The 72089-nt window shown below is 37.4% G+C and overlaps 1 pseudogene; it reads left to right on the forward strand.

The window, feature by feature from the left end:
• The first annotated feature begins 7763 nt into the window (after window positions 1-7763).
• On the forward strand, window positions 7764-42851 carry LOC113615463 (V-type proton ATPase subunit B, brain isoform pseudogene; annotated as a pseudogene).
• The last annotated feature ends 29238 nt before the right edge of the window (window positions 42852-72089 follow it).

Raw genomic sequence — 72089 nt, forward strand, 5'->3', positions numbered from 1 at the left:
GTTGACATATACTACAACTTCTCCCTATTACTGTTCATTCACCCTCCCTCCTCTCATCACAGCTCTTCTTCCCCTGGTGAATTCCTACTTAACCTTCAAGAGTAAGCTCCATCATATTTCTAACATAGCACTTAAACTACTCTACTGCAATTTCTGGGTGTCTTTCCTCTCAATTTTATTTTATTTTTTTAAAACATCTTTATTGGAGTATAATTGCTTTACATTGTTGTGTTAGTTTCTGCTGTATAACAAAGTGAATCAGCTATATGTACACATATATCCCCATATCCCCTCCCTCTTGCGCCTCCCTCCCACCCTCCCTATCCCATCCCTCTAGGTCATCACAAAGCACCCAGCTGACCTCCCTGTGCTATGTGGTTGCTTCCCACTAGCTATCTATTTTACATTTGGTCATGTATATATGTCCATGCCACTCTCTCGCTTTGTCCCAGCTTACCCTTCCCCCTTCCCATGTCCTCAAGTCCATTCTCTACGTCTGTGTCTTTATTCCTGTCCTGCCCCTAGGTTCATCAGAACCTTTTTTTTTTTAAGATTCCATATATATGTGTTAGCATATGGTATTTGTTTTTCTCTTTCTGACTTACTTCACTCTGTATGACAGACTCTAGGTCCATCCACCTCCCTACAAATAACTCAATTTCATTCCTTTTTATGGCTGAGTAATATTCCATTTTATATATATATATATATATATATATATATATATATATATATATGTGCCACATCTTCTTTATCCATTCATCTGTCGATGGACACTTAGGTTGCTTCCATGTCCTGGCTATTTTAAATAGTGCTGCAACAAACATTGGGGTACATGACTCTTTTTGAGTTATGGTTTTCTCAGGGTCTATGCCCAGTAGTGGGATTGCTGGGTCATATGGTAGTTCTATTTTTAGTTTTTTAAGGAACCTCCATATGGTTCTCCTTAGTGGCTGTAACAATTTACATTCCCACCAACAGTGTAAGAGGGTTCCCTTTTCTCCACACCCTCTCCAGCATTTATTGTTTGTAGATTTTTTTTTTTCAGTACACGGGCCTCTCACTGTTGTGGCCTCTCCCTTTGCGGAGCACACTCTGCAGATGTGCAGGCTCAGCGGCCATGGCTCATGGGCCCAGCTGCTCCACGGCATGTGGGGTCCTCCCGGACCGGGGAAAAAACCCGTGTCCCCTGCATCGGCAGGCGGGCTCCCAACCACTGCACCACCAGTGAAGCCCTGTTTGTAGATTTTTTGATGATGGTCATTCTGACCGGTGTGAGGTGAAACCTCATTGTGCTTTTGATTTGCACTTCTCTAATGATAAGTGATGTTGAGCATCCTTTCATGTGTTTGTTGGCAATCTGTATATCTTCTTTGGAGAAATGTCTATTTAGGTCTTCTGCCCACTTTTGAATTGGGTTTTTTGTTTTTTGATATTTAGCTGCATGAGCTACTTGTATATTTTGGAGATTAATCCTTTGTCAGTTGCTTCACTTGCAAATATTTTCTCCCATTCTGGGGGTTGTCTTTTCGTCTTGTTTATGGTTTCCTTTGCTGTGCAAAAGCTTTTAAGTTTCATTAGGTCCCATTTGTTTATTTTTGTTTTTATTTCCATTTCTCTAGGAGGTGGGTCAAAAAGGATCTTGCTGTGTTCCTTTTGTCATAGAGTGTTCTGCCTATGAATGTAGGGTGTATGTTTCCTTTTTGAAAGCACCACAAGAACAAAAATTTAGTTTTATTTATCTCCAGCACCTAGCACAATGCCTGTCATATAGAAGACGTTCTGCAAGGGTTTGTTGAATGAATCAGTAATTCAATAGTGCAAAATATTGGAAAAATATTGAAAAAGATAAAAAGTGATTTTAAAAATCCATTGGATTTAGCATTTAGGAGTTGTTGGTTATAATCTTTGAGAATATTCCAAGACTGAGATGAGAATACAAACCAGATTGCAAAATTACATCCAAGGAGTAGGAAGTAAATGTAATACGGCAATGAAGAAACATATATAAGTCATCTGACAATTTTAATGTTATTTGTAAACTCTTAGTTGGAGGAATTCTGGAGGCACGTAATCAAAATTTTGGCTAAAAGCTAATTACCTTTTACCTGTCTTCCTAATCCTTATTATAATTATGTACCTCATTTCTTTTACAAGTCTTTACAATTGTTAATTGCCACATCACATTGACATTATGCCTATTTTAAAGTTTTTCTCCACCAAGTTGATTCAAACAAATTACTTCAACCTATTTTACTGGTAGATCTCAATGTGGAGCATAACTGCTCTGGACTTGGTGTGCCTGTGTATATATGTATCTGTCAGGTTCTTTGAATGTCTACCTAATGACAAGGGATCATTTTTATTACTAAATATATTAGCACCACACAGTTTGAGTCAGTTATTTTGACATTGTTAATAAGAGTTAGGCACTAACGAATTATAATTGAACATATCAAATTAAATGGTATGATCATTATTTTTAAGTTCTTAAAACATTTTAATGGCATTGCTGAAATTGTCAGGATATATATACCATCACCACCACCCACACCCCTCCAGGCAGATCTCTGTCACACACACACGTACATGCACAGATGTTCCAAATATTTCATTCAAATAATGAATGAACAAAAGCCAAATTTAAAATATGTTTAAAGATAAACAATTTAAGAAAATTGGCCAAATTAAGAACACATGCCTGATACACGCTTTTTAATTTTTCAGTCATGTTTTGTTTAAAAGAACTACATTTTACATTGATACAAATAGAATAAAGCTTATTTAAGATCATTTTATATTTTTAAAAAATTCAATTATGGGCTTCCCGGTGGCACAATGGTTGAGAGTCCGCCTGCCAATTCAGGGGACACGGGTTCGTGCCCTGGTCCGGGAAGATCCCACATGCCGCGGAGTGGCTGGGCCCGTGAGCCATGGCCGCTGAGCCTGCGCATCCGGAGCCTGTGCTCCGCAACGGGAGAGGCCAAAACAGTGAGAGGCCCGCCTACCGCAAAAAAAAAAAAAAATTCAATTAACTCTGACCCCCTATGTCCATCACTCATCAAAATGAGAATCAGTACCTCAGTATATTTAAACAGGATGCAAATCTTTTTTTGGTATTGCTGTTTTATTGAGATATAATTGCTCTACAAAAATTGCACACATTTAATGTTTATATCTGGATGAGTTTGACCGTATGCATACACCAGTGATATCATCATCACAACCAAGGCACTAAACATATCCATCAACTCCAAAAATTTTCTTGTGTTCTTTTGTGGTATCTTTACTTTCTTCCTTGCTTGCTTCCCCCCCACCCCACCTTTTTTTTCTTTGTTTAATAAGAACACAACACGAGATCTATCCTCTTAAAATATTTTAACTCTTTCTTAAAAACATCTTGTAACTTCTCACTCTGTGTATCCATTCTTTTCTTGAGTTCTTGGATCATCTTTACAATCATTACTCTGAACTCTTTCTTGTGTACATTGCCTATCTCCATGTCACTTAGTTGTTCTTCTGGGGTTTTATCTTGTTCCTTCATCTGGAACATATTCCTTTGCTGTCTCATTTTTTATAAATTCTATTTGTGTTTTTATGTATGTAGTAAGTTAGTTACATTTCTCGATCTTGGAGAATTGACCCTCTGTAGGGGATGTCCTATGTGTCCAAGCAGTACACTCTCCTCTTGTCACCCAAGGGTCAGGGACCAGCTGGTCCCAGGATAAGTTCTGACCCATGTTTGCAGACTCAGTTCCACAGGCTCTGATATGACAGTTTTCTTGCTTCTGGTGTCTGCCCCCTGGTGGGTGGATCTGGGTCTTGACCCTCTGGTGGGCAGGGCTGTGTCAAGGGAAGTGTCTAGAGGTAGTTGTGGGGTGAGGAAGTCTTTGGGCTGCCTCTCTGCTGACAAGCGGGTCTTTGTTCCCACCCTGTTGGTTGTTTGGCCTGAGGTGTCCCAGCTGGAGCCTACAAGCTGTTAGGTGGGGCCAGGTCTTGGTGCTAATGACTCGAGCAAGGGTCTTGCTGTCAACCCCCAGCAAGAGTTCATATAGATGAACAGTCCTCGATATGTCCACCACTTCTTATGACCCCAGAGAGAGCCACCGCTGCCCCTAACCTCCCCAGGAGACCCTCCAAGACCAGCAGGTAGGTCAGGCCAAGGCTCCTATGAAGTCAGTGCTTTTGCCTGGGTCTCAGTGTGTGATAGACCTTGTGTGCACCCTCTAAGAGCGGAGTCTTTGTTTCCCCCAGTCCTGTGGAGCTCCTGCAATGAAGCCCCACTAACCTTCAAAGCTAAATGCTCTGGGGGCTGTTCCTCCTGATGCTGGACCCCTAAGCTGGGGAGCCTGATGTGGTGCTCAGAGCTCTCACTCCTGTGGAAGAACTTCTGCAATATCATTATTCTCCAGTTTGTGAGTTGCCCACCCAGGTTGTATGGGATTTGATTATATCCCAAGTGTACCCTTCCTACTATCTTGTTGTGGTCTTCTTTATGTCTTTGGATGTATTAACAGAATATCTTTTTTGGTAGGTTCCAATCTTTTTAATCGATGATTGTTCAGCAGTTAGTTGTGATTTTGGTGTGTTTGTGAGAGGAGGTGAGCTCAAGGTCCTTCTTCTCCACCACCTTGTCTCCAATCCCCTATCCTCTTAACATATTTTAAAGTGCACAATTCCGTATTATAAACTATATGTACTATGTTGTACAACAGACTCTAGAACTTACTCATCATGCACAACTGAAACTTCATACCCATTGAGAAATAATTCCCTATTTCCACCCCCAGCCCCTGAAAACCACTATTCTATTCTCTGCTTCTATGCGTTTGACTATTTTTACTTGGAACAGTTAATGTATCTCTCAACCAATATTCACATTTCTCACATACTTACTGGTTTCTGAGGAAAAAGAATCTAAACTATATTTTAAGTGTATTTTTATATAACGGCTTTATTTTCCATTTATGATAGAAAAAAATTACGTACCTCCCAGGATTGCTATGAGAATTAAGTAAGATAAAATACTTAAAATTCCTCGTAAAGTAACTGGTTCAGAAATGTGCTCCCGCAAAGTCAGTTCATTTCTTCTCCCTAGCCACTATGATGTTAAGCTCAATGGTCAATTCTCATTCTTCATCTTACTTTACCTAACAGCAGCAATTAACACAGTTGATAAATCTCTCTTCCTTGAATTTTCACTTAGCTTCCAGGATATCCCTCTCTCCTGTTTTTATTTTTTTCTTCTGCTTCACTGCCCACTTCTGAATTACTTTTGCTAATCTCTTCTCTTGTCCCCACCTACTTAATGTTGGAGTGTCCGAGGACTTAGTCCTTCATCTTCTTTATCTGTACCTCCTCCCTTGGTGATCTCATCCAGTCTCATGTCTTTAAATACCATCCAACTGGGAAAATTCATACCTCCAGACTTAGAGGTATAACTGCCTACTCAACATTTCTACTTGGATATCTAATACTCCTTTCAAAATCAGCAAGTACAAAACTGAACTCCCCAACTCCCATCACTCCCACCCCAAAATGTTCTTTCTACACAGTCTTTCCCATCTCAGTTGATGACAACTCCATCCTTTCATTTGCTTATGCCAAAAAACTTAAAGTCATCCTTCAGTCCTCTTTTTCTTGCACACTCTCCTCCTTGTCTATCAGGAAATTCTGCTGGTTCTACCTTTAAAAAGATAAGCAGAAATCAACCATCTTTTATCCTCACCCCCACTGTTATCATTCTGGTCTAAATTACTCTGGTCATCTCTTACCTAGATTACTGAACAGCTTTGTGACCTTTCTCCCTGCTTCTACCTTTGTCCCCTATAGTCTGTTTTTCAATACTGTAGAAAACAGAGCGATCCTTGTAAAACAACCTAGATCATGTCACTCCTCAAAATCCTGTAACTATTCCTCATTTCACTCAATATAAAAGTTAAAGTCCTTACAATGACCTATAAGGACTTTTGTGATCTGGTCTCCTTCTTTCTTTGGCCTTATCTTCTACCCTACTCCCTTACTCTGCTTCAGCCACACTGATTTTCCTGTGATCCTCAGACATGTAGGCACATTCCATCCTGCTTTAGAACCTTTGTACTTGCTGTTCCTGCTTCTTGGAATGCTCTTCTCCCCAAATAAACCTGTGTCTAACGCCCTCACCTCCTTCAGTCTTTCTTCAAATATTATCTTCTCAATAAGGCCTGCCCTTTACTAACCTATTATATCACTGCAACCTGCCCTACTATCCTGCCCCCCCCCAAATTGCTAATCCCCCTTACCCTGCTCTACTTTTTCTTTATTCCTTAGCACTTATCACCTTTAAACATTCTAGATAATTTACTAATGATGCTTATTTTTGTTGTCTGTCTTCCTTTCCTACATTTTAAGATGCTTGAGAACATGGATCTTTGTTTTATTTACTGGTCTATCTCAAATGCCTGGCACAGTACTTGGTACATGGTACGAACCCAATAAATGTTGTTGAATAAATGAATGAACTGTTACTGTTTTATATATAATTCCTTTTGTGACTCAGTCCTAAATTAAACAAGAAATACACTCTTGAAAAAGTCTTTTTTTCTAGGAAGAAATCCGTGAGAGTTTATAAGACATATTTTTCAAACATATTTTAACTTGCTTAAATGAATTACATTATATTACATATTAGAAGCAATGTCCCATTGAGTAGATTACTACCTATTTGAAGCTGGTAGCTGCACTTTATTATAGAAGCCTAGAGTATCAGAGTTATAAAAGATTATAGTAATCATCTAATCAATCCCTTCATGTCATCCATGACAGTACCCAATGTATTGGAACAATACAAACCAGGTTTAGTTTACTTAGGATCTGATATTCACTGTTAAACTGGGTAATCCTTTATCAATTCTACAGGAGATAATGAAGTAATCTCTAAAGACACTACATGAACTAACCTCACCATTAGTCACTCTAATTGAGGATGGTGAGAAGTCACATTTTTCCTTTCCACAAACCCATAGACATTTCTATGTGGGTGTGTGCTATGCCAGTTCAATCTAGGCACCAGAGAACCACACTCAGGTTATCTGGCAAAGTGTCAGGCTTTATAAAAACACAAGAAGTTTATGTATGAGTCATTTATTTCTTTAAAATAGAGGAGGAAGATCTGGAGTCATGGGAAAGATGGAAACAGGCAGATTTTGCTGGCAGACAGTCTATTCTCACCTTCTCATGTTTCTTCTTGTATTTGCTGTCGAGTGGCATAGTCAGGCTGTTAACCTGCATTCATCACTGTAGGAGTTGGTCAAGGGAACACCCAGCTGCAGTTACAGAACTAGTAGATTAGGCCACTTCAAACTCTTTTCATAGCAATCATAGAACTGAAGTAGCCAGAGTGAATAGAGGCATGAGCAATGGGCAAAATGTGGATAGTTTTAAAAGCAGTGTTGAGACAGCCATTCTGGGTGAGACCTTTTTTTCACTTCTAAGTACCACATCTTCATTAGCCAATGGTTGGGAAATCCTGACCACCTTCTGCATGCTAATTCAATGTGTTCAAACCTGTACATTTTAGCATGTTTGCTCAAGTGGAAAAATAGTACAATAGAAATCTCTTGAGGGCCTTAAAGGGAAAACTTATGGTTTAGTAACAATGAAAGATTGGATTCTTTCAGGGGAAACAATTTGTTTTTATTTCTCTAATTTGTGAGCTTTTTCTATTTTTATTATCTCTATCAAGATGTCCAAATTTCAGAGGCCGGTGGGGAAATTATTGGTACATGGGGACCAAATGTGACCAGCTCTGGAATACTCTGGACCTGATTTTAGTAGCAGCATTGCCTGGAATAGGACTGGCTATACTAGTTGGTGTAACAATCCAGACTATCCACTACTGTAAAAAGAAGTCAAGGAATACAAATGATCACCGGTAAGAAATTTCTAAATACATCTGAGAATGATGGGAAATCGCTTGTGAGATCACTAAATGATTCAAGAAATAATGGATATCATTTATCATGCATACAGCTGATATATTCTCTTCCATATTCATCAACATTTAATTAAATTAGAACAAAAGTCAGGATAACTAAATAAATTTTGTTCAGGATTTGGATACAACAAAAACTGTAAAGCCCCTTCCTCAGATAAAAACCAAGTGAGCCAAGTGTAATTCACTAAAGAATTGTCCTACTTCATTGCCTTCCTTCCACCAACGTGCTATTTGTATGCACCACACATACTGTCCTAAGAGTTGAGGCGGGGGAAGGGGGACAGCTGTACCAGTATCTCCTATTTACCCCAACCCCCAGCATCCAATAGGCTTGACTGTATTCTGACTCTGTCTTGGGCAAATCTCGTCACTTCACTGGGCTTCAATTTTCTCAGCTGTAGAGATTGCTATAATCTGACCTACACATCTTACAGAGATGGTGAGATTGATACTGAAAACAACAATCATTTACAGACAGCTTATTATATGTATCAGGCTGAATTATAAATGTTTCATACCTATCGGCCCATGTAATCCTCACAAGAACCCTATAAAGTACAGATGAGATTACTAAGGCACAGAGAGATCAAATAACTTGGCTGAGGTTACAGGGCTAAGTCTATACCCAGGCAATCTGGCTCCCAGGGTTAAACTCTTAATCCCCATGCTACACTAATGGACTCTAATGAGATAAAACAGTGCTCTGAAAGCTGTAAAGCCCTGTTGCATTCCTTTTGTTTTTTTGCTTAAAAGCAAATAGTATCCTTTATATTTTGCACTGCCTCTAAATGATAGAAATATGAAAGGTAAATACCAGTAGGGTAAAATCTCACCAATTTTATATCAGTTAATTCAAATTAGCATCTACTTTAAAGTATCATTCTCCAGTGACAAGATAATGTTACCCTCTATGCAGTATGAAGATAGTTTGAAATATTACTTTAAAATTGGAAGTGGCTTGTACTGTCAGCCTCACACTTCTAAGAATAGAATTAGGTTGGAAACCTCCTGAGATTTTAAAGAATCATTTTAATTAGAAATCATACCCATAAACAAGTCACCTTTTAAGTATTCTCCATAGTTTTCCTACTCCAAAGCTTTCTAGAACACTGGATTTGTATTCCAATCCTCTCTCTTCTACTAATTGTCTATGACTTTGAGAGGATCACTTAGCCCCTGTTTCCTCCTTTATAAATGAAGAGTTGGGTATACATATCCTTTTTCTCTATAGTTGTGAGAATCAAATGAAATAATTAATGGAAAACTGCATTGAGAAGCAAAAGCAAAACAAAAAGCTTGATTATAGATTAGAATAGTAATAGTGTTTATAAGCATTTAGACTTATTTATAGGTTTTTTGGGTAAAGAATTAATCTGCCTTATTTTTCTTCAGTTAAAATATAATTTAGTTTGAGCTCCTTTTTTTCCCTTCTGCCATTCCCTCAATTGTGAATTGACAGAGTGTTTCTATATATACTCTGGAAGATTCCTTAGTGTAGTGGAAAATGTATGGACATAGAGCAAGACAGACTGGGATTCAAATCCCTGTCCTATAAATCACTGACTGTGTGGCCTTGGGGAATTTCCTTAAAATTTCTCAGCCTCAGGTTTCTCATCTGTAAAATGGAGTTAATAATACTTATCTTGCAAGCCTTACTCAAGTAAGATAATGTAATTTTTGTGAAATAAACTGATGTGTGAAATTTACTTTCAATTGCATTAAAAATATAATGGATTAATGGGTGGATAGAAGGATGGATAGATGGATAGATATATGCAAAAGCAAGTATAGTAAAGTGTTAATGATTAAATCGAGGTGGTAGATACATGGGCATTCACTATAAAATTCAATTTTGGTGTGTGTTTGAAAATTTTCCTAATAAAATGTTGGGAAAAATCAGATAATGTAAAGTAAAATACTTTGAGCATGGAAAATACTCAACAAATGGTAGCCAATATTATTGCATTCTCTCGGGTACATATAATAATGGAGTCTTAAGATGGGAACATTCATTCTGTGTTGTCAAAAATGAGTTTATTTTAAAAAGTGATTTATAACCAATTAAGCTACTTCTCTATCCTAACTATATATATATATATATTTTTTTTAATTTACTGTGCCAGAGAACAGAGGAGTTTATCAGGACTCCAACCTCGGCATAATTCTGCACATGCTTTTGATACTGCTATGAGACCTTCTCAACCTGATCAAGGCCAGGTAAACACTGAAATTCATTTGTAAGGTAAACTAAGCTTACAGAAGACACCAAAGAGAGAAATGCCTTAGAGAAACAAAAAGAACTTTGGGAGATTAAAGAAGTAGTCAGAGACAACAAAATGAAGTGTGATCAGAAGATCAAATTGTACAAATATGGGATTGTTGATGACAAGTTATTTATCAGTAGAGTACAGGCCAGGCCTGGGGCAAATTACACTGGGAGTGCTCTCTCCTTCTTTTCTCCAGCATTTCTTTCCAGGTAAAATCAAGTTAAAACATATATCAAAGGCAGCCTTGGGGAAAGTTAAAACACATATCAAAGGGGAAAAGGAAGCCACTAAAAGAGGACTAGAAAGATATGCGTAACAGGACACGGATTAGAGCTATGTGGCTTTTTTTTTTTTTTGAATTAGCTGAAAATCTCTTCTTATCTAACAATATGTTCTCAGTAGCACAGATCCTCTGAAACAGAAGACTTGTGTGGATCTCTTCAATTCAGTGTACCTTAGGAATAGCTCTGAAGTAAGAGGTCTGGATGTCATACCCAACCACAAGTATCAGAAGCAGCAGCAATGCTTTTATTGTTTTAAATCAAACAAATCGCTAGTAAGACACTGCAGCATCGTCTTTTTGTTATGGTATTTTAGTCCTAGAATATGCCCAATTATGATCTCTATATTTTAAGGAAGACCTACTTTGAGACTAAAGAACACAAGCCTCAGTATAATTCTACATATATTCCTGATATGGTACCTTCTCAATAGTATCAAAGCCAGTTAAAATTAAAACTCATGAAAAGGTTAAGATAAAAAGTTGATAAACGGTGGATGAGTGAATGATAGTGGTCATATATTTTCTATTAGAAGTCAGAACAGTTAAATATTGGAACTTAGAGAATGAGGATAGGATTTATGTGTTTCTGAATATATCTGTGTCTATCTGTCTATCTAAAACATTTTTCAAAAATGAAGTTTAAGGTACTCTGGATGAATATACTATGGTGAATAATGTTGATGTTATGAAAGGCTAACTCTAGGGCTGTCAGATTGTTTTAGTTGTCAGTTGTTCTCCTGAAGTGACCAATTATTTTGTAGATGAATCCTATGAGTTAGAAAAGCAAGCAGGGAGATGGTGTTTTTCCTCTTCTAAGTATTCACTTATTCTTAGCCTCTGTAGTTACTTTGGCTACCCACCTATTTTTCAAATCTCCTTCTCTCCTTTCATCATCCCTTTTTTACTTAATGCTATACAAGCTCTAATAGCGGATAAAATTCAGGAGGAGGACCAATATAATGCACATCGTTTAGGCTATATTCAATAAATGTTACTCTCCCTTTTCCTGGTCTCAGACTTCCTATGGCTAAATGTCTGCTCCGTTCCTGTTACATCTATCTGAATACTTCCACTGTAGACACTTTCTCTTCATTGCTGTGAACATTTCCTAAATTTCCCTTTACTGAGGACGGCACAAGTGAACCACCATGCCTGGTCTCAATCTACCATATTCTTCTCTTCTTGAGGGTTTCCCAGAGTCTAGGGCATTAGGAAGTAGAAGTGGACTGCAGGTTAACAATTTAATAGAGGACTAGGAAACTTTTCAACTGAGTTAAACTTTTTAGAAGGGTGTCCAGATGCACTGTGCTCTGAGTGTACATTTAAAATATTGACTTTGGCGTGTGATGACTTTTCAGAAGCTAAGGCCCAGATCAGGTTTCCACAGACGTGAATAATGCTTTTTCATGCAAATTCATCACTATTTTCTTTATTCAGCTAACTCACACGCAGAGAACCAGGAATTAATAAGCAGAGCCTGAGTTCATTCTTGAATTGTCAACGTTAATCTTTTCTAATTGACTTAACAATTAGATTTGAGTGGGTGGAGGTAAGACTACGTATTTGCTACCTCTTCTTCACCTCCACCCACTTTTACTTTTAGCACAGAATAGCTTGTGGCTTTCAAAGCTGTTACAATCCTAGCATGAGCATATAATTAGAAGTCCCAATATATTCTGTGAATCTCTGGCAGGAAGGTGTGCTGCATAGTTTAGTCCTGTGAGAATTCACCATTGCTATTGTTGTTTATTTTTAGTTATTGTTCTGATCATAAATATGTTTTTTTAAGTTTATCTGCCTTTAAGTTTATCATGCCAGGTAATGATTCAGCCACATTCAGCCACAGGATATAACATGCTTTAGCTACTTTCACCTGGTGAAAATATATGACAGCTATGTCCAGAGGGGGAAAAAAAGACACCCGTACATTTGATAGAGACCCAGGTAACTGGCATAGTCTGAAGAGCAAAGAAATAAATACTGGTATGACTTAAAGAGCATATAATAAACCATATAGTGGAGGCAACAAATATTGAGATGTGCTCACTGAAAAGGAAGAATACTTTGACTAAAAATAAGATCTTCTAAATTTGGCATTATAATCACAAACTTACCAAATTGCTGGATTTACTGTGTTTTCAAATAGAATGAATTGAAAGCAGGAGGAGATAATGTGCTAAGCTTTAAATGATCAATTTACCAAATCCAGGAGATTATTCTTCCTAGATAATAAATGAAAATAATATCCAATAATTAAAGTATTCTTTACTGATACCTGAGAATATTATATTATTTAAGTAATTTCTCACTAGAAGTTGTTAATATCATCTTCAAACAGTTAAACGTTATCAAGCACTCCACTACAGATGGCACTGTGCAAATTGTGATAATCTCCAGACCGTTGCTACATTTTCAGTCTGCATTATCTTTGGATATGTACATTATTCTACCTTATCAGTAAACAATTAGTCACAGTTTTATGAATATTTGCATAGTTAAAACCTTATGTTGTGTCACTTATCCAATTCATTAAATTAATTTGTCCATGACAACCAATTATGTAAAGTGAACTGGAAATCAGCAAGGTAGAAATAATATCTTTTACTGAGATTAGTTTTTTCCAACAGTCCAATATTCTGCTTAGGAAAATAATATTAATTGGTTAGAAACACTAAAGGAATCTTAGTAATTGGAGGGGAATATTATTTTGCAGCTTTTTTAACCTTTATTTTATTTTTTTTACTTTTTATACAATTTTTAAAGGTTACTTTCCATTTACAGTTGTTGCAAAATATTGGCTATATTCCTTGTGTTGTACAATATATCCTTGAGCCTATCTGAAACCCAATAGTTTGTACCTCCCACTCCCCTGCCCCTATAGTGCCCTTCCCTCTCCCTCTCCCCCGACTGGTAATCACTAGTTGTATTCTCTATATCTGTGAGTCTGCTTCTTTTATGTTATATTCACTAGTTTGTTGTACTTTTTAGATTCCACATATAAGTGATATCATACAGTATTTATCTTTCCCTGACTTATTTCACTAAGCATAATAACCTCCAAGTGCATCCATGCTGCTGCAAATGGCAAAACTTCATTCTTTTTTATGTCTGAGTAGTATTCCATTGTATATCTATACCACATCTTCTTCATCCATTCATCTGTTGATGGACACTTCGGTTGTTTCCTTGTTTTGGTTATTGTAAATAATGTTGCTATGAACATTGAGGTGTATGCACCTTTTTGAATCAGTGTTTCGAAGAAAAATATGTTCTGACTAAACTCCTAAGCTTCCTTAATCTTTGTTCCTATTTTTGTCATTTTATTTAAGATTATCATGCACCCAAATTTTCTGGAATTTTTAAGATATGTTTTCAAAAACAATAAAATATCCACGCCACAGGGGAAAGTCACTGGATGAAATTCTCCATATTTACCAACAGATGGCAGTGATCAACCATTAAGTGCATCTTCCTAGGCCATTCTGGTTTGCTGAGGAAGAGCCTCCTCTGTAAAAATTCAAAAGCAGAAAACCTGTAGTTAAGCACTCAGGGCCAAATCATTGAGAGGACTTACCATCAGTATCAAATTATGGCGATTCTGATAAAATCTTAACTGATTTGTGTCACACTAACAGCATTGTAAAGCAAGCATCAATCAAGTGGAAAATAGGAAAATAGAAAACTGTAATGGTGAAGGATCACAACTATCCTTTTTCTAAAGTATACATATATGATGGAAATACGTATGCCAAAATATTAACAATACTTTTCTTTAGGTGGGAAACTATAGGTTAATTTTCCTTAATATATAAAAATTCTTCATAATCGTGAAGTAAAAGATCAACAATTCAATAAAAGAATGGACAAATTAGATGAACTGACAGTTCATTGAAAAAGAAATTCGAATAGCTCTTAAACATATAAAAATATGTTAACCTTCCTTCATTATTATGAAACGTGACTGTAATTATACTGAAATACCATTTTTTGCCTATCATTTTAGTAAAGATCCAAAAGTTTGTTAATATGTTCTATTAGAAAGGCTCTGAGGAAAATGGCTGGTGGAAAGGCAGTTTGGCAATTACAAATGCATATATCATTTGACCTAGCAATATCACTTGGGGGAGTGAATATCCTGCAGATATATTCCCATAAGTACAGACTGATATGTTTATAATATTTTTATTGCTGCATGGATTACAATAGGAAAGGATTGGAAACCACACAAATGCCTATCAAGAGAGGCTAGTTAAATAATCTATAGTACATCCATACAATGGAACGCTATGGGACTTTACAAAAGACGAAGTGGATTATCTCTGTACTGATATGAAAAGATCTCCAAGACAGGTATAGTGAAAAACAAAAAATGGTGCAAAAAAGTGTGTATGGTGTGCTTCGTTCTGTATAAGAAAGAGGAGGAAGTAAGAATATATATTCATGTTGCTTATATTTATATTAAAAAACTTTGGATTAATACACAAGCAACTATAAAAATGATTACTGCTTAGGGGGTTGCGTGTGGAGACTGAATGGTTGGAGGTCAGGGGTGAGAAAAAGAAATTCATTGTTTAAATTATTACTCATTCAAAAATTTTCAGAGTATTTTGCTTTTAATAATGGAAAAAATAAAACTTTAGTTAGTTAATTAGTTACAGCTGTTAGTAATATCGTGCCATTATTATTTTCCTGATTTTGATAATGTACTATAGCTATATAAGATGTAAACTTTAGAGGAAGCAGAGTCAAGGTAATATAGGAACACACTGTGCAATTTTTGCAACTTGTCTGTAAGTCTAAAGTCATTTCAAAATAAAACGTTTTTAAAAATAAACATTGGTTGAAAACCTCTTTGGTCCAAAGTCCTGCTGGAATGTGTAGGAAGACAGATGAACATCATTATGCCTGGTGTCCAGGGATATGATAAAGATCCATGAAACAATGGACAAGTCTAGGTCAGGTTCCTTTGCTATACCCTCTTTTTATTTTTTTAATAAATTTATTTATTTTATTTATTTATTTTTTGCTGTGTTGGGTCTTCGTTGCTGCATGCGGGCTTTCTCTAGTTGCGGTGAACGGGGGCTACTCTTCGTTGTGGTGTGCAGGCTTCTCATGGCAGTGGCTTCTCTTGTTGAGGAGCACGGGATCTAGGCGCACGGGCTTCAGTAGTTGTGGCACCTGGGCTCAGTAGTTGTGGCTTGCGGGCTATAGAGCGCAGGCTCAGTAGTTGTGGCACACAGGCTTAGTTGCTCTGCAGCATGGGGTATCTTCCCAGTCCAGGGTTCGAACCCACGTCCCCTGCATTGGCGGGCAGATTCTTAACCACTGCACCACCAGGGAAATCATGCTATACCCTCTTGCAGGAAGATGTTTCTTCCTTAGTAACATATCTTATTTTGCAACTATATTCTGGTTTGGGTGATTTTTTTTTAATATCTTCTTCCCCACTAGGAGCAGGAAAATGTATGTACATATTGTACATGATAGGTGTCTTAAAGCATGTGTAGGGAATGTAAGTGGAAGAAAGATTATTTTTCTTTTGCCTAGTTCCGAAATTCAGAACCAAAACCAATGGTGGAGATTATGGTAGGCAAACTTCAATTCGATGTAATATATCTATTTTCTAACAGTTGGAGCAATCAAATAATTAAACAGATTGGTCCCGTGAGGGGAGCACTCCTCAAAACTGAAAATATTCCAAAAAAGGGTACGATGAGACAGGAGTGACATCTTCAGGTGGAAGAATAGACTAGATAACAGATAAGATTCTATGATAGTCACTGCTAAGGTTCTGTATCCTTTCTGGCATATCACCCTTTAAATTTGCTTCAGCTTCCTTCATATTTGAAGAATCAAAGGAGCTTTTGTTTATTGCTATCCTTCAACTCTGTGTTTTCAGTATGTTAAATGCCAAGGTTATTGTTTGAAGCTCATTTTCTAATAAGTAATATTTAGCTCATTGAAGCTTATCTGCTGAGTTCTACCCACTCACTCAGTCTTGCGAGATCTCCACGCAGATTTTCCTTGTCAGCTTGGCAGTTCATTTTCAGGAAGGTCAGCATCAGATGTTAGTATGGAAGAAATTTTAGAGACCATCTATTCAATGACAGACACTTTAACGGCCTTTGGTGTGGAAACTTGTAAAAGTTTTTTGAAAGTTTAAATAAGTTATAACCATTTCAACCCCCTTACTCAAAATGCTCAAAAAACCCTAGTTGATTTTGTCAGTCATAATTTTCCTTTATAGAAATCATGATTGCTTTTACATAATAAGTTATGTTTTCTTAAGCATCTGATGATATTGCTGTTAATCTTCCACCTCACCCACAATGTAAGAATAAGAATTATTGGTCTATAGTTCTCAGGATTCTTATGGATTGGAGTCAGCATAGTGGCCATTTATAACAAAATGTAACACTTCGTGGTCATATATTCCACAATTTCAATTTTGACTTTCTTCAAACTGTTCAAGAGATGCTCTCCAGCCCTTATGATTCTCCTACACCTAGTATTTTGACTAAGACTTGACAAGTGATTCTGAATAAATCTTTCTGCAATGAAAAAACTGTTCTATAAATCTGTGCTGTCCAATGTGTCAGCCACTAGCCACATATGGCTATAGTGGACTTGAAATTCGGCTAGTATGACTAAGGAGTGGGTTTATTTTATTTTAATTAATTTAAATTTAAATAACCAAATCTGACTAGTGGCTACCATATTGGATAGAACAGGTATGACCACCCTACACATTTAAAGTAACTTTTCTCTGACACCTTTGATTCTTTTTAATCTACATTTTTTTAATGTATTTATTTGGCTGCATTGGGTCTTAAGTTGCGGTGAGTGGACTCTTTGTTGCAGCATGCCAGCTTCTCTCTAGTTGTGGCATGTGGACTCCAGAGCACACGGGCTCAGTAGTTGCAGCACATAGGCGTAGTTGCCCTGTGGCATGTGGGATCTTAGTTCCCCGACCAGGGATCAAACTCCCATCCCCTGCATTGGAAGGCAGATTCTTAACGACTGGACCAGCAGGGAAGTTCCCTTTGATTTACTAAACACTTTCAGGAAAGCTTTATTCTTAATTTCCCTCAGTAAAAACCAATGAAAATAATTCATGTAGTGTCTTCACTAATCTTATTGTTAATTCTAAAACTAGCTTTTTTGTCTGTTCTCTCATTTCCCTCTTTGGGTTATGGTGTAAAAATATCTGAGCTTGGAATCATATGATCAGAGCCTGAGAAATAGTTCTGTGATCTTTTTACATATAGAATTTATACAGTCTGAATCTGTTGAATCGTGGTAATCAAGCAGTTCAAATGATTTTTTTTCCCCAATCAACCGTCCGTTCAGTATCATTAAGACTTTACTGTGATTGAGGTACTCTGGGATATAAGTAAGGTAATGGAGTAGAGAAGAACTAACATTTATTGAACACGTCCCATACACAAGGCATTTTTAAATCACAGAATGTCTGTAACATAGGATATCTATTTTAATCTTCATGACTGCCCCTGCATAGTCTTATTAATCCTATTTTTAATAACGAGGAAATCAACAATAAAATAGGTTAAGTGACTGTACATTTTTTCTGGGTTTTTTGGTACATTTAAAATGCATACCTCTCAAAATAAAACAAAGCTTCATTTTTTAAAAGTTCTAGACCTTTTAAATTTCTGGAAATTTCTAACCCTTACTCTATAATTGTAAAGAGAAAACAGACTACCACAGAATTCTAGTAGTTTCTAATTTGTTCATTTAAAAAATACTATGACTCTGCGAATGGTCTCTGGTATGTTTTAAGCATATTCTACCATTTAATATCTCTTTGGAAATAATTTTTTACCTTTCTTGAATGTAAAAAATGTAGTATGTAAAAAGATATTTGGGGCAGAGTTTCAAGATGGCGGAGGAGTAAGACATGGAGATCACCTTCCTCCCCACAAATACATCAAAAATACATCCACATGTGGAACAACTCCTACAGAACACCTACTGAACGCTGGCAGAAGACCTCAGACTTCCAAAAGGCAAGAAATTCCCCACGTACCTGTGTAGGGCAAAAGAAAAAACAGAGACAAAAGAATAGGGACAGGACCTGCACCTCTGGGAGGGAGCTGTGAAGGAGGAAAAGCTTCCACACACTAGGAAGCCCCTTCACTGGTGATGACGGTGGGTGGGTGGGGGGGAAGCTTTGGGGCCACAGTGAAGAGCGCAGCAACAGGGGTGTAGAGGGCAAAGCAGAGAGATTCCTGCACAGAGGATTGGTGCCGACCAGCTCTCACCAGCCTGAGAGGCTTGTCTGCTCACCCACCGGGGCAGGTGGTGGCTGAGAGCTGAGGCTTGGGCTTTGGAGGTCAGATCCCAAGCAGAGGACTGGGGCTGGCTGCGTGAGCACAGCCTGAAGGGGGCTAGTATGCCACAGCTAGCCAGGAGGGAGTCTGGGAAAAAGTCTGGACCAGCCTAAGAGGCAAGAGACCATTGTTTTGGGGTGCACGATGAGAGGAGATTCAGGGCACTGCCTAAATGAGCTCCAGAGATGGGCACGAGCTGCGGCTATCAGCACAGACACCAGAGATGGGCATGAGATGCTAAGGCTGCTGCTGCAGGCACCAAGAAACCTGTGTGCAAGCACAGGTCACTATCCGTACCTCCCCTCCAGGGAGCTTTTGCAGCCCCGCATTCCCAGGGTCCCATGATCCAGGGACAACTTCCCCAGGAGAACACACGGTACGCCTCAGGCTGTTGCAACGTCATGCTGGCCTTTGCTGCTGCAGGCTTGCCTCACAACTGTACCCTTCCCTCCCCTTGGCCTGAGTGACAGAGCTCCCTAATCAGCTGCTCCTTTAACCCTGTCCTGTCTGGGCAGGGAACAGACGCCCTCAGGAGACCTACACGCAGAGGCAGGGCCAAATACAAAGCTGAACCCCAGGAACTGTGTGAAGAAAGAAGAGAAAGGGAAATTTCTCCCAGCAGCCTCAGGAGCAGGGGATTAAATCTCCACAATCAACTTGATGTGCCCTGCATCTCTGGAATACCCAAATAGACAATGAATCTTACCAAAATTGAGGCAGTGGATTTTGGGAGCAACTGTTGACTTGGGGTTTGCTTTCTGCATCTAATGTGTTTCTGGTTTTAAGTTTATCTTAGTTTAGTCTTTAGAGCTTATTATCATTGGTTGATTTGTTTACTGATTTGGTTGCTCTCTTCCTTTTTATATATATATTTTTCCCTTTTTCTCCTTTTATGAGTGTGTATGTCTATGCATCTTTGTGTGATCTTCTCTGTATAACTTTGCTTTTACCATTTGTCCTAGGGTTCTGTGTCTCTGGCTTTTTTTGTACTATATTTTTTAGCACTTTTTGTCATTGGTGGATTTGATTTTTGGTTTGGTTGCTCTCTTTCATTCTTTTTTATTTCTATTACTGTTTTATTTTTAATAATATTTTTATTTTTAAATTAATAACTTTTATTTTTCTTTCTTTCTTTCCTTATTTCTTTCCTTCTTTTCTTTCTTTCTTTCTTTCTTTCTTTTTTTCTTTCTCTTTCTTTCCTTCCTTCCTTCCTTCTTTCCTTCCTTCCTTCCTTCCTTCCTTCTTTCTTTCTTTCTTTCTTTCTTTCTTTCTTTCTTTCTTTCTTTCTATCTCCCTTTTCTTCTGAGCCCTGTGGCTGACAGAGTCTTGGTGCTCCAGCCGGGTCTCAGGTCTGAGCCTCTAAGGTGGGAGAGCTGAGTTCAGGACACTGGTCCAACAGAGGCCTCCCAGCCCCACATAATATCCAATGGCAAAAACTCTTTCAGAGATCCCCATCTTGACTCTAGGACCCAGCTCCACTCAATGACAAGCAAGCTACAGTGCAGGACACACTATGCCAAACAACTGGCAAGACAGGAACACAACCCCACCCATTAGTAGAGAAGCTGCCTAAAATCATAATAATTTCACAGACACCCCGAAACACACCACCGGATGCAGTCCTGCCCACCAGAAAGACAAGATCCAGCCTCATCCTCCAGAACACAGGCACCAGTCCCCTCCACCAGGAAGCCTACACAACACACTGAACCAACGTTAGCCACTGGGGACAGACACCAAAAACAATGGGAAACACGAACCTGCAGCCTGCAGAAAGGAGACCTAAAACACAGTAAGATAAGCAAAATGAGAAGACAGAGAAACACAAAGCAGATGAAGGAGCAAGGTAAAATCCACCAGACCAAACAAATGAAGAGGAAATAGAGTCTACCTGAAAAAGAATTCAGACGAATGATAGTAAAGATGATCCAAAATCTTGGAAATAGAATGAGAAAATACAAGAAACTTTTAACAAGGACCTAGAAGAACGAAAGGGCAAACAAACAATGATGAACAACACAATAAAGGAAATTAAAATTATCTAGAAGGAATCAATAGCAGAATAACTGAGGCAGAAGAACGGGTAAGTGAACTGGAAGATAAAATAGTGGCAAGAGCTACCACAGCACACAATAAAGAAAAAATAATGAAAAGAATTGAGGACAGTCTCAGAGACCTCTGGGACAACATTAAACACACCAACATGCAAATTATAGGGTTCCCAAAAGAAGAAGAGAAAAAGAAGAGACTGAGAAACTATTCAAAGAGAATATAGTTGAAAAGTTCCCTAATATGGGAAAGGAAATAGTCAATCAAGTCCAGGAAGCACAGAGAGTCCCATACAGGATAAATCCAAGAAAAAACATGCTAAGACACATATTAATCAAACTATCAAAAATTAAATACAAAGAAAAAATACTAAAAGCAGGCAGGGAAAAGCAACAAATATCACACAAGAGAATCCCCATAACGATAACAGCTGATCCTTCAGCAGAAACTCTGCAGGCCAGAAGGGAGTGGCAGGACAAATTTAAAGTGATGAAAGAGAAAAACCTACAACCAAGATTTCTCTACCCAGCAAGGATCTCATTCAGATTCGACAGGGAAATTAAAAACTTTACAGACAAGCAAAAGCTAAGAGAATTCAGCACCACAAAACCAGCATCACAACAAATGCTAAAGGAAACTCTCTAGGCAGGAAACACAAGAGAAGGAAAAGACCTAAAATAACAAACCCAAAACAATTTAGAAAATGGTAATAGGAACACACATATCGATAACTACCTTAAATGTAAATGGATTAAATGCTGCAACCAAAAGACATAGAATAGCTGAATGGATACATAAACAAGACCTGTATACATGCGGTCTACAAGGGACACACTTCAGACCTAGGGACACATACAGACTGAGAGTGAGTGGATGGAAAACGTTATTCCATGCAAATGGAAAAGAAAAGAAAGCTGGAGTAGCAATTGTCATATCAGATAAAATAGACTTTAAAATAAAGATTATTATAAGAGACAATGAAGGACACTACATAATGATCAAGGGATCAATCCAAGAAGAAGATATAACAATTTTAAATATTTATGCACCTAACAAAGGAGGACCTCAATACTTAAGGAAATATTAACAGCCATAAAAGAGGAAATCAACAGTAACACAGTCATAGTAGGGTACTTTAACACCCCACTTTTACCAATAGAAAGATAATGCAAAATGAAAATAAATAAGGGAGCACAAGCTTTAAATGATACATTAAACAAGATGGACTTCATTGATTTATAGGGCATTCCATCCAAAAACAACAGAATACACTTTCTTCTCAAGTGCTCATGGAACATTCTCCAGGATAGATCATATCATGGGTCACAAATCAAGCCTTGGTAAATTTAAGAAAATTGAAATCGTATCAAGTATCTTTTCCGACCAAAATGCTATGAGACTAGATATCAATTACAGGAAAAAATCTGTAAAAAACACAAAGACATGGAGGCTAAACAATACACTACTAAATAACCAAGAGATCACTGAAGAAATCAAAGAGGAAATCAAGAAATACCTAGAAACAAATGACAATGAAAACACAACGACATAAAAGCTATGGGATGCAGCAAAAGCAGTTCTAAGAGGGAATTTAATAGCAATACAGTCCTACCTCAAGAAACAAGAAACAACTCAAATAAACAACCTAACCTTACAACTAAAGTAATTAGAGAAAGAAGAACAAAAGACCCAAATGTTACCAGAAGGTAAGAAATCATAAAAATTAGACCAGAAATAAATGAAAAATAAATGAAGGAAACAATAACAAAGATCAATAAAACTAAAAGCTGGTTCTTGGAGAAGATAAACAAAACTGAAAAACCATTAGCCAAACTCATCAAGAAAAGAATGAAAAAGACACAAGTCAACAGAATTAGAAATGAAAAAGGAGAAGTAACAACTGACACTGCAGAAATACAAAGGATTGTGAGAGATTACTACAAGCAAATATATGCCAATAAAATGGACAACCTGGAAGAAATGGACAAATTCTTAAAAAATCACAACCTTCTGAGAATGAACCAGGAAGAAATAGAAAATATAAACACACCAATCACAAGCACAGAAATTGAGACTGTGATTAAAAATCTTCCAACAAACAAAAGCCCAGGACCAGATGGCTTCACAGGCAAATTCTATCAAACATTTAGAGAAGAGCTAACACCTGTCTTTCTCAAACTCTTTCAAAATATAACAGAGGGAGGAACACTCCCAAACTCATTCTATGAGGCCACCATCACCTTGATACCGAAACAAGGCAAAGATGTCACAAAGAAAGAAAACTACCGGCCAATATCACTGATGAACATAGATGCAAAAATCCTCAACAAAATACTAGCAAACAGAATCCAACAGCACATTTAAAGGATCATACACCATGATCAGGTGGGGTTTATCCCAGGAATGCAAGGATTCTTCAATATACACAAATCAATCAATGTGATACACCATATTAACAAATTGAAGGATAAAAACCATATGATCATCTCAATAGATGCAGAAAAAGCTTTCAACAAAATTCATCACATATTTATGATAAAAACCCTGCAAAAAGTAGGCATAGAGGGAACTTACCTCAGCATAATAAAGGCCACATATGACAACCCACAGCCAACATCATTCTCAACGGTGAAAAACTGAAATCATTTCCACTAAGATCAGGAACAATACAAGTTTTCCCACTCTCACCACTATTTTTCAACATAGTTTTGAAAGTTTTAGCCACAGCAATCAGAGAAGAAAAGGAAATGAAAGGAATCCAAATCGGAAAAGAAGAAGTAAATCTGCTACTGTTTGCATATGACATGATACAGTATATAGAGTATATCAGAGACACTTACAGAAAACTACTAGAGCTAATCAATGAATTTCATAAAGTAGCAGGATACAAAATTAATGCATAGAAATCTCTTGCATTCCTATACACTAATGATGAAAAATCTGAAAGAGAAATTAAGGAAATACTCCCATTTACCATTGCAACAACAACAACAAAAAAATACCTAGGAATAAACCTACCTTAGGATATGAAAGACCTGTATGCTGAAAACTATAAGACACTGATGAAAGAAATTAAAGATGATACAAACAGATGGAGAGATATACCATGTTCTTGGATTGGATGAATCAGCACTGTGAAAATGACTATACTACCTAAAGCAATCTACAGATTCAATGCAATCCCTATCAAATTACCAATGGTATTTTTCACAGAACTAGAACAAAAAAATTCTCCAATTTTTATGGTAATACAAAAGACCCTGAATGGCCAAAGCAATCTTGAGAGAGAACAAGAGCACTGGCGGCATCATGCTTCCTGACTTCAGACTATACTACAAAGCTACTGTCATCAAGACATTATGGTACTGGCACAAGAACAGAAATATAGATCAATGGAACAGGATAGAAAATACAGAGATAAACTCACACAAATATGGTCAGCTTATCTTTGATAATGGAGGCAAGAATATAAAATGGAGGAAAGACAGCCTCTTCAATAAGTGGTGCTGGGAAAACTGGATAGCTACATGGAAAAGAATGAAATTAAAACACTCCCTAATACCATACACAGAAATAGACTCAAACTGGATTAACGACCTAAATGTAAGGTCAGACAGTACTAAACTCTTAGAGGAAAACATAGGCAGAACACTCTATGACATATATCGTAGCAAGACCCTTTTTGACCCACCTGCTAGAGAAATGGAAATAAAAACAAAAATAAACAAATGGGACCTAATGAAACTTAAAAGCTTGTGCACAGCAAAGGAAACCATAAACAAGATGAAAGACAACCCTCAGAATGGGAGAAAGTATTTGCAAGTGCAGCAACTGACAAAGGATTAATCTCCAAAATATACAGGCAGCTCATACAGCTCAATATCAAAAAACAAACAACCCAATCCAAAAATGGGCAGAAGATCTAAATAGACATTTCTCCAAAGAAGATATACAGATTGCCAACAAACACATGAAAGGATTCTCAACATCACTAATCATTAGAGAAATGCAAATCAAAGCTACAATGAGGTATCACCTCACACCGGTCAGAATGGCCATCATCAAAAAAATCTGTGAACAATAAATGCCGGAGGGGGTGTAGAGGAAAGTTAACCTCTTGCACTCTTGGTGGGAATGTAAGTTGATACAGCCACTATGGAGCAGTATGGAGGTTCCTTAAAAAACTAAAAATAGAACTACCATATTACCCAGCAATCCCACTGTTAGGCATATACCCTGAGAAAACCATAATTCAAAAAGAGTCATGTACCACAATGTTTATTGCAGCTCTATTTACAATAGCCAGGACATGGAAGCAACCTAAGTGTCCATCGACAGAAGAATGGATAAAGAAGGTGTGGCACACATAAAAAGAAATGAAATTGAGTTATTTGCAGTGAGGTGGATGGACATAGAGTCTGTCATACAGATTTAAGTAAGTCAGAAAGAGAAACCAAATACTGTATGCTAACACATATATATGGAAACTAAAAAAAAACAAAAACAAAACAAAGGTTCTGAAGAACCTAGGGGCAGGGCAGAAATAAAGACACAGACGTAGAGAATGGATCTGGGGACACGGGGTGGGGGAAGGGTAAGCTGGGACGAAGTGAGGCAGTGACATAGACATACATACATTACCAAATGTAAAATAGATTGCTAGTGGGAAGCAGCCACATAGCACAGGGAGATCAGATCGGTGCTTTGTGTCCACCTAGAGGGGTGGGATATGGAGGGTGGGAGGGATATGCAAGAGGGAGGAGATACAGTGATATATGTTTATGTATACCTGATTCACTTTGTTATACAGCAGCAACTAACACAATAATGTAAAACAATTATATTCCAATAATGATGTTAAAAAGTAAGTTTTTTACAAATAAATTATTACAAATTATTACAAATAATTACAAATTATTTTTACAAATAATAAGTTTTACAATAATGTAAAACAATTATATTCCAATAATGATGTTAAAAAATAAGTAAGATATTTGGCCATAACACACACGTGAAAATGCAAAATAAATATGCTTTAATGCAGTGGGTATATGGTGCTCTCTTTTTCATACTTTCCATAAAATAATTAAATTTAAAATTTCCAGGCTGGTGTGGGTTTGAAGATAGTTTTACATGTCTATGAGTTGGGTGACATGTGGGGAAGTGGAAAGATTTAAGGAGACGTTTGGGAAGAGGTGTGTGTGTGTGTGTGTGTGTGTGTGTGTGTGTCTTTTATTGTAAGAAGTAAAAATAGTTAAAATTATAAAACGGAATATCTAAATGAAAATAATTGTTAATATAAATTAGCCACGGCCTTTTCATGCAGAGATAGGTTTCTCAAACGTGTTTGTACATGCAAAATAGTATATTTCAAAATGGAGATACTATAAAATATTGGGAGGAAATATCTTCATTACTTTTCCACTTGGATTGCAAATTTCTTAATAAATAGGATGTGACAAAATTCTTGATATTCCTGTATGCTTATATGAGTGCTATGTACCACATGAATGCTCAATTAATTTTATTTAATGATGATGAAGAACAGATATTTAGTAAACAGTGCCACCTTTTACTTCTCACTTCTAACTCTCATATGTATTAAAGCAAAGCATTATTTATATCAATGTTTGCCAAATTGTTCACAATATTTTTGGATTTTTTATTTCAGTGTATAGAACAAATTGTTGATCATGCAGTTAATTAGCTCACCCAAGCAGCAATATAATTTAACCATTAGGCTTATCAAAATGACCATACCAAATTCTTTCAAGCTCCAGTGATTTTAGTCATATCGGCCAAACACAGAAACTGTGAAGCTTCATTTCTGTTAGCTTTGCTAAAATGTTCTTTCTTTGAAAGTTTCTATCTCTCGTTCTATGGGCATGATATCTCAGAAAACTTGCTGCTAAGGGGGTCTTTTTTGGAAGCAAACAAAATTTTGATGTGACATTTTGTTGTATCAAAAGGTCTTCATCCAGGTTCCAGCATTTCAACTTGCTGAATTCTGAATAAGTGTGGAACAGTTTTTGTTTTCCCCACAGTCCAAGGCTTAAATGTAATCACAGATTTCCTGATAGCTGCATAGCACCCAAAAAGGGAGCAACTTTGTGTAACTGTTGCTTCAAAATCTCAGATAAAAGTTCTCTATGAAATTAATGCTAATAACCACTTGAATCATACATGGAGCTTTCAGACATCAGGCACAGCAAGATATCTGTAACATGAGACTATGAATGCTACTTGGCAAGATTTAATATTCAATTGTCATGTAGCGCTCTAATATGGATGTTGCACAGTTGGAGCCAGACAGCCGCTAACTATACAGCATGGTCAGAATAGTTAATAGCGGCATTCAATAAGTGAATGCTCACAGAAAGTAACCTCTTATCTCTTTTTTAATCATTTCCTTGCTGATTTATTCCCATACCAATCTATTACTAAACTGAAAAGTATGATTGTCAAACTCTTTTTTAGAAATGAAAAGACTTAAAAATATGAGCATTTATGTATTCATGCTTAAAAATGTTCTTTTACTGAATTACAAATAAATATAATGTCCAGTTGTAGCCTTTACAGTTATTGCAGAATGGTCTTAATACAATTATTTTGAAACATATTTATTCTGAAATTATGGTTATAAAACAGCTACACTTGGCCAATAGTGTGCCTCTATTTGTCATCATGAGCTAAGGACAAAATAGTCTAGCCTGTAATATAGATACATAAAATTAGAAATAGCAGAAATAAAATTTAGAAATAACAAAAATAAAGGACTTTTTCTCTCACCAGGAAAATTCTATTCTAATAACCAATGTCCATATCCAATAGTGTCTGTCCTGTTTGAATAAGATAGAGTCATCTGATATAAAAATAAATTAATAATAGTAATAATACTAAAAACTCATGATTATCTACAGATGGTTAATCCACACCTGTTGGTGTCTAACCCAGCTGGATAAAGGTGATGGTCTTATTTTTCAAGGAGCTCAATCCAGTTTGTATTATTCTCCTAATAGGCATGATAATTGGGTTAAGGCTAATCACTAGGAAATGTGCTATAAGAGAACTATGAACATTAATGACAGGATATCTTAGGTAATACCCACTAAAAGATATACTAGATGTTAAAACAAATAACTCTGCTATTTAATAAAATTAATAATGAAATGGAACTTATTCAGTAAGACAGTTATTGTCTTATCACTAGACCCTGTCATTCGTTCAAAAGAGACACAAGTTCAAAATTCTACTATAAAATAATGAAGCCAGTTCTCATAAGCTAAAGAAAAAATCTGAAGTTAATGATTTTAGTGCTTTTCTATGTATGGGAAGATGCAAGAATCTAGGGTCACTGAAATTCTTCCTTAGATGTGCATCTTAACTATTGAGGGGCCCCGTATATCCAAAACACAGAATGCTTCCTGTTTTTCCATCCTGAATTCCCCTCAGGCCACACTGCAGTGCGCTGCAACTTAATCCTTGTAGAACTGGAAGGGCAGGCAACATTCTTTGTTTACCCTGTGTATTTATTTATTTTTTTTTTATTTGCAATGTATATTTCTTTTATTGGGAGGTAAATAGTCACCTCATCTAATCTTTTTTTTAACATCTTTATTGGAGTATAATTGCTTTACAATGTGTTGTGTTATTTTCTGCTGTATAACAAAGTGAATCAGCTATTTGTACACATATATCCCCATATCCCCTCCCTTTTGCTTTCCCTTCCACCCGCCCTATCCCACCCCTCTAGAAGGTCACAAAGCACTGAGCTGATCGCCCTGTGCGATGTAGCTGCTTCCCACAAGCTATCTATTTTACATTTGGTAGTGTATATATGTCAATGCTAGTTCTTGCAGAGGTATGGCATCATGCTTATTTTTTCATTAATTTTATTTATTTTTGACTGCGTTGGGTCTTCGTTGCTGTGCGTGGGCTTTTTCTAGTTGCGGGGACTACTATTTGTTGCGGTGCACAGGCTTCTCATTGCGGTGGCTTCTCTTGTTGCAGAGCACAGACTCTAAGCGATCAGGCTTCAGTAGTTGTGGTGTGCAGGCTCAGTAGTTGTGGTGCACGGGCTTAGTTGCTCCATGGCATGTAGGATCTTCCCGGACCAGGGACTGAACCTGTGTCCCCTGCATTGGCAGGTGGATTCTTAACCACTATGCCACCAGGGAAGTCCCTGGCATTATAATACATTTAGCAAATTTCCATTATTGAAAAAAAGTTACATGAAGTCAGTGTTGTCCCTATAAAAAGGTAAGACATATGGCTGCTCTATTAGGTGTAGTGCTAATGGAGGAAACTGTGAGTAACATGAGTCATACTGTCTCAGGATTTAAATTACAACCGTTGTAAAATGTATACCTTTGGCAAATGCATTCACTCTTTCTGGTCTACAATACCTCAGGATACTGTTTTGTGGTACTAAATAGAACCCAAAGAGGTGACTGCATTTTAATGTAGCTTCCAACACACTCACATAAATGTGTGTTTGTGTGTATGTTTTTGTGTGCATGTATGTGTATGTGTTTCTTAGATCAAAAGTAAGAAAAATTTTACTCGAAACTTTAAAATACTTAATTTCATTAGACTTTGGTGCTTCTGGCTAGAGAGAATTTAAACACAGCCTAGGATGTTGCTAATTAACATGAATTTTTAAAGGAGATTAAGGCTCTATTATGCTAGTTTCAAGGCCCATTTTAAAGACTGTATCATGTGTTAATATAGACTTGATCTTTTTTAAGTTGTACTCTCAATGAGTTGTTTTAACTCTGTTTATACATACTTTATATATACTTATGGATGTGTTGTTTTTGTTTTGTTTTGTTTTGTTTGTCATGGGTGTGAAACTTTTCTCTGAGTTTCACAGGCCAGTCTAGCAAGTTAAAAACTCACTTCACAACTGATCCAAAAGAACTCTAGCAGGGTCTAGAGTCACTGTTTTTGGTGGACAAGACTATTATTTGAGGCAGAAGCAGGAAAAGAAAGAGTTCCTTTCTGATGGAGTAATCTTAGAGTGGGGTTTAAAGAGTACTTACCTCTTTCACTTTCTTCCATTTCTTTGACTCACTTTTTCCCTGGATAGGTGACCACTCTTCACCAGATCTTAAATTCCCAATGCTTAATTATCTTTAGTCCTGACCAAGAGGTGAGACAAGAGGAAATGTGGATATACTAAATCTCTAAACAGAAAATTAATCAAATTTCCTTTCAGAATAATTTTTCTTCTACCAACTTTTGATTAAAGCTGCTAATGGAAACCAAATTGATAAGTTTGAGTATCAAATTTTATTTTATCATTCTTATTCACCTTAGGAGGGCACAAAGGTACCAACAGGCAGGCAGTAAGAAGGATAGAGAAGTAAAATATCCTAGATAATCAGTACACTAGTTCTGATTGAGAGCCCACTATGCCTTATTATTGTGCAGATTATTCCTCATCTGTGCTTGATGTTCTTTCAAGATAGGTATATTATGAGGCCATTAAAGTGGAAGGTCACAGCAAAGGGATTGCAGACTCCAAACAAGAAGGAACCAATGTTTCACTTTGGTTCTTAACATAAAAATGCACTCAGTTGTGTTCATTAGATATCATTATTCATTTATCCATTGAACAAAAAATTTACCAAATGCCTACTATGTTCTTGGAACTGTTCTATACTCTGAGGATACAGTGGTATTTGAGATTAAGTCTTGTCCTCATTGATCTTACATTAGAGAAGGGAGAGGAGGCAGACAATAAACAAATAAGCAAGTAAATAAATAAGATAATTTCAGATTGTGATAAATTCTATAAGTACAATAAACAGTGATATAATAGTGACTTGGAGTGGGGAAACGTTAGATGGGAAAGTTAGAGATGACTTTTTGAAAATGTGATATTTAAATTGAGCCTGAAAGTTGTAAAAAACACTTCCATACAAAAAGTCAGGGAAAGAACTTTCTAAGCAGAAAGAATACAAAAACCCTAAGGGAAAAAACAGGCTTGATGTGCTCAAAAAAAGAAATTCAACATGACTGAATTGCTGGTGAGGTCAGCAGATTATACTGGGTTTTGTAGGATATGGTAAGGTATGTAGGATTTGATTTTGTTATTAGTTCAGTGGAAAGTCACACTGGAGGACTTTCTCCATGGAAATGATTCTGAATGCTGAAAACTTACTGACAGAGTGTATATGAAGCATGAGGAAAAGAGAGGAACAAAGGATGACTTCAAGGATTTTGATTTGAGCAACCGGATGTATGAGGAATACTGGAGGAAAAGCAGAGTGTTTTTAGATGGAAGAGGGGTCAAATTTTTTGGTATTTTCATGGTTAGTTGGGTATGTCTATTAGACTTCCAAGTGGAGGCCTTGAGTTGGCAGTTGGATATATGAATTTAGATCTCAGGGACAAGTACAAACTGGAGATATAAATTTGATAGTCATCAGGATATGAGTGCTAATTAAAGTCATGTTACTGGACTTATAGACAGAGTATAAATATAGAGGAAAAGAGAAGTTGGTAACAAGCCCTCAGGTGTTCCAACATTTAGAGATCATGTAGCAAAGGAGAAGCTGGGCCAGAAAAAGGATCTGGGATAGATCATATAGAGCAATAGGAGAAAAACTAGGAGAGTGTAGTCTCAAGGAAGCAAAGAGAGAAAAGAAAGTATTTCAAGAATTAGGGAATGATCCACTATATTAAATGATACTGAGAGATAAAGTCAGGTGAAGACTGAGAAATAATATTAGATTTGGTAAAATGAGATGGCTGGCAACCTTCACAAGAGCTGTTTCAGCAGAGTGGTGGGGACAGAAGCAAGACTGACACGGACTAAAAAGTGAAAGAGAGGTGAGGAAATGGTTACAATGAGGGTGACAACATTTTTTTGTGATGTTTTAATGTAAGAAGCAGAAAAATGAGGCAGCAGCTGCGAAATTACGTGGAGTTAAGAGAGTTTTGTGTAATGCAAATCTATATATTAATAGGAATGATCCAGTTGAGAGGGAAAAATGTGACACTATGGGATAGAATGCTAATAATTGCATGAAGAAAAGCCATGGGAGGGCAAAAAGAGGGATCCTGAGAACATTTGGAAGAGTTGGTCTTTGATACAAGAAGAGACATTTTATCCATAATAGAGTGTGTGGATACAGATTCAGGTCGGTTGGTAAATTTGCTGGTTGGAAAATGAAATAGTTCTCTTCTGACTGTTCCTATTTTCTTAGTGAAATAAGATGTGAGGTCATTAACTGGGAATAAAGAACATAGAGGAGAAGTTGAAGATTTGTAGAGAGATGGAATGGTGAAATAGTTGTCTCAGAGAATAGGAAAATAAATTAGGAAATTGTAGGATTGCTAGACAGTGCTGTTTGGCCTTTTGGAGATTTTTAATCATACATTTTAAAATATGAAATTCATCTGAGAAACTAAAAGCCAGCCCTCCATTGGCGCAGTCTACTCCTGGTTCCAGGTATTGATGCCCTAGAAAGAGCCTTGATCTGTAACAATTAGAAAAACTTCACTGGCATTGGAGAAGAGAATGAATAGGACAAGTAATTTGCCTCTGACTCTCAATACATGGGGCACCTAGTCAGGCTGTCCCAGATAGATTAGAATGACCTGTGTGTCTTCCTACGTACAAATTTTGCTCTTTGGAATGTCATCACAGAGTTCCAGAGACTTCTCTTGATTTCTTTAATTTTCCCAACCCTCACATGATGTTTTGCTCTTTGATCATAGATTTAAATCAGAATCTGCTGACTTTTCTACACTTATCATATGCTAATTTTTCCCTCCACATGGCTTTTTCATTCTCCTTTGAAATTGTCAAGGTGGACCATGGCTTAATGCTTTACTGAACACATCTGTCTCACACACTCACAGGGTCAACCTACTTGTGGGTGCTGAACAATGGAATTAATGATGGTGCCTGTGTAATACCAAATAGGGTATTTCAAGGTTTTCTGAAGTAAGATATAGAAGAGAAATTTCTTTTGATGGAGAAAGTGGAAGCCATATTGACTGTATTTCTGAAAAACAGGTGGAGGCTCAGCTTTTGGGTACAACAGCAGTGATTTCAATGTAGGGTGATCAGGATAGCCCCACTTTCTGTTGGTTGTTCCAATGTAAACATGAACAGTTACCCCTGTCACTTTCATAAGTGTTCTGGTTTGGGCAATAAATTATATAGTCATTCTACTTCAAGAGGCTGATACAGTCATTGATTGTGGAGAAAAATGTCTTCATAGCTAGCTGCTACTCTTTCTGAACCCCTATGGGCTCATAAGAGTAGGATGTCACTATCAAACTATTAGAGGAAAACATAGACAGAACACTCTATGACGTAAATCACAGCACGATCCTTTTTGACCCACCTCCTAGAGAAATGGAAATAAAAACAAAAATAAACAAATGGGACCTAAAGAAACTTCAAAGCTTTTGCACAGTAAAGGAAACCATAAACAAGACCAAAAGACAACCCTCAGAATGGGAGAAAATATTTGCAAATGAAGCAACTGACAAAGGATTAATCTCCAAAGTTTACAAGCAGCTCATGCAGCTCAATATCAAGAAAACAAACAACCTAATCCAAAAATGGGCAGAAGACCTAAATAGACATTTCTCCAAAGAAGATATACAGATTGCCAACAAACACATGAAAGAATGCTCAACATCATTAATCATTAGAGAAATGCAAATCAAAACTACAATGAGATATCATCTCACACCAGTCAGAATGGCCATCATCAAAAAATCTACAAACAATAAATGCTGGAGAGGGTGTGGAGAAAAGGGAACCATCTTGCACTGTTGGTGGGAATGTAAATTGATACAGCCACTATGGAGAACAGTATGGAGGTTCCTTAAAACACTAAAAATAGAACTCCCATATGACCCAGCAATCCCACTACTGGGCATATACCCTGAGAAAACCATAATTCAAAAAGAGTCATGTACAAAAATGTTAATTACAGCTCTATTTACAATAGCCAGGACTTGGAAGCAACCTAAGTGTCCATCAACAGATGAATGGATAAAGAAGATGTGGCACATATATACAATGGAATATTACTCAGCCATAAAAAGAAACGAAATTGAGTTATTTGTAGTGAGATGGATGGACCTAGAGTCTGTCATAAAGAGTGAAGTAAATCAGAAAGAGAAAAACAAATACTGTATGCTAACACATATATGGAATCTAAGAAAAAAAAAGTTCATGAAGAACTGAGGGGCAAGACAGGAATAAAGACACAGACCTACTAGAGAATGGACTTGAGGATATGGGGAGGGGGAAGGGGAAGCTGTGACAAAGTGAGAAAGTGGCATGGACATATATACACTACCAAACATAAAATAGATAGCTAGTGGGAAGCAGCCGCATAGCACAGGGAGATCAACTCTGTGCTTTGTGACCACCTAGAGGGGTGGGATAGGGAGGGTGGGAGGGAGGGAGGTGCAAGAGGGAAGAGATATGGGGACATATGTATATGTATAACTGATTCACTTTGTTATGAAACAGAAAATAACACACCATTGTAAAGCAATTACACTTCAATAAAGATGTTAAAAAAAAAGAGTGGGGTGTCACACTATGATCACATGACCATCACCACCACCCCTAGGACCTGATCTCAAGAAATAAATAAATAAATAAGTCACCATGTCAATCTGACCCTGCCTTCTATTCTATAAGTTTATACTCCTTAGGTTCTGCCTGAAACACTTTTCTACATCTATCTAGCTGTATCAAGGCCCAGGTCTGGCTTAATGAGTTTAAATTAGGCCCAAAATGGACAAGTGGGAAGTATGCAGCATCCCTCTATATAGTAGCCGAGACTCACCTACTACTTCCTATGGGATCCTTCTCCCCAAATATATCCATACTGCTTCAGCTAGAAAATCTGGTCTCTGGTCCGCAAATCCAAATTTTAGATAGCTCTCTTTTCATTGCATCAGATATGCTATTCTCTCTTGCCTGCTGGAGAAAAAGGCCTGGACCAATGAAATTAAGTCCATGGAAGGAAAGGTAGCCCCTTTAAGAACTGATGTACAGAATGCTCAGGAACCCGTGATTCTGTCTACTATGACATCAGGGAGCCAAGAAAAGAGGGACTGGCTATAGACACAAGTGAAGCTTTCTTGCCAAGCTTCACTGAAATCACACTTTCAAGAGTCATGGTTTTCTTTTTTAGTTTTGTGGGTTTTTAAAATTTTATTTTAAAGAAGATTGCCAAAACAAAGCAGAAAAGGAAAGCCCAAAGACAAATATTTAAACAATAGAGGAAAAATATTGGGTCTGTCTCATTCTTCCTGTTTGTATCAGTTTTTTTTTCCCCAGATGATACTTAAACTTTATCTCATCTCCAACATTATTATCAATCCAAGGTTCCTCACCACCCCCTCCTCCAGGGGTGGTTGTGGATGGACATGAGCTTAAACTTAAGGATGAGTCATGGTATATATTTCACATCCAATTTAATCTTATTTTAATCAGAAAGTTCAATGGATTATTTTATAATCTGCATCAAATTCCCCCATGTCAAAATATCTCTATCAAAGTACCTATATAAAAATATCCTTGATTTCAATATGGCTCCATCAAAATGGCTATGTCACAATGTTATGTACCCACACATAACCAGTATGGCTGTAAGAATAGGCTCTGTGTAGATCTGGTCTGGATCCACTTATATGCCTCATGTCTGTGTTAAAATGCCAATTTCTTATTTCAAAGTCCGTATTGCTACAATTTACTCTTTGCTTATGTACTTAAAGTATGGTCTTTAAGAACCAACTCTTTATCAATTGATTTGTATTTGTTTCCCTCCAAAACTCTGCTGTATGCTGTAACTGTTTAATGTTGCAGCTCTCTATATTCAGCTTCAGTATTCTCTAAGTTACTTTTTGTCAACTCTGTTTTGTCTGGGGATTAGCGTTTTTCACACTATGACAATAGGAAGGGGGATTTATATTTAATTCTTTTGACTGGAAGCTTCACGTATTGCTTAGAGTACCAGCTGAAATGAATCTTCCATTTGTATTTCCCCTTCAGTAAGCCATTCTACATCATAGAGAGAAAGATAGATAAATATAAATAGATAATAGATAGAAATAGACAAAGACCTGCTAAATTACCACTATAATATGTAAACATTTGCCTTTTAATAATACCTTTGCTTATTTGTCATTTTTTAGGAGGAGGCCTGGAGGTATCTTGACATTTAGATATTTAGCATGTGGTATCAATATGAGCCATTGTATTTCAAATTTCCTTAAAATCATGGCTAAACCTTTCCTCTCTCCCTTAAACAAAAAACAAAATCTACCTGCAGAATCCCTGGAGTTCATCCCTTCAGAGCATCCTTCCTAGAAGTCCTGTATCTCCACCACAACAGTTCTCTGGAAGAAATTACAAGTAAGCAATCCCTTAAAAGGAAATTTAAAGCTTGTAAATACTGAAAAAGAAAGAAAGCAGGATATTATTTGGAAAGAATTTTAGCAGAAAGTTTTATGTATTTATTTTTCAGTAGGAGGTGGGGTTGCAGAGAAGGAGAGGCATAGTCAGAGATAACAGTGTTTCTAACTATGAATATATACATAATTGTGTTTATGCCATAAGATAACACATTTCCTGAGGAAAAAAGCACTGACCTAGATTAATCTGTAAGATTTTTAAAATTATATTTCCTTCACTTATCTAAGTATCATAGTAATTTCTCAGACATTCTTAGACCATAGGAAATATTCCCTAACAAAAACCCTAGTTTTAGTGAGGAATAGAATAAAAGCAGAATCATTTTCTTTGTTTTATGAAGATGCCATTATTTTAGTATATCTGCTATATCGATCTAATGTGCCTTCTGGATGGTTTCATTTATTTGCTTCCTAGAGAATATAGTGATAAGAATCTATGTGTGTTTGATATTTTTAAAATATCCTGAGATATTTCATGTTTGTTTTTTCATTTAAAATAGCATTATGACTCATGAGCCCAAAGAGGACAATCCTTACATCCATCCATCTTTTAATTGGAATGGCTCTCTGGGAACAGCTAGACCTGAAGCAAATTATGGGGACAAGTATTCTTCAGCCATGCATATGAAGCCACTTTTCGTATGTATCATGCATTTCCATTTCTATATATAGTGATCATCACTGTAGTTCTAGTAAAGGTAATATAATGAATACTAAGACTTTGCTATAGCAAAATGATATGACAGAATCATTTGAGATAAAGATATGGAAAGTTTAGCTTATAAGACTCACTATCACTACTATTTCACTTTGTTAAATGGAATTAGGAAATATGAGTCAAAGGTATAGTATATATAATACTTCATATGTATAAATATACTATGTATGTAACTTAAATTTGCAATCTTTAGAAAGGAGATTTGAGATCAAAGGAAGACTGGTTAAATTCTGTGAGACTGGTCTTATGATAATCATTAAATTATCATAATTTAACAAGGCAACTGCTATTTTGTGTTTTAGTGTACTTAATACATTAAATAGTACATTGCTCAAGCTAATGCTGAATACTGGCTAATTGCTGATCTCTAATTACAAGACATATTAACAATTATCATGAAGTACAAACTGTGTTTCTCTGTATAAGTGTTTAAAACCAGAAATCAGGAAAAAAAGTGAAATAGATCATCACCCGAAAGTTATCTTTATGAATGTTCTTGACAAATGCAATGAATTATAGAAAAATGAAAATAATTCACCAAAAATGAATACCTTATGTTTGTTGACATATTGAATTTTTGTGTTTTTTTGGGGGAAGGGTCATTTTTAGTTGAGTGACCACTGACAAAATAACCTTCCCCAAAAAACCCACAGTGGAGAGAGTGATATCACCAAGATGGCAACATATGTCGTTCCTGACTTCACTCCCCCTCAGAAGAAGAACTAATATCTATTCAAGTACGTGGCACTCCTGAAAGAATTCTAGAAATAAGGGTGAGACTAAAGCACCCCCTGCACCACAGAGAGCAAAAGATACTGCTTCGGAAGGATAAGAGAAGCTGCTACACAATGACTGCATTGTCCCTCCCATTGCCAGTGTAGCAACACACAGAGAAGTCTTCCCTGAGTCTCTGGTTCCTCCAGTGGGAAAGGAGAGGCGAGGGGGACAACAAACCTCCTAAGTTTCTTGGAGCCCCTACTCATGTGGGAGCCCCTATTCTGGTCTCGCTACATGGAGACTGCAGGGAAATCTGCAGGGCTCAACCACTGGGAATCTGACTGTTATGGAGAAGAGAGAAGGGGCTTGCAACAAAGATCTTGGCAGACCAAGTTCATACCTGCAGTGCCCAAGTAGTAATCCTAATTAATGGCTTTGCCCATATGCAGAACCAAGTCAGTGGTGCACTTTGGCTAGGGAACCCATTAGGATGCAGATCTGACTGATTTGGGTACTCAAATGAGGAGTTTTTCTGGCCGTAGAGCCTGGACCAAGGAGTCTGAGGCAAGGAGCTGAGTCATAGATCCATCCACTAGGAAGAGTGTCTCCCAGCCCCATCTGATGAGTAGCTAGTGAGAGCACCGGGAAGTTGTGTAGCCTAGCAACACTCCAGCTGAGAGACATGCAGAGCTGATTGCCCCCAGAGTAAAGCCAATACTGGGCATGGAGGGTTCTCTTGCTAAGCCCAGGCAGGGGGATTAACTCATAGCCAAGGCTGAGGGTAGCTCCCAACCCCTCGAGACTAGAAAGCCTGCTTGGAGAAAAATGGGAGTTGCCTGGAGTGACCCTTCACTGTCCCACTCAAGCAAGTGACCTGAAACATAGCCCCACCCATTGTGGCTCCAGAGCTCCATCTGACCACAAGAGCTGGCAAGAACCCCTAGAAGCTGTGTAACCAGCAATGCTTGAGCCAAGATGCGGGCCTGCCCAGGCAAGGGAACTGAGACATATCCCCACTCACTGTGGACAGTATCTCTCACCCCATCTGATCAGAAAGGCTGGCAAAAAAACTGGAAGCTGTGCAGCCTAGCAGCACTCAAGGCAAGAGGCAGGCAGGCAGAGCTGATAGTTTGCAGAGCAAAGCCAATGAACCTGTTCGGCCAGAGAACTTGGAGTGCAGGTTGGCTTTAGTTAAGACAACAAAGAGTTTTACTGGCTTTATGTTGCTTCTCTCACTGCACCCAGGCAGGAAAATTAATTCATAGCCCTGCTCATTGCTGAATACAGCCTCTAGCCTGCCTAACCAGGGAACCTAATCAGAGCACACAGGAAGCTGCATAGCCCATCCAACAGCCCAGACTAGAGTGGCACTTGAACAGAGAGCACAAGCCATGTCTTTCCCCATTTGCAGAAAAAAACTGGTGGTCTCACCTGATCAGGGAATTCAGTGCACACTGTTGCCTGATCTGGGTTCCCAAACAATAAGCCCATACAGGTCCTTGCTACCCTACCAGGGAGTGAAGCTAATTCATAGTCCCATCTACTACTGAATATAGTACCCAGTCCCAACCATCTAGTAAGCCTGACCAGAGAATCCAGGAAAGTACAGCACCATCTAACAGCCTTACTTGGGTAGGGAACCAAGCCAGCAGTCCTATCCAACTGTTCTCAGCCAGTGGCACACCTTCCCATCCCCAACCTCAGAGCTTGAACAGTTGCCTCCCTCCACCCCCAGCATAACAGTAGGCCCCACTTGCCTAAGTATATTATCAACAAATATGCCTAGAGATCCAAACTGAGCTGACTGGTGAAGATCCGTCTCTGCCAAGGCAAACCTGTAAAGTCTGTATGAGGACCCCAATTACTCAAATGTGCAGATACCAATGTAAGGAATCAAGGATAACGAAAAACCAAGAAAATATGACACCAACAAAGGAAACTAATAAAGCTCCAAGAACTGACGCTAACAAAATGGAGATCTATGAACTGTCAGACAAATAATTCAGAATAATTCTCTTAAGGAAATCTAGCAAAATACAAGAACACACACAAAAAAAACTAAATGAAATTAGGAAAACTGCTTTCATGGATGGAGGTCAGGCCCGCAGCCAGAGGGAGGTGTTGTTCAGTGGAGAGGCTGCTCTGCAGGAGGACACCTAGATATCAGAGAAGGCCAGAGCTGAAAAGTACCCTGCAGGTCATCTAGTCTAACCCTCTCATTTTACAGTGAGAAGCCTAAGGTTATGGGAGGGACAGGGCTTGCCAGGATTTAGACACCTGATTATTGGCAGAGCAGGAAAATTCCAGGTTTCTTAAGTCTTGTTTGACCTTTTTCTACCATTAACTTTTTTCAGCTCAAGGCTCTCTTTGGGGAAGACAAGCAGCTTTGCCCATATTATATAGCATATATCCAAAGCATATGCACTGATATGTTTAAGTGTTGTGATTGTAAAAAGACCTTAATAAACCAGGCTTAAGTGGACTGCTCAGCAGTTCTGAAAGAAATGGTTCTTGATTACTAAACAATACAATTGTGTAGCATCAGACCTCTTCATAGCTTCCTTAGGAACTGGGGATGAGCCCTGGAAGTAGACTCTTTAAAACTTAGGCAAGCACCTGTTGTTTCCCCAGGTTGTAAGACTATGTTTGCACTGGTTAATTGCCAGAGTGCCTGTTTGTGGCTCATTGGTTAAAAAGAATTTCAGATGAAGGGTATCAGTCTGGGTGCTCTCCTGCCTGACTAATCCTGTCCTGATCAGTCACTGGGTCATGTGACAGCACTGCAGTGTAAGGAAGAAGGAAAAGACTTGATTCTATGGTTTGAGGAGATGTGCTTTTACAAAAATTTTTTTTATTGAAATATAGTTGATTTAGAATATTGTGTTAGTTTCAGGTGTACAGCAAAGTGATTCAGTATATATACTCTTTTTAAGACTCTTTTCCCTTATAGGTTATTACAAGATATTGAGTATAGTTCCCTGTGCTATACACTAGATCCCTGTTGGTGATCTATTTTATAAACAGTAGTGTGTATATTTTAATCCCAAACTCCTAATTTATCCCTCCTCTCCCAGATGTGCTTTTTATAATGGGAATTATTTGCATTAGAGAATGCCTTTGGGGAGTTTATGTGAGCTGAAGTAGATGTGTCAAGTAACTGACACATGTTGCATTCTTATGACAATAAATTTATACCTAACAATTATAAATACTCTTTTATGAATTTCATTTATATGTTTTGCCCCTAGGAGGGGCAGCTTCTAGGAAAAGATTATAAGGGGCAGCTGTCATTTTTCCATATAATTATTCACTCAATCTCAATTCAGAGAGTATCAACTGAAACAATAACATAGTTTAAAGAGTACTCCATGACTAAGGTTGTAAACCCTTAAGGGAGATGACTATGATTTCTCAACATTCTGTGTGTGCTTAGCCAGTGACCGAAGAACTTCTCCAGTGGCTACACTCCATTGGAGAAAGGTTGTTTTTCAGTAATGATACAGAGTGTCCCAGACCACAAAAAAATGAACAGTTCAGTTTTAGAATTTGAGCAGCAGCATAGAGTTAAAGAACAAGTGATGAGCCAGACAGTTGATTTTAGAAAGTCTTTGAAAAACAATGTTTGCATGCTTTTAAAATGAGAACAATGAAGAAATTGTTTTAGGGCATACAAGACAGTATCAGGAGTCAATGGTCCACTAGTGATCTTAGTTCATGTTAAGTTTCCCAGATACGCTGAGATTGTGCACTTGACATTACCTGATGGCATGAAGCGGAGTGGGCAAGTTCTAGAAGTCAGTGGTTCCAAAGCAGTCGTTCAGGTATTTGAAGGGACTTCAGGTATAGATGTCAAGAAAATGTCCTGTGAGTTTACTGAGGATATTCTCCAAACACCAGTGTCTAAGGAGGTGCTTGGTGGGGTATTCAATGGATTAGAAAAAACAATCAACAGAGGTCCTGTTGTACTGGCTGAAGAGTTCATTGACATCATGGGCCAGGCAATCAATCCTCAGTGTCGAAGCTATTCAGAGGAGATGATTCAGACTGGTATTTTGCCCATAGATGGCATGAAAATTCCTGTCTTCTCTGAAGATGGCTTACCACACAATTAGATTGCAGCTCTAATCTATTGCCAGCCTGGTATGGTAAAAAAAAATCCAAAGATGTAGTGGACTACAATGAGGAAAATTTTGTGATTGTGTTTGCTGCTATGGGTGTAAACATGGAAACTGCCCGGTTCTTCAAATCTGACTTTGAAGAAAACGGCTCAAGGGGCAATGCCTGCCTCTTTTTTAACTTGGCTAAAGACCCAGCTATTGAGCAAATTATCACTCCTCACTTGGCTCTAACCACAGCTGAGTAGTGAAGATCAGTGTGAAAAACATGTATTGGTTACCCTAACAGACATGAGTTCTTATGCTGAAGCACTTTGAGAGGTTTCAGCAGCCCAGGAAGGAGGTTCCTGGTCAACGAGGCTTCCAAAATTATATGTATACAGATTTACCCACAATACATTAATGTGCTGGTCGAGTGGAAGGTAGAAATGACTCTATTACTCAAATTCCTATTCTCACCATGCGTAACAATGATATCACTCACTGAATCCCTGACTTGACTGGATATATTACAGAGTGGCAGATCTACACACGGACAGATTTCCCCACCTATTAATGTGCTGCCCTCATTATCACAGTTAATGAAGTCTACTATTGAAGAAGGTATAACCAGAAAGGATCATGCCAATGTATCTAACCAGCTGTATGCATGCTATGCTATTGGTAAGGATGCACAAGCCATGAAAGCTGTAGTTGGAGACAAAGCCCTTACCTCAGATGATCTTCTTTACTTGGAATTTCTGCAGAAGTTTGAGAAGAACTTTATTGCTCAGAGTCCTTGTGAAAATCGCCCTGTCTATGAGACTTTGAACATTGGCTGGCAGCTGCTTCAAACCTTCTCCAAAGAAATGCTGAAGAGAATCCCTCAGAGCACCCTGAGCAAATTATACCCTCAAGACTCTGCAAAGCATTAACTGCTACTTCATCACTGGCTTGATGCTTTTGTGAAATACTGGTTCTATTTTCTTTATTCCTTTTGCACTCCCCCATCCCTACCTTTGTGTTGGAGTTTACTGTGTTACCCTGTAATTAAAAACAAGGAATAGATAACAAAAAACTGAAATTACAAAAACAGTACATGAACAAAATGACAAGTTCAGCAAAGAAATAGAAACCATCAGAACAACCCAACCAGAAATCCTAGAGTTGGAAAATATGAAAACTGAACTGAAGAATCCAATAGAGTTTCAAAAGCAAACTCGACCATGCAGAAGAAACAATCAGCAACCTGGAAGACTGGACATTTAAAATTATCCAGTCAGAGAAGCAAAGGAAAAAAGAATGCAAAAGAGTGAAGAAAGACTATGGGACTTATGGGACACAATGAAAAGAAACAATATTTGCATGATTGGAATTCCAGAAGGAGAAAAGAAAGAGAAAGAAACAGAAAGTATATTTATAGCAATAATGGCTGAAAACTTCCTGAACCTGGGGAGAGAAATTGACATCCAGATCCATGAGGCCCAAAGGACCCCAAATAGGTTGAACCCAAATAGGGCTACACTGAGACATTATTTAAATTGTCAAAAGTCAAAGGCAATGAAGAATTTTAAAAGCAGCAAGACTAAAGAGAGAAGTTACATAAAAGGGAACCCCCATGAGATTATCAGCAGATTTCTCAAAAGAAACTTTTCAGGCCAGGAGAGAATGGGATGACATTCAAAATATTGAAAAAAAAAAACCTGTCAACCAATAATTGTATACCCAGTGAAGCTGTCCTTCAGAACTGAAGGAGGGATAATGACTTTCCTGAAAAAATAAAAAGGCTAAAGGAGTTTATTACCATGTGACCTACCTTACAAGAAATGCTAAAGGGAGTTCTCTGAGTGGAAGTAAAAGCACATTAATTAACATCATAAAAACATTAAAAAGGTAGCAAAAACTCACTGTTAATGGTAAATATATACTCAAAGTTAGATTCTATAATATGGTAATGGTGGTGCATAATTCACTTACAACTCTAGTTTAAATGTTTAAGAAAATGAATGTCATAAAGATAACCATAACTACAATAATCTGTTATTAGTTACACAACATAATATATGTAAATTATAACAGCAGTAACATAAAATGTAAGAGGGAAGAGAAGGAAAAGTGTAAAGTTTAGGAATTTCATTGAAGTTAAGCTGTTATATATATTTTATGTAAGCCTCATGATAACCATAAGGGAAAAAATCTGCTGCAATTACACAAAAGAATAGGATAAAGATGTCAAAGCTTACTGATACCAAAAGCATCAAAACACAAAAAAAGAGAGCAGGATAAGAAACAAGAAACAATGGCTCTACAAAACAACCAGAAAAAAATTAACAAATTGGTAATAGTAAGTCCTTATTTATCAATAATTACCTTAAACTGAAATAGATTAAATTCTCCAATCAAAAGACATGAAATAACTGAATGGATTTAAAAAAAAAAAACAAGATCCAATGATTGGTTGCCTACGAGAGACTTACTTTAGCCTTAGATGAATAGACTGAGAGTGAAGGGATAGAAAAAGACATTTCAAACAAATGGTGACCAAAAACAAAAGCAGAAGTAGCTATTCTTATACGAGAAAAAAATGGACTTTAAACTAAAATTGGTAAAAAGAGACAAAGAAGGTCATAATATAATGATAAAGTAGTCAATCCATCAAGAAGATATAACAATTGCAAATATTTATGCACCCAACATTGGAGCAACTAAATATATAAAACAAACAATAACACATTAAAAGGAGAAATAAACAGTAATACAATAACATTTGGGGACTTTAATACCCTATTCTCAACAATTGATAGATCAGCCAGAGAATTAATAAAGAAACAGTGGATTTGGATTTGAACAACGCTATAGTCCAATTGACCTTACAGAACATTCTATCAAACAACATCGGAATATACATTCTTATCAATTGCACATGGAACATTATTTAGAATAGACCATACATTAGGCCACAAAACAAGTCTTAGTGACTTGAAGAAGACTGAAATCATACCAATTACCTTTTCTGACCACAATGGCATGAAACTAGAAATCAATAACAAGAGAAAATTGGTAAATTCACAAACACATAGAAATTAAACAACACTCTCCTGAACAACCACTGGATCAAAAAATACATTAAAAGAGAAATTAAAAATTTCTTGAGACAAACGAAAATGGAAGCACAACATATGAGAACTTATAGGATGCAGCAAAAGCAGTTCTAAGAGGGAATTTCATAGCAATAAATGACTACATTATGAAGCAAGAAAGATCCCAAATAAACAACCTAACTCTATGCCTTAAGTAATAGAAAAAGAACTAACTGAGCTATTTACAATAGTATCAAAAACAGTAAACTACTTAGGAATAAATTTAACCAATGACGTGAAAGATCCAAGAATACTCAATGGAGAAAAGAGAGTCTTTTCAATAAATGGTGCTGAGAAAATTGGATATTCACATGTAATAGAATGAAACTTGACCCCTCTCTTATACCACTTACAAAAATTAACTCAAAATGTGTTAAAAACTTAAATGTAAGACCTGAAACCATGAAAATTCTAAGAGAAAGCATAGGAACAAATCTTCTTGACACAAGTCTCAGTAATTATATTTTGGAAACTCACACCTAAAGCACAAACAACAAAATAAAAAATAAACAAGTGGGATAACATCAAACTAAAAAGCTTCTGTACAGCAAAAGAAACCATCAACAGAGTAAAAAGACAACCTATAGAATGGGGAAAATATTTGCAAACCATATATCTGATAAGAGGTTAATATCCAAAATATATAAAGAACTAATCCAACTTAACAGGAAAATAATAATTAAATTTAAAATAGTCAAAGGACCTGAATAGACATTTTTCCAAGGAAGATATATTAATGGCCAATGTTTACATGAAAATAATGCTCAACATCACTATTCATTAGGGAAAAGCAAATTAAAACCACAATAAGATATCGCCTCACACCTGTTAGAATGGCTATCATTAAAAAGACAAGTGATAACAAATGCTGATGTGGATGTGGAGAAAAGAGAACCCTGGTGCACTGTTGGTGGGATTGTAAATTGGTATAAGATTTTTCAAAAACTTAAAAACAGAGCTACCATATGATCCAGCAATTTCATTTCTGGGAATATATCCAAAAGAAATGAAAACATTAATTCAAAAAGAGATCTGCACCCTCATGCCCATAGCAGCATTATTTACAATGGCCAAGACATGGAAACAACCTAAACATCCATCAATGGATGAATGGATGAAGAAGTTGTGGTATGTGTATATATATATACCACACACAATGGAATATTATTCAGCAAGATAAAAATGAGGAAATCCTACCATTTGCAACAACATGGATGGTCCTTGAAGTGGAATGTAAAACAAACAAATGAAAAACCACCAAACTCATAGAAAAAGAAATCAGATTTGTGGTTACCAGAAGTGGGGGTGAAGGGAGGGGAATTGGAGGAAGGTGGTCAAAAGGTATAAATTTCCAGTTATAAGATAAATAACTACTAGGGATGTAACGTACCACATGATAACTATAGTTAACACTGATGTATGATACATAGGAAAGTTGTTAAGAGAGTAGATCCTAAGTATTCTCATCACAAGGAAAAAAAATTTTTTCCCTCTTATTGTAGCTATATGAGATGATGGATGTTAACTAAACCTGTTGTAATTATTTCACGATATATGTAAATCAAACCATCGTGCTGTACCCCTTAATCTTATACAGTGATGCATGTTAATTGTTTCTCATTAAAATTGGGAGAAAAAAACACTGTGAATTGATGAGTGACCTCAGAGAGGTAAAGAAAGGAAATACAAATGTGGAGTTTTAGTGACGTACAAGAGAAAGGCAAAATGCTGGATGTGTGATGGAATAAAAACTGATTTTTCACACATTAGATAAATGGTACCATGTATGTGGACCAGTGATTCTGGAAGATAGAACTGGGAAGAAACTGGGCATTTTTAAGTGACATATTAAATCAGAAAGAGAAGGAAATAGAGAATGGTACTGAACTCATTGTGGGTAAATACACGTGGAAATCCAAGAGAAAATACAATCTAAATAATGAAAGAGGAAAGACTAATATTGAGAATATAGCAGGTAAACTGTCTGGGTTTGAATGCAGGTGACATCATATTAGTTTTGATCTATGTATTAGTTCTCTGTTGCTGCATAACAAATTACCATAGACTCTGCAGTTTAAAGCATTATACATTTATTGTGTCACAATTTACGTGGGTCAGGAGTCTGGATATGGCTTTTCTGGGTGCTCTGCTCAGGGTTGCACCAAGCTGCAATCAAGGTGTCAGGCAGGCTGTATTCTCATCTGGAGTTTGGGTCCTCTTCTACGTTCACATGGTTGTTGGTAGAATCCAGTTCCTTAGGAATCACTTAGGTGATTCCGCCCACCCTGCCCCATATCTTTCCTTGCTGGCTGACAACTAGGGGGTCACTGTCGGTCTGTAGAGGCTACCTACAGTTGCCACTTGGCCTTCTGACAGACTCTCTCACAACATTACAGCTTTCTTCAAGGCCAGCAGAAGAAGCTTCAGCTCCATTCTCCTAAGATGGAGTCATATAAGAAAATCTGTTCAAGGGAATAACTATTCCATTGACATTTCCTATTATTTTCTCCATATTCTATTGGCTAAAAGCGAATCACAGGTTCTGCTCACACTCAAGGGTAGGGGGTTACACAGGGGACATGACTCATTGGAGGGTCATTCCTTAGGGTGTGTCCAGATAAATAGCAGGTTACCACTTAAAGTGGACTAAAATGGTACTAAAACAGTATTTTACTGGAAGACTAGGTGAACAGGAAAAAAATAGTGACCCTTAAAGATTATAGAATTATAGAAATCTTGGGACAGATAGATTAATCTTTTAAAACTGAGTGAAGTTAACAGAGTAACATGACATTTTTCATTCACTCAACTAATTTGTTGCCCATTACATGCCAAGCACTGTTGTGGTAGTTAAAGAATGATGAAAGAAAAGTTCCTGCTCCATGGAGCTGTAATATAGTGGGGGAAATATATTAAGCAAATAAACACATATAGGATTACTAATTGTGATAAGTGCTATGAGGAAATAGCTCAGAGGGTAGTGAGAGAAAATAACAAAGTTGGTGCAGTCACTTTCAATGCAGTGCGCATATCAATTTTACCCTTAATTACAGTCACTAAAAGAAAAGCAGTAATATACAAGAGTTGGACAAGAGACTTAAAAGGGAAGAAGTGGGCTGTAGCTCCCTTTTGTGGCTACCTCAGTCAAAAAGTAGTAGCAATTTCTAAGTAGGGGCAGGGTTGGAAGTGGAGGAGGCAAGGTAAGAGAAAAAGTTGAAGTGAAGTTGATATTGATAAGGGTAGAAGGTAGTGCACCAAACAAGAAAACAATATGCCAAGAGCTCCTTACTTAATACCTAGGGAAATTTTCATCTGAGTTTCTTTTAACAACTTCAACTTATCTTTTTCTCAAGAAATCTTTCGTTGTACTATCACTTAAAGGACACAAGAGACCAAGCTCAGCATTTTATTAAACCATATTATTAAGATTGCTCTCATTACATATACCTGTAAGCCCCTGATAAGCAAACCTAAAAGCTTATTTTAAGACTTTACCTTACTTGACGTCTCTGTTGGCATTTGACACTCACTGCTTCCTGACTCTTCATTTGACTGCCAGGGTACCACTGCCCTGGTTGTCTGCATACTTCTCTGATTATTATTCCTCAAACTCCTTCTGAAACACTTCCAACTCTGTCCACAACTTAAATGGTGCTGTTTTTTCAGGGTTCCATCTTGTTTGTGAATTTCAAATCTAATTTCAACTCATAGAAGTTTCTCTAGATCTAGACCAGTGATTCTAGTAATCTACAGGATATCTGTACATTTGTATGTCTAGCAGGCCCCTTAAAGACCTATGTCATTATCTCTTCACTCCACCCTGCTCCTCTCCTGTATTCTGTATTAAAGTGAATGGTGCCATCTACCCAATCATCTAAAACTGAAGTCTGTGAGCACTAGGAGGCTCTTTTCTCTCCTTTACTGCTCTCTCTAAATCTAATCATGCACAGAGTCATGTGTTATTAATGTTTTCCCTTAAATCTAGGGTGACCATCTCACCACAATTTGCTTGGGACAGTCTTGGTTTTAAAAGTGAAAGTCCCACATTCCAGGAACCCCCTCAGTTCTGGGAAAACTCAATCCCTCTGCCACGGACTAAATTCAGGTCTTCAGCATGTCCCTTCTAAATTATTACCAACTAATTCCTCTGCCACCTGTGTCTCTATTTCAGGCTTAACTGTCACACAGCTGCCAAAGTTATTATCTTAAAACCAAATATGATCTTATTGTTATCTAGCTTAAAAGACCATACTTGATCCTTATTACAAATAGGTCAAAGTCAAAATTCCTCAAGTAAGCATAATGTGAAGGATTTTAGCTCCCCTGATCTCTCCAGCTCTACAGCTTCATCTCTGGCTGATCTTAGGTTTGCACTCTATGTTCCAGCCATACCACATGTATGGTTTCTCAAGTATATGGTTCCAAAGCATTTATGGTTCCATGCCTGGAAAACTCCTAGTCATCCTAATATGTACTTTGAATATCACATTCATGAAGCCTTTCCCAAACCTTTAAGCAGAGGTAGTGCTCTATCCTCTGCCCTCCCAGCAGCACTATTATTGCCTTCATTCTTATACTAAGATATTATGTTATAATTATTTATCTACCTGACTATTGGTATGTGTCTTCCACTTGATTTTTAATTCATCCAGATCAAGAACCCTCACTTATTCATTATTGTATCCTTAGTGCCAAGTACAATGCCTGCCACAGAGTGGTGGTCAACATATGTGTATATGTGCACATATGTGTGTTTATCTTTGAACCATTCTCTTACAACTGAGGAAAGTGATCAGTGCAATATTTTCCAATAAAAATAGAGAATTCTCAAAATAAAGGCCTTCATTTCTTTCTCAGATCTGTTTTAAAATGGTATTTTTAAATGCTCATGAACATGTTTCTGAGGGTCTTTGCAATAGAAAAGTGCATCTGTGAGTAGAGATTAATTGTCAAAAAGTAACATGTTATGCTGAGAAAATGAGGTTTTGGCATGAACCCCTATCATAAAACAATATTATAGTGGTAACAGAAGTCTGGGCTACTATAACATAAACAATGTTGTTATAATAACATATGATGTGGAAACACTAGTAATGTAGTTTGTGAATAAGATCATACAACAAAAGAAAAGTGAGATACTTCATAAAAGCAACAAATGTAATTGTGCAGTTATATAGTACTAACATTCATCACTGCAAGATTAGAGTGTGGACTTTGGTACTGTAATTTCAGAAAAAAGAGGTATCTGTTTTTCTTCCATAAATTTGCTCCTGTAATGTTAGGTTCTTACTTTAGTACAGAGATTCTGGATTGGACAATATCTAAACTTGTCTAGGGAAACTGTACTATGAGTACAGTATTTAAAGGTTATTTAAAAGCAGCCAACAATTCAGTTGCTAAAAAAAAATTTTGTATGTGTGTGTTTTTAAATAACTAAAATGTATAATGGTGATTAAACAAATTTCTAAAATGATTCAGATATTATATGCACAATTTTCTAATACACAACATATCTAAACAAGAATAGAAATTTTATTAAATATCATTTAATTATGTTTGATATTTTTAACTTCCTTGCAGAGTTTGGCCACACCAGGAGTTCCAAAGTCAAGCTACACTCAAAGAGAGAGACAACAAATTGGATACCCAATTTCTGAAGAGCCAGAAATCCCTTATAAGATAGGACGTGTGCAGACAAAACCCAACTATTAAACGTTTCCAGCAGAAAAAAATCTGTATATATATATAATTTATATATATTATATATACTATAATTTGATCATTTTCAAAGCATACTTGGAATATTTTTAGAGAACTATGAGTATGCGTTACCTATGCTATAAATTATACTTTACCTTTCTTTCTGTATTAATGCCATCAATTGTTATCTCTTTATATGTTTAACTTTTCCTTCCCCCAACCCTTCCTTCTATGACCACAGAGCGAAACTTTCACTTCCAATATCCAACTTCTTTAACCAGCAGGAATGGCAAATACTTGTTATCTCCAAAATTCAGCATAACACTTGCTTACTGATTTATGACATGTATCTTTATGAAGTACTCAGTGAAATGCATAGAAGGTTGGTTGCAAATTGCTTATAGAGAATATTGAATACTTTTTAGTTACTGGATAAATCTATGGAATTGCACCAAAGCATTGGCATATAAATAATGAATTTTATTTGAAATGTGTGATTTGATTATAAATTAATTCCTTAAAATAAACTAAGAATTGCTAAATGATTTCTGTAACTGAGTGGTGTTGTGGAATGATCCCAAGATCTGGGTTGCTCCTTCCCCTTTTCCTTTCTTCCCTTATTCCTACTTCTCTTCCTTCATCCCTCCTTTCTTTAAAAGGCACTTATTTCACACCAACTATGTGCCAAGCACTGGTTAGTTGCAAAGGTATGAAGATGAATCTGAGATAGTCCCTGGAGCTCAGACTGGTAGAAGAGACAGAAACAAAAAACACTTATTATCCAATGTTATCAATACAATGATAAAAATGTATACAAGGAAGTAGGAGTTCAAAGAACAATTAACCAAGCCTAGGGAGAAGCATGATGATAATGGTGAAGGAAGAAGGCCATAAAAGAAGGTGATGCCTAAGCTGTCATAAAAGGTGAGTGGGAGTTAGCTTTATGAAGTGAGGTTGGGAGAGAGTTTTTGAGACAGAGGGAAAGCAAAAAGTGGAGAAATGAAAAACAACATGGAGTATGCAGGGAACTTCAAGTACTGCTGGCATGTAAAAGTGAGCAAGGGCATAAGATAAAAGATGAGGCTGAGGTGGTAGCCAAAAACTAGGTCATGGAGGATCTCATATGTCTTGTTAATGAGTTTAGACTAAATTTTATTGGTTATGGGGATCCTTTGAAGGGTTTTAAATAATCATAATCAGATTTTATGTTTAGATTGATCACTTTGATGGCTAAGTGGAGGATGGATTTAAAGGAGATGAGGGACTTCCCTGGTGGTCCTGTGGTTAAGACTCGGTGTTCCCAATGCAGGGGGCCCAGGTTTGATCACTGGTTAGGGAACTAGATCCTGCATGATGCAACTAAAGATCCTGCATGCCGCAATGAAGATCTTGAATGCTACAACTAAGACCCGGCACTGCCAAATAAATAAATAAATGTTTTTTTAAAAAATAAAGGAGACAAGATGAGAGGCAGAGCGACCAGTTAGAAGGTAGAGATGAGGAATCCTATCACTGTAGCAGTGAGAGAAATAGATTGAGAAGAAAGGCAGATTGAAGCAAATTCTAAGTAAACTGACAGGACATGGAGACTCATGAGATGTCACAGATGGGAGGAAGAAGTTATTATGATTGAAAGGATGTTGGGACTATTCAATGAGTTGGGTTGTTAACAGATCAACAGGTTAATGAGCAGACTGGGAGAGGGGTAAGAGAACAAAAGAGCTGGGAGGATAGAGGCAGATTAATGTCACTGTAAACTTGGATATCTCAAAAGCATTGAAAACTCAATATTTCTAAAAGTGAGCTCATCTATCTAGTTGCTCATATTAGTTTCCTATGGCCACTGTAACAAATCACCAAGAACTTAGTTGGTTTATAACACTAATTTACTGTCTTACAGTTCTGTAGGTCAAAGTCTGAACATGACTCTCACTGGGCTAAAATTAAGGTATGGACATGGCTGTATTGCTCCTGCTCTAGGGGAGAATCTGTTCCCTTGCCTTTTCCAGCTTCTAAACTGCTCACATCTCTTTGCTTATGGTCCCCATCAAAGCGAGCAATGGTGGGTTGAGTCCTTCTCACATTGCATCACTCCAAATACCTCTTCTGCCTTCCTCTTCCACTTTTAAGAATTACATTGGATCCACCCAGATAAATCCAGGGTAATCTCCCTATCTTGACATTAGATGATTAGCAACATTTGGTACATCTGCAACTTAAATTCCCCTTTACCATTTAAGGTAAAATCCGCAAGTTCTATGGATTATGACATGGGCATCTTTGGGGGAAGGGCATTATTCTTACTATTGTATCATTCAAGACTTTGATCACAATAAGGGTTTTGTTGGCAAGAGGAAAGGAGAAAATGGGTGTTGGAATGGCATCCAGAAGTGTCTGCCACATTCCTCCAATATAATTCTAACCCATGCAGCACCATTTTTCCCTCACAGAAAGGCAGATGGAGATGGGTTGATGGGGGATTGGCTTAGCTGTTTCTCCAGCTAAATTGTTATCCAACAACTGGAGAGAAGGGATTCATATGATTGTTCCAAAGTTGGGAAAGTTTTGCAAATTCCATGATCTCTAGTGTTGAATGTAGAAGCTGTTCAGAGCCTGTGGATGTAGTGGGAGGAAGAGAATGTAGAGGTCTTCTAGTCTAAGTTACAGTGAGGCTAGTTCTTCTTTAGAGTGCCTAAAATCAATTTCTCCACTAAAACTAACATTATGGTAAGAGAGCAATTGTACCCCCCCCCCCGAATTTAAGATACATCACAAAGAAACTACAAAAGAAGAAAATTATAGTCCAATATCATGGATGAATATAGATGCAAAAATCTTCAACAAAATATTAGTAAACCAAATTCAACAATACATTAAAAGGATCACAAACCATGATTAAGTGGGATTTATCCCAGGGATGCAAGGATAGTTCAATATCTGCAAATAAATCAGTGTGATACACCACATTAACAAATTGAATAATAAAAATCATATGATCTTCATGAAGAACCTAAGGGCAAGACGGGAATAAAGATGCAGACCTACTAGAGAATGAACTTGAGGGTATGGGGAGGGGGAAGGGTAAGCTGGGACAAAGTGAGAGAGTGGCATGGATATATATACACTACCAAATGTAAAATAGATAGCTAGTGGGAAGCAGCCGCATAGTACAGGGAGATCAGCTCGGTGCTTTGTGACCACCTAGAGGGGTGGGATAGGGAGGGTGGGAGGGAGGGAGATGCAAGAGGGAAGAGATATGGGGGCATATGTATATGTATAACTGATTCACTTTGTTATAAAGCAGAAACTAACACATCATTGTAAAGCAATTATACTCCAATAAAGATGTTAAAAAAATCATATGATCATCTCAATAGATGCAGGAGAAGCATCTCACAAAATTCAACATCCATCTATGGTAAAAAAAAAAAAACTCTCAACAAAGTGGTTATAGGGGGCACATACTTCAATATAATAAAGGCCATATATGACAATCCCATAGTTAACATACTCAAGGGTAAAAAGCTGAAAGCATTTCCTCTAACATCAGGAAGAGGGCAAGGATGCCCACTCTTGCCACTTTTATCCAACATTGCATTGGTAGTCCTAGCCACAGCAACCAGACAAGAAAAAAGAAATAAAAAGAATCCAAACTGGAAAGGAAGAAGGAAAACTGTCACTCTGCAGATGACATGATACCATATATAGAAAATCCTAAAAATACCACGAAAAAACTATTAGAACTAATAAATGAATTCAGTAAAGTTACAGGATACAAAATTAATGTAAAGAAATTTGTTGCATTTCTATACACTAAGAATGAACTATCAGAAAGAGAAATTGATATTAGAGAAATGCAAATCAAAACTACAATGAAATACCACCTCACATCTGTCAGAATGCCTATCATCAAAAAGACAACAAATAACAAGTGTTGGCGAGGCTGTGGAAAAAGGGAATCCTCATGCGCTGTTGGTGGGATTGAAAATTAGTGCAGCCATTATGGAAAACAGTATGGAGTTTCCTCAAAAAAATAAAAATAGAACTGCTACGTGATCCAGCAATTTCACTTCTGGGTATTTATAACAATAAAACAAAAACAATAATTTGAAAAGACATATGAACTCAAATATTCATTACAGCATTATTTACAATAGCCAAGATATGGAATCAACCTAAGTATCCAATGATAGAGGAATGGATAAAGAAATGTGATATTGTATGTATGTGTGTGTGTATATATATACATATATATATGCACAATTGAATATTACTCAGCCAAATATAAAATGAAATCTTGCCATTTGCAAAAATGTGGATGCATCTGGATGGTATTATGCTAAGTGAGATAAGTCAGACAAAGACAAATACCCCATGATCCACTGAATACGTGGAATTTAAAAAACAAAACAAAGTGAAAATAGACTAATAGATACAGAGAACAAATGGGTGGTTGCCAGAAGGGTGGGGGATGGGGAGTAGGCAAAATAGATGAAGGGGATTAAGAGGTACAAACCTCCAGTCATATAATAAATAGGTCACATTATGCTGTAATATGCAGCATAAGTAATATTGTCAAAAATATTGTAAAAACTTTATATGGGGACAAATACAAAGACTTATCATGGTGACCATTTCATGATGTATGCAAACATGAAGTCATTATGTAATACACCTGAAATCAACATATTTTACTTCATTTATATTTCAATAAAAAATACAAATCTAATGTTACTTCTCTTCTTAAAGCCTTCAATATTGCTCCCTCTTCTCCCACGCAGTGAAGTGAAGAACAGCATTCCTGCAGAGGAAGGACCTTTAGATGATAATAAACCAAGTAAAAAAAAAAAATTGAGAGAGGAGACCTTCAAGATGGCGGAATAGTAAGACGTGGAAATCACCTTCTTCCCCACAAATACATCAGAAATACATCTACATGTGGAACAACTCCTACAAAACACCTATTGGGGCTTCCCTGGTGGCGCAGTGGTTGAGAGTCTGCCTGCCGATGCAGGGGACACGGGTTCGTGCCCTGGTCCGAGAAGATCCCACATGCCGCGGAGCAGCTGGGCCCGTGAGCCAAGGCCACTGAGCCTGCGCGTCCAGAGCCTGTGCTCCGCAACGGAAGAGGCCACAACAGTGAGAGGCCCACGTACCGAAAAAAAAAAAAAATATGTCCTGCAAAATTTCTAGATTATATTTCTAGAAAGAAAACAATTTTCTTTCGTTTAGCAATAACATTCTATTGAAATATATTACAAGATGCTTTATATTTTCATGTTCCTAAAACAAAGCTGCATCCAATTTTGTAGTAGGCCATTATGAATGGATTTGAAAAGACTGGAACTTTCAACATTAGTAATGAAATCAGAGCATATTTCGTCTTTTCAAAAAGTTCTTGAAACTCTGAAGTCCTGATAAGCTTGCCAGGATTTCCTTTCTGTGTTAGGTAAGATAAAGGTCCAGTTATGGTCCCCAAATGAGAGTCAAAATGTGTGTTAGAAGCCTGCAATTCACAGAATCGTTTTCCTTTTAAGAAAGCCGACATCTGGCAATAGCGTATTTACTTTCCAAACACAGGACTGGAGAATATGTTCAGCTTTCTGACGGGAACCCCAAATTTTAACAGTTTAGTATCTGATTAGGTACATCCACTTGAAATCAGCTATAACACATGTATGTTATCTGTTTTTGAATGACATAATTAAAATGAAGCATTATACTATATATTAAATTACTTTCTTGCCTAAGGCTCCTTGAAACAAAACTAATTCTCACTGGTGAATTCATTACTGATATTGAGGAGCTCCCTTGGTAGATGTAGTATTTGTAGGATAGTATTTCAATGCCCAGAGCCTTAGCTGAACAGATAATCAGATCTGTCACTATATTAACCTTAGGATATTTTCTCTGTCAACATTCAAAACTAGGTATTTAGACTGAGAGTAAAATAATATATTCTTAAGTATAGGAATGAAGAAGGCACTGTACACTTTTATGTCTCTGGGAATAGAGGATAAATGCAGGCATGAATCATAGTTGGGAGTATACTGCCTAATGTTTTCAGATTACAAAATGAAAATGAATCATTCCTTTTCTTTAATTTTTAATGGAGTATAGCTGCTTTACAATGTTCTGTTAGTTTCTACTGTACAGCAAAGTGAATCAGCTATATGTATACATATATCCCCTCTTTTTTGGATTTCCTTCCCATTTAGGTCACCGCAGATCACTGAGTAGAGTTCCCTGTGCTATACAGTAGGTTCACATTAGTTACCTATTTTACATATGGTAATGTGTATATGTCAATAACAATCTCCTAATTAATCCCATGCTCCCTTCCCCCTTGGTATCCATACGTTTATTCTCTATATCTGTGTCTCTATTTCTTCTTTGCAAATAAGTTCATCTATAACATTTTTTTAGAATTCACATATATGCATTAATATATGATATTTGTTTTTCGCTTTCTGACTTACTTCATTCTGTATGACAGTCTCTAGGTCCATCCACAACTCTACAAATGACCCAATTTCGTTTCCTTTTATGGCTGAGTAATATTCCATGTATATATGTACCACATCTTCTTTATCCATTCCTCTGTTGATGGACATTTAGGTTGCTTCCAAGTCCTGGCTATTGTAAATAGTGCTGCAGTGAATATGGGGGTGCATGTGTCTTTTTGAATTATGGTTTTCTCTGGGTATATGCCCAGGAGTGGGTTGTTGGGTCATATGGTAGTTCTATTTTTAGTTTTTTAAGGAAACTCTATACCGTTCTCCATAGTGGTAGTCTCAATTTACATTACCACCAACAGTGCAAGAGGGTTCCCTTTTCTCCACACCCTCTCCAGCCTTTATTGTTGGTAGATTTTTTGATGATGGCCATTCTGACTGGTGTGAGCTGATTCCTCATTGCAGTTTTGATTTGCATTTCTCTAATAATTAGTGATGTTGAGCAGCTTTTCATGTACCTCTTGACCATCTGTATGTCTTCTTTGCAGAAATGTCTATTTAGCTCTTCTGTCCATTTTTAGATTGGGTTGTTTATCCTTTTGATATTGAGCTGCATGAGCTGTTTGCACATTTTGGAGATTAATCTTTGTCAGTTGTTTCTTTTGCAAATATTTCTCCCATGCTGAGGGCTGTCTTTTCATGTTGTTTATGGTTTCCTTTGCTGTGCAAAAGCTTTTAAGTTTCATTAGGTCCCATTTGTTTATTTTTGTTTGTATTTTCATTACTCTAGGAGGTTGGTCAAAAAAGATCTTGCTGCGATTTATGTCAAGAAGTATTCTGCCTATGTTTTCCGCTAAGAGTTTATAGTATCTGGCCTTACATTTAGGTCTTTAATCCACTTTGAGTTCATTTTTGTATATGGTGTTAAGGAGTGGTCTAATTTCATTTTTTTACATGTAGCAGTCCACTTTTCCGAGCACCACTTATTGAAGAGGCTGTATTTTCTCCATTGTATATTCTTGCCTCCTTTATCAAAAATAAGGTGACAAAAAAAATAAATAAGGTGACCATATGTGCACGGGTTTATCTCTGGGCTTACTATCCTGTTCCATTGATCTATATTTTTGTTTTTGTGCCAGTACTATACTGTCTTGATGACTGTAGCTTTGTAGTATAGTCTGAAGTCAGAGAGCATGATTCCTCCAGTTCCGTTGTTCGTTCTCAATTGCTTTGGCTATTCAGGGTCTTCTGTGTTTCCATACAAATTGTGAAAATTTTGTTCTAGTTCTGTGGAAAATGCCATTGATAGTTTGCTAGGGATTGCATTGAATCTGTAGATTACTTTGGGTCGTATAGTCATTTTCACAAACTTGATTCTTCCAATCCAAGAACATGGTATATCTCTCCATCTGTTTGTGTCATCTTTGATTTCTTTCATCAGTATCTTATAGTTTTCTGCATACAGGTCTTTTGTCTCCTTCAGTAGGTTTATCCCTAGGTATCTTATTCTTTTTGTTGCAATGGTAAATAGGAGAGTTTCCTTAATTTTTCTTTCACATTTTTCATCATTAGTGTATAAGAATGCAAGGGATTTATGTGCATTAATTTTGTATACTGCTACTTTACCACATTCATTGATTAGCTCTAGTAGTTTTCTGGTAGCATCTTTAGGATTCTCTATGTATAGTATCATGTCATCTGCCAACAGTGACAGCTTTACTTCTTCTTTTCTGATTTAGATTCCTTTTATTTCTTTTTCTTCTCTGAGTGCAGTGGTTAGGACTCCCAAATCTATGTTGGATAATAGTGGCAAGATTGGGCAACCTTGTCTTCCTCTGGATCTTAGAGGAAATGCTTTCAGTTTTTCACCACTGAGAATGATGTTTGCTGTGGGTGTATCATGTATGGTCTTTATTATATTGAGGTAGGTTCCTTCTAAGCCCTCTTTCTGGAGAGTTATTTTTTATCATAAATTGGTGTTGAATTTTGTCAAAAGCTTTTTCTGCATCTATTGAGAATTTCATATGTTTTTTATCCTTCAATTTTTAATATGGTGTATCACATTGATTGTTTGGTGTATGTTGAAGAATCCTTGCATCCCTGGGATAAATCCCACCTGATCATGGTGTATGACCCTTTTGATGTGTTGTTGGATTCAGTTTGCTAGTATTTTGTTGAGGATTTTTGCATCTATGTTCATCAGTGTTATTGGCCTGTAATTTTCTTTTTTGTGATACCTTTGTCTGAGCTTTATGATTTCTTTCCCTCCACTAACTTTGGGGGTTTTTTTGTTCTCCTTTCTCTGGTTACTTTAGGTGTAAGGTTAGGTTGTTTATCTGAGATTTTTATTGTTTCTTGAAGTATGTTTTTATTGCTATAATCTTCCCACTTAGACCTACTTTTGCTGCATCCCATAGGTTTTGGGTCATCATGTTTTCATTGTGATTTGTTTCTAGGTATTTTTTGAATTCCCCTTTGATTTCTTCAGTGATCTCTTGGTTATTTAGTAGCATATTGTTTAACCTCCAAATTTTGTGTCTTTTTACATTTTTTTTCCTGTAATTGATTTCTAATTTCATAGCGTTGTGGACAGGTAAGATGCTTGATACGATTTCAATTTTCTTAAATTTACCAAGGCTTGATTTGTGACCCAAGATGTGATCTATCCTGAAGAATGTTCCATGTGCACTTGAGAAGAAAGTGTATTCTGCTACTTTTGGATGGAATGTCCTGTAAACATCAATTAAGTCTATGTTGTCTAATGTGTCATTTAAGCCTTGTTTCCTTACTAATTTCTTGTCTGGATGACCTGTCCATTGGTGTAAGTGGGGTGTTAAAGTCTCCCTCTATTATTGTGTTACTGTTGGTTTCCTCTTTTATGGCTGTTAGTATTTGCCTTATGTATTGAGGTGCTTCTATGTTGGATGCATAAATATTTACAATTGTTATATCTTCTTCTAGGATTGTTCCCTTGAACATTATGTAGTGTCCTTCTTTGTCTCTTGTAATGGTCTTTATTATAAAGTCTATTTTCTCTGATATGAAAATTGCTACTCCTGTTTTTTTTTTTTCCATTTGCATGGAATATCTTTTTCCATCCCCACACTTTCAGTCTGTATGTGTCCTTAGGTCTGAAGTGGGTCTCTTTTAGGCAGCATATATATGGTACTTGTTTTTGTATCCATTCAGCCAGTCTGTATCTTTTGTCTGGAGCACTTAATCCATTTACATTTAGGCTAATTATTGATATTTATGTTCCTATTGCCATTTTCTTAATTGTTGTGGGTTTGTTCTTGTAGGTCTTTTTCTTCTCCTGTGTTTCCTGTCTACAGAAGTTCCTTTAGCATTTGTTGTAAAGTTGGATTGGTGGTGCTGAATTCTCTTATATTTTGCTTGTCTGGAAAGCTCTTGATTTTGCTCTCGAATCTGAATGAGATCCTTGCTGGGTAGAGTAATCTTGGTTGTAGGTTTTTCCCTTTCATCACTTTTAACATATCCTGCCCCTTCCTTCACACAACCTGCAGAGGTTGTGCTGAAAACTCAGCTGATAACCTTATGGGGATTCTCTTGTATGTTACTTGTTGCTTTTCCCTTGCTGCTTTTAATATTTTTTCTTTGTGTTTAATTTTTTTCAGTTTGATTAATATATGTCTTGGCATGTTTCTTCTTGGGTTTATCTGGTATGGGACTCTCTGCCCTTCCTGGACTTGATTGACTATTATTTTCCCATGTTAGGGAAGTAGTCTACTCTCATCTCTTGAAATATTTTCTCAGGCCCTTTTCTTCTTCTGGGACCCCTATAATTTGAATGTTGGTGCATTTAATATTGTCTTAGAGGTCTCTGAGACTGTCCTCATTTCTTTTCATTCATTTTTCTTTATTCTGCTCCATGGCAGTTATTTCCACCATTCTATTTTCCAGGTGGCTTATCCATTCTTCTGCCTCAGTTATTCTGCTTTTGATTCCTTCTAGTGTGTTTTTAATTTCAGTTATTGTGTTGTTCATCACTCTTCATTTGTTTTTTAGTTCTTCTAGGTCCTTGTTAAACATTTCTTGTATTTTCTCAATCTGTGCCTCCATTCTATTTCAGAGATTTGGCATCACCTTTACTATAATTATTCTGAATTCTTTTTCAGGTAGATTGCCTATTTCCTTTTCATTTATTTGGTTTTGTGGGTTTTTACCTTGCTCCTTCATCTGCAACATATTTCTCCGTCTTCTAATTTTCTCTAACTTGCTGTGTTCAAGCTCTCCTTTCCACAGGCTGCAGGGTCATAACTCCTTTCGCTTCTGGTGTCTGCCCCCAGTGGGTGAGGTTGGTCCACTGACTTGTGTAGGCTTCCTGGTGGGAGGGACTGTTGCCTGAACTCTGGTGGGTGGAGCTGGATCTTGTCCCTCTGATGGGTAGGGTCATGTCTGGTGGTGTGTTTTGGGGTGTCTGTGAGCTTGGTACAACTTTAGGCAGCCTGTCTGTTGGGTGGTTTTGTGTTCCTGTCTTGCTTGTTGTTTGTCATGAGGTGTCCAGTACTGGAACTGCAGGCAGTTGGGTGGAGCCAGGTCTTGGATTGGAGATGGAGACCTCTGGGAGAACTCTGTCTGATTAATGTTCCCTGGGGCCAGAAATTATCTGATGGTCCAGCGTCCTGGACTTTGCAACCCCACCCCAGAAGCTCAGGCTCAACCCCAGGCTGGGGAACGAAGACCCTGCAAGCCACACATCATGGCAATAAACGGAAAAATATTGGGATGGAGAAAACAAATGAAAACAAACAGAGAAACAAAATTAAAGACAAATAGCAAAGACAGAAGCAAACAAACAGCAATAAAAAAAAAGACAAACAAAACCACAGACAAATGGTAAAAGCAAAGCCAAACAAAAAAGCAAAGAAACACACACAAACACCAAAAAAAGAAACAAAAACAAAGTAAACAAAAAACAAGAGAACAACCAGACAAACAAAAGAACCCAAAATGAAATCAAACAATTAAAAACAAAACTAACAAAAACACAAAGGAAACCACAAAACTAAAGTGGAATGCAAACTGAAGAATAAAGCAAAGAAAACAAAACAAACACATAAAAATGATTTAATAAAAGATAAAAACAAAACAGAACAAAGAAAAGAAAAAGGCAAAAAGCAGAATGAAAAAGCAAAGTAAAAATAGAAATATAAAACAATAACAATATATTAAAAAAGAATTTAATTTAAAAGAGAAAACAAAAAGAAAAAAGCAAACAAACCAAAAAAAAAACCCAGAAAACTAAATAAAAATAAAAATAAAAATAATTTAAGAAAACAAAACAATGCCAACAGCTGAATGAATCAAAACATAATAAAAATAATAGTAATAATAGTATTTCCCTGGAGTCTCAGCTGTTACTGTCCTTGCCCCTGTTGTGAGCCACAGCCCACCTCTGCCTCCCCCGGAGGCCCTCCAGTGCCTCTAGGTGGGTCTCTGGATCTACTGTGGGCCCTGTGGGGACAGCTCAGACTCTGATCAGGCCCAACTCTTATGTGTGCTTTCCCCCAAAATCCACAGCTGTCGGAGCTAGACTGGCTTCTTTTGTGGGAACACTCTTCCATTCAGATATTCCATAGATGCAGTGTCTATCAAGCAGATCGCAGGCATTTAATGTGGCTTGTGCAGCTGAGGGGAAGATTTTCATTACTCTTCCTTAGTCACCCCGCCACTGGGGCTCAGCTGTAGTTTTAACCCCACCTCTGCATGTGGGCCACCCACAGGAGTCTGCTCCCAAGCTTGCCCTAGAGCACTCAGGTCTGCCCCATTGAGGACAGGTCATGGAGGTGGCGCGGCTTCCTGGGTCGCAGGAGCCCCAGGGGTGACAGGTGCATGGGTAAGCCAGCGGCCATGGGCATGAGTGATCCAGCCCTAGTGGGAGTCTTTTCTAGTGCCTGGTGGCAGGTGTGCAAGGGCCAGCCTTGGTGGGGCCCTTTCCTGGTGCCTTGGGGGGCAGGGGTCAGCACGTGTTGAGAGAGAGGCCACAATGATGGCTCCACATCCTGTGCGTCACTCAACAGTGGCACCTTGCTTCCATGGCAGACCGGGTTTCCTCCACAAGCATTCCTTGTTGCAGATTTCCTCCCCCCTATCCCTTCAGTCTGTCTCCTCGCAGCCAACAGAAGTTCTCCCCCCAGGTTTGCTCTCCAATTCCCATACTACAGCTCTCAGCCAGCAGTGGACATGCACACCAGTGGATACATGTCCCAGTCTGAGGCACACAGAGCCGTGGTACGGACTGTCTATGTAGTTCTCACTCTGTCCAGTCTGCCACAGACAGGCAATTTCACCCTCCTCTGACAGCCTCAGATGCTTCCCTTCTGTCCCAACTGATTTCCCTCTTGGTGATGGGGTTTCCGTGAATGCGGGAACCTCTCCTCTGCTTCAGCTCCCCTCGAGGTCTGCAAGTTCCATCCTGCTTCCTCTCTTCTTCTTTCTCCCTTCTTTCTTTCATCCTACCCTGTTATGTGGGGATCTTTATTGTCCTTTCCGGTGTCCAAGGTCTTCTGCTAGTGTTCAGCTGGTGTTCTGTGAGAATTGTTCCATCTGTAGATATATTATTGATGCATTTGTGGAGAGAGATGAACTCCATGCCCTCCTACTCCTCTGCCATCTTGAAAACCCTGAAGCATTCTTTATGGAAATGATAACACTGGAAGAGAGAGAGACAGAGTTTGAGATTGGTGGATTATATATTAATGTGAGTGTTTTTCTTGCTTTCCTCTGTAGGTTCACCTCTCTGAATAACACTAATGGCTAAAAGCTAATAAGTGCTTACTGTGTGCCAGCCACAGTGCTCAATGTTTTTATGTTATGTCACCACTTCATTAATGGGGAAACTTAAACATAAAAAATTTAAGTCACTTCTCCAATGTCATAATCCTAAGTAGCTAAGGAAGGCTTTGAACTCAGATGTAACTCTAATGTCAGTGCTCTTAACTACTGTATTAATTTCTTGTGGCTGCTATAACAAATTACCACAAATTGGGCAACTTAAAACAGTAGGTATTTATTCTCTCACAGATATGGAATATAAAACCCTGAATTCAAAGTGTCAGCACTGTTGCTCTCCCACCAGAAGTTCTAGGGAAGTATCCATTCCAGCTTCTGATGGCTTTGTTGGCTTGTGACCACATCATGCCAATCTCCACCTCAGTATTCACATTACCTTCTCCTCTGTGTATGTCTCTGTCTCCTCTTCTGTCTCTTAACAGACAAGCAAGATCCTTAACTTAATCGCATATTTTGACATTTAAGTAATGTTCACAGGTTCCAGGGGTTAGGGATATAGTTTTGGGAGAGTCACCATTTAGCCCACTATAACTACTATGATACACGTTCTCCTATTCAGTTTCTTTTGTTCTCAAACATTGACTTTTTAGCAGGCATTTAAATTTTATAACCAATATCCTCTTCATCTTTGCTAACAGAATCCCAGTTTTGTTTGGGTCATCTAAGTTTGTCCCTGTTTTTTCCAGCATCCCTTGCGGCTATTTCTGGCCAATGAAATTGAAGGGGGAGTATGATGGGGATAGGGTTCTGGGAAAGTTTTTGCCTTCCTGATAAGAGGAGATGGACTTCCCTGGTCCTTCCACTACATCTAGCAATTCCACTCATGAGTATTTATCCAAGAGAAAGGAAAACTTACATTCACACAAAACATATATATGAATAGAAGCTTTATTTGTAGTAGCCAAAACTGGGGGGGGGGGGGGAAGCTGAATGTCCTTCAACTGGTGAATGGATAAACCATGATACATCCATATGATGTACTACTGTTCAGCAATAAAAAGAATGAGCTACTGATACATGCAACAACCTGGATGAATCTCCAAAGAATTATGTGTGAAAAATGTGAATCCCAAAATTTTCCAAACTATATGATTCCATTTTTATAACATTTTTGAAATGACTACATTTTAGAAATAGAGAGAATGTTCGTGGTTGTCAGGGGTTGGGTTGCAGGAGGTAGAATAGAGTTTGCTGTGATTAGAAAAGAGCAACAAGAGGGATCCTTGTGGTGAAGGAATTATTCTGTACCTTGACTGTGGTGGTGGATACAGGAACCTACACATATGATAACAGTGCATAGAATTAAATTCACATACACACACACACATGAATACAAATAAAACTGGGGAAATCTGAATAAGATTGATGAACTCTACTAATGTTAGTGTCCTGGTTGCTATATTGTACTATAGTTTTGCAAGATGTTACCATTGGGGAACACTGGGTAAAGGGTATATTGATTATTTATGTGTTATGTCTTACAACTACATGTGAATCTACACTATCCTAATAAAAAAGTTAATGTCATGATGGTATATTTATAGAGTGCTAAGGAATACAACAGGAGGAAGTGCTTAAATCTGCCTTGGATGTGAGGAAAAGGGAAGACTTTGTATTGAAATAGATGCCTAAACTGAGTCTTGAAAAATGAGTAGGAGCACTCCAGGTAGATGGGGAATGTATATAGGGGATACTCCAGGAAGAGAGACTAGAAGGCAAAGAAACCTGAGACAGCATGCCAGACTGAGTGAGCTGCAAGTAAGTGAAGTACGGCTGAAGCATAAAGAGCTTATGCATGAGATATCACTTTTCCTGAAATGTTCACCTTTGGTAGTAGTCAAAAGGAATCCCTGGAATTCAACACTATGATACATAAAGTTTGAAAGAGAACCCTAGCATTCCTTGTTCTCCAAGAGTTAGGAGAAAGACATACCTCCTTCCCTGGTCTCCACCTTTTCATTACATAAATTAAGAATTGGCCTCATATCTCTCTGTATTCCTTGCAGGATCCCCATCTCTCTCTCCCTCACCCCCAACACTCACAGCCTCACAACCATTATCTGCTTTGAAATCATTAGAATCATCTCATTTCACCCTTTATCTCAGCTTACTTCAGTCACCAAGAGAAGTCCAGAAATCCCAAATCCCTAATCTGCATACAACGTCACAAATTCTCTTTTGGTCCTTTTCCCCCACCCCTCGCACCCTCCTGAATTTCTTCTACAATGTCTACTGGAACTTACAATCCTTCACCAGAAAAATTTCCTATATCTTCAACCTCTTTTCTGAACATTCCTTTCGCCTTCTTGATCTAGGAACTCTGGCTCTCCCATGAAGACATTGCTTCCCCTGAAGTCCTATCAAGTGGCAGCTGTTTCCTTTCCCATACCCCTCAAATCAATGGTCCTAGAGGTGGGTTAAATGTTCTACTTATGATTCATTTACTCTCTCTCTCTTACCTAAACACTCTTCAGCTTTGAATTTCAAGTCATTCATTCATTCACTTATTAATTCATATAATAACTTATTGAGCACCTTACTATATGCCAGGTATTATCCTAAGACCTGAGGATACAGTGATAAAAAATATAGAGAAAAATCCCTGCCCATATGGAGTTTATATTTTACTACCCTTCCTTATTGAGTTATAACACTCATCCCTTGAGGAGTTTAGCTTCTGGCCCACTAGCCGTCATTATACTTAATAATGTCAATATCTATATTAATGAATTTTCCAATCCTTTGGCCTCTTTTCCCTTCATCTCCTCTCTTCCAGTGATCTTGTCCCTCACTCCACCTCAGCCACTTACTCCCGTAGTCTTTCCCTAGCCTTAGTCATTCATTGCTCTCTTCATAACTCAATTTTTAGTCTTACATTATCTGATCAAAACCACCTATCCCTGTAGCACACTCTTTTTTTTTTTAGCTTCTTGACTTCTTTAATTATTCAGCCATTATAGGATATGCACTCCTTTGACCCTATCCACTTTTCACTGTTCCTCATCATTCTCATGCCCTCACTTCCCCCTTTACCTAATTCAAATTCCATGGTTCATCATTTCAATCATTCCCTTGCACATATCCTCAATATTCTTGTCTTTTTCTTGCTTGTACTGATCTTCCAAAACCCAATCCTGGTTAAATCCAGTTCTTTACCTACTTTTACCTGCACCCATGCAGCTGAAGTTTTCTTGAGAAAAGCGTACAACTACACTTACTGGTTTTATGTCAAATTCTTGATCATAAACCTCATCTGTGCTCTTAGTATTACCTGGCAATCATATTAAATTTCCTTAGTCCAATCGTGTTCCCACTCTCCTAGATGTCTAACTAATACCTTCTCCTCATCAAATCTCCAGTATCTCCTCTCTCTCCTCACTCTAGTTGATGACATTCCTTCCTATTTAACTGAGAAAATTGAATCAATCAAAATAAAACTTCCAACTGTATACTAGTGTAACCTTATCAGGAATGAGGGGAAGTTTCTTATTTTAGAAATATTCCAGCTAATTCCAGCAACCCCTAATGAATTCATAGATCTAAGCAAAAATCATCAATTGCTGCTACCATCTTAACAAGAGAGACATCTGGACATTATGTGCCTCCTGATGGTAGTATACAATGCCATCTATGAAATATTCTTGCAAAAACTTGAACCCATATCTCATTAAGCCTCTAGAATGCAAATTACAGAGAACAGAAAGACATGTTAAAAGTCACCATGAGGACGCAAAAAGAAAAATCTAGACTGTGGGAGATTCTGTAAGACAAATAATTCAGTTTTTCAACAAGCAAATTAAGGAAAATAGATGGTAAGAGAATCTATAGATTAAAAGGGACTTAAGACACACATTGGCCAATTGCATTTCATGGACCTTGTTTGGATCCTGTTTCAAGAAAACATTGCTAAAGGTCAATTGGGGTATTTTGACCACTGAATGGATACTTAATGCTACTAAGGAATTATCATAAATCTTTTAATTGTGGTAATGTGGTTAAATTTTTAAAAGAACTGTCTTTTAGAGACATATAATGAAATATTTATTGTTCATAAATCATAAATATTTAAGGTCCTTATGGTACTTATTATGGAAACATTTATGGTAATAATATGCCATATGGGATTTCCTTCAAAGTAATCTGGGGAATGGAGAGAGTATAGGTGGGCCAACAGGAAAAGCAAGATAGGTGATGAAGAGATAATTGCTAAATCTGGGTGATGACAACAAGAGGTTCATTATCCCATTCTCTTTACTTCAGTATATGTTTGAACTTTTCCAAAATGAAGAATATTTTAAAAGAGAGATTTTCCACAAGCAATCAGAAGAGAACTTCCTGCTGACTTACCGACAACAGTACACACATATTTTGCTTCCCTCTTGCCATTATCCACACCTCATGGTAAGGCAGACCACTTCATTTGTACACTATTCAAAGTGTACAAAGGGCCCATCCCTCTCAGCTATTCAAAGATGTCATTCCAGTAATTCTCCTTTATCTCACCTGCGTTATTAATTTCCCCTCCCTACTGGATCAGCCCCAATCAGCATATAAACATGCTATAATTTCTTACTTTAAAGAAAAAAGTCCTCTTTAGGCACCCTGTATACCCCTCCAGCTATTGCCACATTTTTCTGCCGCATTTAGAGTAAAACCCCTCAAAAGAGTTTTCTACATTCATAGTTTCCAACTCCTCCTATCCTATTCTCTCTGGAGTCCATTCTAACCAGGCTTTTGCTCCTACCACACCACTGGAACTTCTCTTGTGAAAGCCACTAATAATCCCAATGTTGTTAAATCCAGTGGTCAATTCTCAGTCCCCACCTTACTTGAACTCTCAGTAGCATTTGATGCAGTTTATCACTCCCTTCTCAAAACAGTTTCTTCACCTGGCAGCCAAAACAACATACTCTACTGGTTTTCTTCTTCCTTGCTCCTCTTTCTTCTTCTCAGTCTCCTTTGCTGATTCATTCTCACTTTTCTGATTTCTAAACAATTCATTTCTCTAGATTTCATTCCTTCTCTTTTGTATCTATACTCTTTCTTGATCATCTCTAAATTTTATATTTCTGTCCTGGACTTTTCCCCTAAAATCCACACTACATTTGGATATTTAACGGGCATCACAAACTTAACCAGTCTACAACTGGACTCCCTAAAAGCATTCTTCCCTTCTATCAGTGTCTCCACTTCACTTGGTAGCAACTCCATCCTTTCAGTTATTCAGGCTGAAAATTTTGCAGTCATCCTTGACTTCTCTCTTTCTCTTAGCCCCATACCCAACCTATCAGTGAAACATATTAGGTTTACTTTAAAAATATATCTAGAATTTGACCATTTCTCACCACCCACTGCTGCCACCATGGTCAAAGCCATCATTATCTCTCATCTGGATTATTGTAATTCCTTCCTAAATGGTTTCCTTGCTTCATCCTTTGCATTGCTATAGTCTACTCCCAACACAGCAGCCAGGATGATAAACCATATATTAAATCATGTCACTTCCACAGTCAAAACCCTCCATTAGGTTCCCATTTCCCCCAGAGAAAAAGTCAAAATTATAATGATAAAAGGCCCATGATCTGATCCATTTTTCTCTCTCTTACTCCAACCACACTGGCTTCCTAGTTATTCAGTGATACACTAGCCAACTCTCTGTCTCAGGACATTTACATTTGCTGTTCCATTACTTGGAATGTTTTTATCCCAGATAGCCACCTAGATCACTCACTCATCTCTTTCAGGTGTTTGCATAAATAATATATTCTCAGTAAGGTTTCCCCTGAATATCCTATTTTAAATTGCAAACCATCCCCGAAACCATCATCCTTGTTCCCTGTTTCATCACTGCCTATCACACTACTCATTTTATTTAGTCATTTGTTTACCTATTGCCCCTCTCCCTCCGCAATAGAATGAAAGCAATATGAAGTCATGGCTTTTTGTCTTTTTTGTTCACTGATGTACTCCCAGTACCTAGAACAGTGTCTGGCATACAGTAGGTACTCAAAAAATATTTTTTTGAATTAATCAATGAATTAATATAGAGAGTTATGATGGAGCTATATCACACTAACAGGGGTGACATACTCATTAAGTAAAATAGGCACCATGCCTAGGGCCCATGATACCTATAAAAGTCGTGAAAATGTTTTAACCTTATTTTAAAATCAGAAGAAAAAGAGGAATAATAATGAACATACAATAATGAATCCAGCCTGAATTATATTAGTCTTTATAACAACTCAGTCAAAAAATGTAATTTTTAGTATATTCTTACAGAGGAAGACAGAAGTGCCTACGGCTCATGAAAGTCATGATGTGGTCTTGCACTAAGTTTTATAGGCCTGGTTAAGGAGTTGAACTTCATCTTGTAGAATACATGGGAATCATTGAAAGATTTAAATAGGATAGCAGAGTGATTAGATTTGCATTTTTAAAAGATCTCTTTTATGGACATGAAAAGGATAAACTAAAGGAAGGGGGCAGATGTGTTAGGAAATTATTGCAGTAACCCAGGTGAGGGATGATGACAACATGGAATATGGATGAGGAATATAAAAAATACTTAGAAAGTTGAATCAGTAGGATCTTTCAATGACTTCTCATTGTGAATAAAATAAAATACAAACTCATTACAGGGCCCTGAATGATCTGAGATCTGCATGCTTTCAACTTCATCTTGCATTGCTCTCCCCCTCACCTACCATGATCCAGCCACATTGGCCTTCTTTCAATTTCTTAAGTGCATAAAGATTTTTCTGGTCTCAAGGTCTTCACATATACAGTTCTCTCTGGGTGTTGCTCTTTCTCCAACTCTTCTTCTGACTAAAATGTTCTCAAACTTGAAGTCTCAGCCTAAATACCACTTTCTCAGAGAGGCTTTATTTACCTGAATACTCACTCCTTTTCCTTCATAGCAGCTTTCACAATTTGTATATATTTGCTTGTTAGTTTATTTTGTTTACTATCTGTATCCCTCAGCTAGAATGTAAGCTCCAAAAGGCAAAGACACACTAGATAAGGGCCTGGCACATATTAGGCACTCAAAGAATATGAATGAATGAATGAATGAATGACTTGATGACATTTGGTTTGTTTCCAGTTTTTGACTATTTCGAATAATGCTGCTATAAATGTTCTTGGACATATTTTTGTTGTTATTGTTGTGCTTATGTATGCACTTTTGATGGGTATATACCTAGGAGGGGAATTGTTAGGTATCAGGGTATGCATATGTTCAGCTTTAGTAGATACTGCCAAAGTGTTTTCCAAAGTGGTGGTAACATTATGGAAAATAGTAATTCAGTGGTCACAAGTTGCCTAAGTTTTACCTGGTTTGAAGTGAGATGGATTCCTATATAGGAATTCAGGAAATAACAGGAGTATTTCAATGGTGTGCTAGAGCTGTATGTATTGACTCACTGAAGCCATTTTTAGTACATCTCTTTCAAGGCCACATTCAGTAATGTCACATTAGTAGTTTAAAATTACCCATGGTGGGAGTATTTACACCATGGAAATCAAGAAATACTATAATTCAAGGTTCCCATCTTCCCTCAGACTGTTTACCAGAATACCACTGGACTATTCTAAAGCACAAAGACAAAGCTTAAGCAAGTATATGGCCACTCACAGATATTTAGCCTTGAATAAATCATTTCAGATTCCCAGAGAATGTAGGAAAGGGACATATTCAAATTGTTCTGTTAGTAAAGATGATAACAAGATTAATAAAAACAGTAATATTTATTGAGCTTTTACTGTGTACCAAGCATTGGACTGCATTTATAAGGATTCCCTCTTTCAGTTCTCACATCAATTCTCACAACCCTATGAGGTAAAGTACTGTTTAAATCCGCAGTTTACAAATGGGGCACAGAGTTTTAAAATTTTGTCCTTAGTCTCTAAAATGGTAAGTGGTTCATATGAGTTCACTCCTTCTTTGGCTTAAATATTAGATCTTTAGGAGCATGTAAGCTCCATGAAGGCAGAGACTTTCTTGTTCATATCTCTATTGCCAGTGTCTAGAAGTGCCTGGTACTAAATCTTTATTGAATAAATA

This window comes from Aethalodelphis obliquidens, unplaced genomic scaffold (genome assembly GCF_003676395.1).
Source record: "Aethalodelphis obliquidens isolate GAN/ISIS:26980383/991018 unplaced genomic scaffold, ASM367639v1 scaffold117, whole genome shotgun sequence".
Lineage (NCBI taxonomy): Eukaryota > Metazoa > Chordata > Mammalia > Artiodactyla > Delphinidae > Aethalodelphis > Aethalodelphis obliquidens.